This window comes from Tachyglossus aculeatus, unplaced genomic scaffold (assembly GCF_015852505.1).
Source record: "Tachyglossus aculeatus isolate mTacAcu1 unplaced genomic scaffold, mTacAcu1.pri scaffold_176_arrow_ctg1, whole genome shotgun sequence".
Classification (NCBI taxonomy): Eukaryota; Metazoa; Chordata; class Mammalia; order Monotremata; family Tachyglossidae; genus Tachyglossus; species Tachyglossus aculeatus.
This window is the reverse complement of record NW_024044897.1, coordinates 41707-113151: the sequence shown is the minus strand read 5'-3', so window position 1 is coordinate 113151 and position 71445 is coordinate 41707. Positions and strand designations below refer to the sequence as shown.

General features: G+C 52.8%; 1 protein-coding gene and 1 pseudogene across 1 annotated transcript; both read right to left on the bottom strand.

Moving 5' to 3' along the window:
- Window positions 1–29714: 29714 nt before the first annotated feature.
- LOC119923334 (maestro heat-like repeat family member 5) lies at window positions 29715–41263 on the bottom strand. The gene is given in 16 exon segments (XM_038742760.1): window positions 29715–29751; window positions 29851–29957; window positions 30305–30430; window positions 30531–30686; window positions 31061–31237; window positions 31504–31647; window positions 31919–32033; window positions 32276–32419; window positions 32834–32989; window positions 32991–33016; window positions 33360–33510; window positions 33841–33995; window positions 39892–40041; window positions 40508–40569; window positions 41106–41167; window positions 41226–41263. Coding segments are annotated over 16 exon segments (1806 nt in total).
- Window positions 41264–56717: 15454 nt separating this feature from the next.
- LOC119923333 lies at window positions 56718–57435 on the bottom strand (annotated as a pseudogene).
- Window positions 57436–71445: the final 14010 nt, after the last annotated feature.

Here is a 71445-nt window from a genome sequence, read left to right as displayed (position 1 = left end):
CTCGGATAGCCTATATGCCGTTAATCTTGCCCGGAGAATCGGAACCTCCATACTTTTCGACAGGCACTCGGAGATTGGGAACATGATCTCTCGGCTTCGGGCTGCCGTAGCGGCTAGGGAATGTAAGGTATACCTCATGCACATCCGTTCCCACACGGACGGACAAGGGCCGATCTTTGACGGCAACCGCACTGTGGATGCCAGCCTACACCCCACAGGGCCGTCACTAATGGGGCTGGATGCCGCGGCTGCGGCGCATAGGGAGTTCCATCTCCCGGCCACCTCGCTCCGCCGGCTGTATGGGGTCACTAGAGAGGAAGCCCGGTCTATTGTCCGGCGCTGTACTCGCTGTCTTCCGTTCACCCCACGGCCGGCAGGGTCGACGGGTGTGAACCCCCGGGGGCTCACGCCGAACGAGCTGTGGCAAATGGATGTCACCCACTGGGGGACCTCCACGATTCATATGACCATTGACACCTTCTCCGGATTCATGCTGGCGACACGCCAAGCAGGAGAAGCCGCAAAACATGTGCAAAACCATTTGTACCATTGCTTTGCCACTATAGGCACACCCCAGGAGATAAAGACGGATAATGGCCCCTGCTATGTCTCGAAAGCCATGTCCCTCTTTTTCTCCTCCTTTGGCATCTCCCATGTTACTGGGATACCTTACAACCCCAACGGTCAAGGTATAGTGGAAAGGGCAAACAGGACGCTGAAAACTCTCCTGCAGAAGCAGGGGGTGGGGAAGCGGGTCACGCAGTGCGCCCTAGACAAGGCAACGTACACCCATTACTTCCTATCTGTTGATCGGGAGACGGGACTCTCCCCTGCCATGCGGCAACTCTGCCACAGGTCCGCGACTGTGGAGCCCCGGCGCCACCACCCGCACGCCCGCAATATGGGGCGAGCGATGTGGCGTACTGTGGAGGGCGATTGGCGCGGTCCTGATCCGGTACTAATTCGGGGTCGAGGATATGCTTGTATCTCCACAGGTGACGGCCCCGTTTGGATCTCCTCGCGACATCTCCGCCTCGTCGGGGAAGATGATGCCCAGCCGCAGGGGAAGTCCCAGCGCCCTGATTCCCCTCCTCCTCCCCCTCCTTCCCCTTCCCCTTCCCCTTCTTCTTCCCGGGGGCGCGGTGGGGAGGGAGGCCGGGACGCAGATTAACTGGACTGCTCTGGTAAATAGCCGCCTGAAAGATGTTGAGGAGCAGAGCGGGGTTTGGAGGTGGGCCCTCCTCGCCAATGCGCCTTTGTTGCGCATGGTCTCCTGGAGGGAGGACTCCCCCCAACTCTCATTTCAAGGGAATGTGACCAAGCTCACGGGCCAGCACCGGGGTCAGTCCCCAGACACTGACCAGCATGACATCCGTATTCGGGGCGCTATCTTGCGCAGCACTGGTCCCCCATATGCTGGTACACCGGCAATGGGCCTTTCTCGAACCGGCCCGAGGTGACCCGATCTTGCTTGCGGTTGCTAAATTTTACTTCTACACTGGAAGTCAACATTCCCCAAGGTCAGGGGCACCCCACACACCGAAACCTTACCCTGCTGGGGATCCACGGCACACTTCAGTGCACCCCCGGAGGCACAAAATCCAGCGAGGGAAGTGGGGGGTACTTTGGCTATATCCGAAATGAGAGCTCGCTCCCCGGTCCCGGGAGAATGTGCGCCGAGGGTCGGGGTGGGGTTTGGATGCCTCTAACTGACTGTTCCACGGGCATATTCCGCTGTATTCCCCATAGTGATAACGGTACCCTCCTGCTCTCCCGGGATGACCACATTGGGGACCGCACGTATACGGAGGCGGCCGCACCAGGGCTTTACGCGCTACCGTGGGGGACGCATCACCCCGGTCTCTGGAAAGCCTTTACTTCCCTGCGCTCCCCCACCGCGACTGTTAGGGTCCGCTCGTGCGCCTGCCCTGACGGGGCGACGTGCCAGGATTACCCTTTCTCGGTGTATCGTATTATTTTCCGTGAGGGTCTGAACGTTTCCCTGCACTTGCAGGGCAATTGTGCCGACCATGATTATGCCTTTCAAGGGAACGCCCTTATCCCTGCCCCTTACGCGCTTATAGCCTGCCCAAGTACTGACCCCAGCTGGAACCTTACTGCCTCCCGGTCAGCTTATGGCGACTTTTCCTTGTCCACCACGGGTTCCTCACAATGCGTCCTTATGTCTCGGGCGCGACCCCTGACCACGGAGGGTGCGGCAGATTACACCGTTTGGCTGGTCCGGCGGCCCCGCTACACCCTTATACCCGTTAAGTCCGCTGACCCTTGGTTTTCCCAGGCCTCCGACCATCGGTGGCACACCCTAGCGACCCGCTTGCGCGGCTTGCGCGCCCGCAGGGAATTATTTGAGGCCATGCTGGGTATCGCGAACCTCGCGTTTTCCGCCTTCCAGGAATGGCAAATCCTGAATCTGTACGATCGGACTGGTTTCCTCGCGTCTCAGCTCTCGGCCTTCATGCACTCCACCCAACTGGCATGGGGGGTTCAACGTCACCTGGACGCTTCCCTGCAGCAGGAGCTGATCGGCCTTGAGCACGTGATCGAGACGCTCGGCGACGAGGTTCGCCTCCTGTCCCTACGGCAGGCGGTGAAATGCGACTACCGGTATCGGCATGTCTGCGTGCTTCCGCTCCGATGCAACGCCACCAACTCTTCGTTCCCTGCCTCCTGGGACGGAGTGCAGAAACACCTGGAGGGACTTTTCCTGGCCGCCAACGTGACCAGCGAGTTACAGGAACTGTGCCGCCTTATTGACGAGCTCAACGCCCAGTCGCTGCGCTTCCCCAAGGCTTGGGACGACCTAGGCCGCGGGGAGGACGCGGTGGAGGAACTTTGGGACTGGATTAAACGCGTGATGCCCGGGGGATTGGCCCCTTGGCTGGTCTCGGTCCTTGCCGCCACTGGGGGGGGTTTACTTTTGCTCATGTGCCTCCCGTGCCTCCTTCGTCTCTTTTGCTCCATTGTTGCCCGGGTGGTCCGCGAGCTTCAGGTCGAGATGCTCCCATTGCGCGGACGCCCTTAGCGGTCCCCGCCATAACGGGAGGGGGGCACGTGGGGAGCGTGGGAAAGATAGGGAGTATGTGCACACAAACCGTACCCAACGGCTCAAAGCCAAACAGACTCAACAACAGGAGATAAAGGGACCAGGGCAGAAAAACAACCTTGCACCTGCAAAGCTCGGAGGCAACCTCAAGGCCATATCCACAGCCAGCAATGGTTGGCAACGGGTGGCTGGGGGCCAGCCAGAGCAAACGCTTCGTGATGGACAGAGCTGTTGCTAGGCTAGTGGCTGGAGGGTGGCGAGTGAGTGTGCTACATGGCCTGAGAAAATCCTGCCCCCGGGCAACGGGGGGTATAAGAGACGAACAAGACAAGGGGGGGCACGCACACGCACACGCACACACACACACACAGGTGCCCTCTCTCCCTCCCTTTCTCTCTCTCTCTCGTTCTCTCTCTCTTTATTAACTATGTAATCGCTGATAGCAAATAAACGGCAACCAAGCTTTGGACCTCTGGCTGACTCTTCCTGGTGTGAACGCGCGGCCTGCGTCCGGAGACGTCCGAAGACCCGGAGAGGGTAAGAACCCGAGAGTTGCCCCCGAAACCCCGGGGAGCAACGAGTGGGGACAAGGTGAATGAGTGTTTTAAAGCCAGTGGTGAGGACTTTTTGATCGATGTGGAGGTGAATGGGCAACCACTGGAGTTTCTTGAGGATTGGCGAAATATGACCTGAAGGTCTTTGTATAAAAATGATCCGGGCAACATAGTGATATATGGACAGGAGTGGGGAGATACAGAAGGAAGAGAGGTCAGCAAGGAGGCTGACACAGTAATCCAGGTTGTTTGGATGAGTGATTGGATTAATGTAGTAGACGTTTAGATGGAGAGGATGTGGCAGATTTTAGTGATGTTGTGAAGGTAGGACTGACATGATTTAATGATGGATTGAAAATTGGGGTGGAATACGAGAGAGGAATAAAGGATAATGAGGGACAGGAAGGATGGTGATACTGTCTACAGTGATGGGACAGTCATGGGGAGGACAGGGTTTGGGTGGGAAGATAAGGAGCTCTGTTTTGAACATGTTCAGCTTGAGGTGACAGGAGGATATCAAATAGTGATGTCTTGAAGCCAAGAGGAAATGGGAGACTGCAGAGAGGGAGAGAGATCACGACTGGAGATGTAGATTTGGGCATCTTAGAGGTGGTAGTTGAAGCCATGGGTGCGAATGAGTTCTCCAAGGGAGTGAGTGAAGATAGAGAATAGAAGGGGTCCCAGAACTGAAGCTTGAGGGACACCCACAGTTTGGGGGTGGGAGGCAAAGGAGGAACCTGAGAACGAATGAGCCTGAGAATGAGCGGCTAGAGAGAAAAGAGAAGAATCAGGAGAGGACAGTGTCAATGAAGCCGAGGTTGGATAATGTTTCCAGGAGAAGGAGGTTGTCAACAGTGTTTAAGGCAGATAAGAGATAGAGAACAAATAGGTTATGCTGTTGGATATGGCAAGAAGCTCTCTTATGAATCAATGCCTTACCGTGGCAGAAGAGTTTGCATATGCCAATGAAGCTTAAAGCTGTGCCATTGAGTGATACCTTCTCTGGGTTACACATAATGGAAGGGTCTTAACGGAAGCATCAGACAAAGTTGATTCACCTGTGCTGGGCAACAGTGCTATAGGAAATAGTCAAAGGCTGGTGATCAAATGATCAAAATGTTGATCAAGGACAACGCCAGAGACTCAAGTTTTCACCGAGTGGAGGGAGGCAATAGTAAACCACTTCTGTATTTTTACCAAGAAAACTCTATGGATACATATAACAGAATGATTACAGATATCGGCGAAGCAGAGAAACAGAGTGGATCAGTGGAAAGAGCCCGGGCTTTGGAGTCAGAGGTCTTGGGTTCAAATCCCAGCTCCACCAATTGTCATCTGTGTGACTTTGGGCAAGTCATGTAACTTCTCTGTGCCTCAGTTACCTCATCTGTAAAACGGGGTTTAAGACTGTGAGCCCCCGTGGGACAACCTGATCACCTTGTTACCTCCCCAGCTCTTAGAACAGTGCTTTGTACGTAGTAAGTGCCTAATAAATGCCATCATTTTTATTATTATATAGTGCTGGAAGATGAGCCCCTCAGGTTGGTAGGCATTCATTCATTAATTCATTCATTCAATCGTATTTATTCAGCGCTTACTGTATGCAGAGCACTGTACTAAGCGCTTGGGAAGTACAAATCGGCAACACATAGAGGCGGTTCCTACACAACCATGGGCTCACAGTCAAGAAGGGGGCGACAGACAAGAAAACAAAACAAGTACACAGATGTCAATACCATCAGAATAAATAGAATTATAATTATATACACATTAATAAAATGAATAGAGTAATAAATATGTAGAAATACACACAAGTGCTGTGGGGAGTTGTAGGTGGTAGAGCAGAGGGAGGTGGGGTGTGATAGGGAGGAGAGGAGGAGGAGAGGAAAAGGAAGGGCTCTGTCAGGGAAGATCTCCTGGACGAGGTGAGCTCAATGAGCTGCTGGGGAAGAGCAGATGACGTCTCAGAGTATCAAGGGTGTTTATGACATGTACAGAATAAAGCCTTTGGAACACCCGGTCGTTGATGTTGCCACACAAGAAATGAGTATCTGAAGCTGTAAAGATACTCTTATTATTGCATCATGGAATGTATGAAGTATGAACCAGGGTAAGTTGGAAATAGTCAAGAATGAAATGGACTGATTGAAGATGGACATCTTAGGAATAAGCAAACTGAAATGAACTGGTATTGGGCATTTCCAATCGAAAGAGCATATCAAATATTACTCTGCCCATGCTGAAAAAAGAAATGTCATAGCAATAATTGAAACAAAGAAAATTACTAAGACACTTATTGGATATAAAGCTGTCAATGACCGATTGATATCTAATAGGTTCAGAGGAAAACCATTCAGTAGGACCATAGTTCAGGTGTATGCCCCAACAACAAATGCAGGGGAAGAAGAAATAGAGAGGTTTTACAGTGAAGTACAGAGAGGGTTTGATAAAAGCTGCAAGCAAGATGTGTTGACTATCACTGGGGATTGGAATGCAAAAGTTGGTAATGGAATGGAAGTGAAAGTTGTTGGAAACTATGGTCTTGGAAATAAGAATCAAGCCGGGGACCGACTTATGATTTCTATGAATCAAATGACTTTTGTATTGCCAACACCTTCGTTTTCCAACCAAAACGACGACTGTGGACATGGACTTCACCAGATGGACTATATAGAAATTAAATAGACTATATTATTTGTAGAGAGAGATGGAGAAGTTCTATTTTGGCATCAAAAACATGACCTGGGGCTGACTGTGGAACAGATCACGAGCTGTCAATGTGTAAACTCACGGTAAAACTTAGGAAGATCAATCATGCTTTATAGGTGTCCAAATCTGAACTGACGAATATTCCCCCTGTATTTAAGGATCATTCATTCATTCAATCGTATTTATTGATAGCTTACTGTGTGCAGAGCACTGTACTAACTGCTTGGAAAGTACAATTCGGCAACAGAATCATGTAAAATACGTATTTGATGCGCTTAATCTCACAGACAAGGAACCAGAGGAAATGTGGATGGAGATTAAAAATGTCATCAAGGAAGAAAGTGACACAATATTACAAAAGGTTAGAAAGAAGAAAATGCCAAAATGGATGTCAAACATAACTCGGGAAGTAGCCAAGAAAGGGAAGTAAGCAAAAAATCAGAGGACAAAAGAACCTGGTTAATGAACTGAACCGAGAAATCCAGCGTTCTACCACGAAGGACAAACAGGAATATTATAACAGCATATGGAAAGAAATGGAAGTCAGTAAGAAAAATGGGCAGAAAAGAGCACTATTTCAGAAGATTAAGGAAATTAAGGGAATGTGTCGTCATCGGATTGACTTTGTCAAAATAAAGACTAATTTATGCTCCAATACTGAAACAAAGAGATATAACTAAAAGCAACAATTATCTACAATTTCCTTGATCTCACATGCCAGAAAGGTACTGCTAAAAGCTATACAGCGTCCAGTGGAAGCCTACATGGAATATGAATTCCCCGTTGCTCAGGCAGGATTCCAGAAAGGACGAGGGACAGGAGATATTATTGCTGATGTCCTTTTGATAATTGAAAGGACAAGAGAATAGCAAAGGGACGTCAGCATGTGCTTTATTGAGTATAGTAAGGCCTTTGATTGTGTGGATCACAAGAAATTCTGGAGCACATTAAGGGAAATGGGCATACCAGGCCATTAGTTGCATTAATATGGAATCTGTATAATAATAATAATAATACTAATAATAATAATAATAATAATAATGACATTTATTAAGTGCTTACTGTGTGCAAAGCACTGTTCTAAGCACTGGGGAGGTTACAAGGTGATCAGGGTGTCCCGTGGGGGGCTCACAGTCTTAATCCCCATTTTACAGATGAGGTAACTGAGGCACAGAGAACTTAAGTGACTTGCCCAAAGTCAAACAGCTGACAGTTGGCAGAGCCGGGATTTGAACCCATGACCTCTGACTCCAAAGCCCGTGCTCTTTCCTCTGAGCCACGCTGCTTCTCTGTATGACAAACAGGTGGTTACAATAAGAACAGAATAGGGAGAAACAGTTTGGGTTTCCATTAGCAAGGTTGTATGTCAAGGATGTATCTTATTGCCTTATCTGCTCATCCTTTACACAGAATACCTAATGAGAGAAGTCGACTCAATGAAGACAAACGGGGAGTAAAGATTGGAGGGATGAATACAAACAAGCTTCGTTATGCTGATGATATAACCCTACTAGCAGAAAGTGAAGAAGACTTGAAGGGCTTAATATGAAAAATTAAGGAACAGAGCAAAAAGATGGGTCTATATTTCAATGTCAAGAAAACAGAGATCATGGCAACTGAAAGTTTTAACACTTTAGTCCTAGACGGAGAGAAGTTTGAAATAGTTGATAATTTTTCTCTCGGGATCGATAATCAATAATAAAGGAACTAGTAGCCAAGCAAAACGCCAAAGATTAATGATAGGAAGAGTTACTATGAAGAGCCTAGAAAAGACACGAAATGTGCTGTGCTGATGTACCAATTGCCACAAAAACACAATTGATTAAACTCTATGGTATTCCTAGTGACAGTGTATGGATCTGAAAGCTGGACAGTGAAAAGACAGGATAGAAAGAACATCGATTCTTTGGAAATGGGGTATTGGAGAAGGTTTTTGCAAATACCATGGACTGCCTGAAAACCCAACAAATTAAACCCACGTGGTCTTTTCAGGGCGAAAAGTCTGGACTTACATTAGCTTATTTTGGACATGCAATTAGGAGGACTAATTCTCTGGAGGAGACACTAATGCTAGGAAAAGTCCAGGAAAAACGTAGAAGACGTAGATAGGCAGCTAGATAGGGACCAAAGCAACAATAATGGAAGAACCATTAGAAAGGTTGTGGATTAAGGCAGAGGGCAGGACGTTTTGGAGAAAGTATATCCATGGAGTACGATGAATCGCAAATGACTCGATGGCACATAATATTAATAATTATAATTATTATTATTATAATAATAATGCGGTTCTAAGTTTTTCTCTGCAATAGGCATCCATGCCTAAACCTGGACATTCAAGAGGAGATGGTGAGATGAGAAGAGGTGATAGATGACCTCTGGTTTGTCGGGCAGTTAGTACATCTGTGAAACTCACTGGACCCATCTGAATCGGACAAAGTCAATGCCAAATTCAGGGTCTTAGGGTGGCTGGTGAAGTGGCCTGGCAGAGGTGTCGGCAGGGCAGACGTGGTGTCCTGGTGGAGATGTCAGGATGGGTGATGGCGGTAGCCTAGCAGAGTTGTCAGGGCAGATGGTGGAGGTGACCCAGTGGAAGCATCATGGCAGTCGGTGCAGTGGCTCAGAATAGGTGTCCGGGGAGTGGCTGCGGTGGTCTGTAAGAAGTGTTGGATCAGGTGGCACCACTGGCCCAGCGGAGTTGTCCGTCGGCTGGTATGGTGGACCGCCTGTGGTGTCAAGGTGGGTAGCAGTGGTGGCCCACCTGAGGTTTTGGGGTGGCATGTGCGGTGGCCCAGAGGAGTCAGGGTGGCAGGCGGTAGTGGCCCAGCAGGAGGGGTCAGGATAGCTGGTCTGGTGGCCCAATGGAGGTGTTGGTGGCCCTAGAGGTGTCGGGAGTGATTGACAGCAGTGGCCCAGGAGGAGGTGTCAGGTAGGCTGGTGCGTTGGCGCAGCTGAGATGCCCAGGCGGCTCGTGTGGTGGCCCAGCAGAGGAGATAAGGCCAGTGGGGCTAGCGGCCCAGTGGTGTCGGTGTGGGAGGCGGAGGTGACAGGGCTGAGGAGTTGGGATGACAGGATGCGGTGGCCCAGTGGAGGTGTCATAGCAGGTGGCCCAGCTGGCCCAGAAGAGGCGTAGAGGGGGCTGGTTTGCTGAATCTTCCCGAGAGGCCCGCCCGCCATCATACCGCGTGGCCCCGCTGCTCCCGGAAGGCTCCTCTCCTCAGAGTGCCGCCATAGACGCCCGGGACTCCGTTCCCGAGAGGCCCACCCGCCATCACACCGCGCGGCCTTGCTGCTCCCGGAAGGATCCTCTCCTCAGAGCGCTGCCATAGACGCCCGGGACTCCGTTCCCGAGAGGCCCGCCCGCCATCACACCGCGCGGCCTTGCTGCTCTCGGAAGGCTCCTCTCCTCAGAGCGCCCCTATTGACGCCCCCTGCTTCCACCCCCCACCACTTAAGCGACCTTCCTTAAAGTGCCCTCCATACCCCCCTTCTCGGTCTGGTCCTGACTGACTCCCCCCGCCCCCCTCCCCCGGGAAAAAGGCCCTTCTTATCATCAAGTTACATTAACGACAACCTCATTCGCACCTACTCAGCCCTCCCCTACTAGTTGGCTGCTCACTCCTCTCCCCAGGTAGCTCTGCTCCCTGACCCCCTTAACAGGTCCACCCTACTCCAGCACATAATAGTTTGTATCTGCTCTCTGTGACATCATTATCTGCCAATTTTATTATTGCCATAGCATGTTAATCGTTAACTACCCCCTGTGATGCCATCGCCGATTTATATCATTGCTACTGTTTTATCGCTTCTGCATCTCAATTGTCAACCTCCCGCTGTACTGTCACTCGCCCTGCTGACTTCATCATGAACTTTCAATTCCCTCGCTCCCAACTGCCATTCCCATTCCTCACCTTCCCCTTCCCTTCCCCTCCCCCACCCAGCTTTTTCACTCCCTCTCCCCCACCAAGACCACTCCCCCTCACCCCCTACCAAGGATCCCTCTGTACCAGCGCCAATCCTCCAATCCTCCCTCCCAACCCCCTCCCTCCCATCCACCCCACCCCCACCCCATCCCAGTTCTCCTTTCCCATCGCCACCCCACTTCCCACTCTCCCCGCCTAGGCCCCCGCCAACTCATCCCAATCCAAACCCTCCCCACCCCTCGCACCCTTCCCCCTCCCTCCCCTCCATCCACAGCTACTGCCAAGTGTGGCCTCTGGAACCCCCGCTACGTTTTAAGTAAGATCCCTTTCATCCTGGACCTATTCTTTCCAGCTCTCTACTCCTCCTCGCCCTAACTGAAACATGGTTGTCTCCGGACGACACGGTCTCTTCTGCTGCTCTCTCCAGTGGAGGTCTCTTCTTTTCCCACTCCCCCAGACTCACCAGAAAAGGAGGAGTTGTCCGTTTCCTTCTCGTCCCCCAATGTCGCTTTCGCACTATCCCTCCTCCCCCTTCCCTTTCCTTCCCTTCCTTTGAAGCCCACATTATTCGCCTCTACCACCCCCTCCAGATTCTTGTAGCCGTCATCTACCGCCGCCCCCCGCCCCACCTCCAACTTCTTTAACGATTTTGGCCCCTTCCTCACCTTCCTTCTCTCCTTTTCCATGCCCACTCTGATCCTCGGAGATTTCAACATCCACATGGATATCCCTGATGACTCCTCTGCCGCCCGCCTTCTATCTCTCCTCAACGCTGCCAACCTCTTCCTCCACCCCACATTGCCCACTCTCTAACTTGGTCATAACCTCGACCTCATCATTTCCTACCGCTGCACTGTGTCCACCCTCACCAACTCGGAAATCCCTCTCTCTGATCATAATCTTCTCACCTACCTCCTCACTCACACTCCTTTCCCTTGTAAATCCATAATACTCCCTCACAAAGATCTCTGCTGTCTTGACCCCATCCATCTTTCTGAGCACCTCACACCCCACCTTGCCTCCCTCTCCTCTCTACCCAGTCTTGATAATCAGATTACTGCTCTCCACTTTACCCTTTCTACTCAGCTAGTCTCACTCGCTCCCCTTTCCCTTCGCCGCTCTCGTACCACTAACCCACAGCCCTGGATCACTGCCACTGTCCGCCTCCTTCTCTCTTAGGCTCGAGCTGCCGAACGCTGCTGGCGAAAGTCTAAACACCATGCCAACCTCGTTCACTTCACGTTTATCCTTTCCTGCCTTAACTCAGCCCTCTCCTCTGCCAGACAAAACTATTTCTCCTCCCTTATTGACACCATGCCCATTAACCCCTTCAGCTCTTCCGTACATTCAACTCCCTTCTCAGGCCCCCAGTTCCTCCCCCTCCTCCTTCCCTCACCCCCAACGATCTGGCCTCCTACTTCATTAACAAAATTAAATCCATCAGGTCCGACCTCCCCAAAGTCACTCACCCCCACCCTTCTCCAACCCCCCTACTCTCAAAACTCTCTGCTACTCTCCCATCCTTCCCAGCAGTATCCTCAGAGGAGCTCTCCTCCCTCCTCTCAAGTGCTACTCCGGCCACCTGTGCTTCTGACCCCATTCCCTCTCATCTCATGAAATCTCTCGCTCCGTCCCTTCTCCCCTCCTTAACATCCACCTTCAACTGCTCACTCTCCACTGGTTCCTTTCCCTCTGCCTTCAAACATGCCCATGTCTCTCCCATCCTAAAAAAACCCTCTCTTGACCCCACCTCACCTTCTAGTTATCACCCCATCTCCCTCCTAAAATTCCTTTCCAAACTCCTGGAACGAGTCGTCTCCACGCACTGCCTCGAATTCCTCAACACCAACTCTCTCCTCGACTCCCTCCAGTCTGGCTTCCGTCCCCTACATTCCACGGAAACTGCCCTCTCAAAGGTCACCAATGACCTCCTGCTTGACAAATCCAACGGCTCATACTCTATCCTAATCCTCCTCGACCTCTCAGCTGCCTTCGACACTGTGGACCACCCCCTTCTCCTTAACACGCTATCCAACCTTGGCTTCACAGACTCCGTCCTCTCCTGGTTCTCCTCTTATCTCTCCGGTCGTTCATTCTCAGTCTCTTTTGCAGGCTCCTCCTCCCCCTACCATCCCCTTACTGTGGGGGTTCCCCAAGGGTCAGTGCTTGGTCCCCTTCTGTTCTCGATCTACACTTACTCCCTTGGTGACCTCATTCGCTCCCACAGCTTCACCTATCATCTCTACACTGATGACACCCAGAACTACATCTCTGCCCTTACTCTCTCCCCCTCCCTCCAGGCTCGCATCTCCTCCTGCCTTCAGGACATCTCCATCTGGATGTCTGCCCGCCACCTAAAACGCAACGTGTCCAATACTGAACTCCTTGTCTTCCCTCCCAAACCCTGCCCTCTCCCTGACTTTCCCATCACTGTTGACGGCACTACCATCTTTCCCGTCTCACAAGCCCGCAACCTTGGTGTTATCCTCGACTCCGCTCTGTCATTCACCCCTTACATCCAAGCCGTCACCAAAACCTGCCGGTCTCAGCTCCACAACATTGCCAAGATCCGCCCTTTCCTCTCCATCCAAACCGCTACCCTGCTCGTTCAACTTCTCATCCTATCCCGCCTGGACTACTGCATCAGCCTCCACTCTGATCTCCCATCCTCGTGTCTCTCCCCACTTCAATCAATACTTCATGCCGCTGCCCGGATTGTCTTTCTCCAGAAACGCTCTGGGCATGTTACTCCCCTCCTCACAAATCTCCAGTGGCTACCAATCAATCTGCACATCCGGTAGAAACTCCTCACCCTGGGCTTCAAGGCTCTCCATCACCTCGCCCCCTCCTACCTCACCTCCCTTCTCTCCTTCTACAGCCCATCCCGCACCCTCCGCTCCTCTGCCGCTAATCTCCTCACCGTGCCTCGTTCTCGCCTGTCCCGCCGTCGACCCCCGGCCCACGTCATCCCCCTGGCCTGGAATGCCCTCCCTCCCCACATCCGCCAAGCTAGCTCTCTTCCTCCCTTCAAGGCCCTACTGAGAGCTCACCTCCTCCAGGAGGCCTTCCCAGACTGAGCCCCCTCTTTCCTCTTCCCCCGTCCCCCTCTTCATCCCCGCCGTCTTACCTCCTTCCCTTCCCCACAGCACCTGTGTATATGTATATATGTTTGTACATATTTATTACTCTATTTATTTATTTATTTTACTTGTACATATCTATTCTATTTATTTTATTTTGTTAATACGTTTGGTTTTGTTCTCTGTCTCCCCCTTCTAGACTGTGAGCCCACCGTTGGGTAAGGACTGTATCTATATGTTGCCAACTTGTACTTCCCAAGTGCTTAGTACAGTGCTCTGCACACAGTAAGCTCTCAATAATTACGATTGATTGATTGATTGATTGGTTTGCTGAATCTTGGGGCAGCCCAGAGGAGTGTCAGGGAGAGTAACATGGAGACTGTACCAGTAGCCTGGAGGAGGCATTAGGAAACTGGCACCGTGACAGGGCCAGCTGACCTGAGGAGGTGTCAGGGGGGTTACGATGACAGTGCTAGTGGACTGGTGGTGGTGTCAGCGGAGGGTGGCATGGTGACCCAGAGGTGGTGTCAGAGAGATTGGCACGATAACAGTGCCAACGGCCCGGAAGTGGTTTCAAGAAGCGTGGCAAAATGACTGTGCCAATGGCCCAGAAGTTTCATGTAGGGGGGCACAGTGACTGTGCCAACTGCCTATAGGAGCTGTCGGTAAGGGTGGCACGATGATTGTGTAGGTGGCCCATAGGAGCTGTCAGGGAAAGTGGCGCAATGACAGTGCTGGTGGCCTGGAGGTGGTGGTGAGAAGAATGGCACAATGACAATGCCAGTTGCCCAGAAGAGGTATCAGGGAGAGTGGAACAATGATGGTACTTTCTGGCCCAGACCGTAGCACAATGACAGTGCCGGTGGCCCAGAGGTGGTGTTGAGAAAGGTGGCACTATGAGGATGCCGGCTGCACATGAGGTGTCGGGGTGAGTGGCAAGATGACAGTGCCAGCGGCCCAGAGGACATGTGTGGAAGGGTTACAGATTGATTTTGTCTGTGGCTCCGAGGAGTTGTCAGGGAGGCTCGTCGTTGACAGGGCCGGCTGACTATAAAGGTTTTCAGGGAAGGTGGCACTATGACAATGTCAATGGCCTGGTGATAGTGTCAGGTGTGGGTGTCATGGTGACATTGCTAGTGACCCAGGGGCGATGCAGGGAAGGTGGCACGATGATGGTGCCGGGGTCCCAGAGGAGCTGTCATGGAAAGTGTATCTATGATGGTGTCGACAGCCTCAGGTGGTGTCGAGAAGGGTGATACTATAACGATCTTGGTTGCTCAGAGGAGGCGTCAAGGAAGGTCCACGGTGGCACAGTGATGGGGCCGCTGTCAGGGGGGGAGGCACGGTGACTGTGCTGGCTGCCCAGAGGAGGCGTTGGGGAGGCTGGAGCCGGGACAGTGCCACAGATGTCAAGCTGGTGGTGGTGGTGGAAGGTGGCACGGTGACAATGCCAGTGACCCAGAGGTGGTGTCAGGTAGGGTGGCAGGATGACTGTTCCGGCGACTCAGAGGTGTCATTGAGGCTGACATAGTGATGTTACTGGCTGCCCAGAGGAGGTATCTGAGAAGATGGCAGGATCACAATGTCAGCAGCCCAGTAGTAGTGCCGTGCCGACAGAGGATGGCAGAGGATGAGGACCAGTGCCAGGCGGGGAAGCCAGATGGGGTAGGAGGATCAGGACCAGGAAGTGGACGATGGCCAGGGCCAGGTAGGTGAGGAGGGTCAGGACAATGTGGAGGAGGAGTGCTAGGTCCAGGAAAAGGAGGAGAGTAAAGATGAGACAGAGGAGGTGGGAAAAAGATCAATATAGGAGGAGGAGGGCCAGGAGCAGGTGGAGGAGGAGACCCAGGACCAGACGGATAGGGTTGGGCCAGGACAAGACAGAAAAAGAAGAAGAGGACCAGAAGAAGGAGGAGGGCCAGGATCTGGAGGAGGAGGAAGGCAAGGATTACGCAGAAGAAGACCTGGATCGAAGGAGGAGGAGGGCAAAGACTAGGAGGAAGAGGAGGCGGCCTAGATGAATGAGGAAGGCAAGTACCAGGTGGAGGTCAAAGGTGAGCCAGGATCTGGCCGAGAACAAAGACCAGGACTAGCCGGAGAAGGAAGGCCAGTGTTTGGTGGAGGAGGATTACCACTACCAGGAAGAGTTGGAGGGCCAGGAAAAGAAAGAGAACGACGGCCAAGACCAAGAGAAAGAGGAGGCGCAGAATCTAGCAGAGAAGGAGCCCCCGCTGCCCCTGGAAGGATCATCTCTTCAGAGCGCCAGAGATGCCCGCAATAGACGCCCGGGACTCCGTTCCCGAGAGGCCCGCCCGCCATCACACCGCGCAGCCTTGCTGCTCCCGGAAGGATCCTATTCTCAGAGCGCGCCGCCATAGACGCCCGGGACTCCGTTCCCGAGAGGCCCGCCCGCCATCACACCGCGTGGCCCCCGCTGCTCCTGGAAGGATCCTCTCCTCAGAGCGCCAGGGAGGCCCCCCATAGACGCCCGGGACTCCGTTCCCGAGAGGCCTGACTGCCCACCATCCCACCGCGTGGCTCCCGCTGCTCCCGGAAGGATCCTCTCCTCAGAGCGCCACCATAGACGCCCGGGACTCCGTTTTCGAGAGGCCCGCCCACCATCACACCGCGTGGTCCCCGCTGCTCCCGGAAGGATCATCTCCTCAGAGCGCCGCCACAGACACCCGGGACTCCATTCCCGAGAGGCCAGCCCGCCATAACACCGCGCGGCCTTGCTGTTCCCGAAAGGATCCTCTCCTCAGAGCGCGCCGCCATAGATGCCCGGGACTCCGTTCCTTAGAGGCCCACCCGCCCGCCCTCACGCCGCGTGGCCCCCACTGCTCCAGGAATGATCCTCTCCTCAGAGCGCCCCCATAGACGCCCGGGACTCCGTTCCCGAGAGGCCCGCCCGCCCGCCCGCCATCACACCGCGTGGCCCCCGCTGCTCCCGGAAGGCTCCTCTCCTCCGAGCGCCGCCATAGACGCCCTCTGCTTCCACCCCCACCCACTTAAGCGACCTTCCTTATAGTGCCCCCCAACACCCCTTCCCGGTCCGGTCCTGATTGACTCCCTCCCCCTCACCCCACCCCGGGAAAAAGGTCCTTGTTATCACCAAGTTACATTAATGACAACCTCATTCGCACCTACTCAGCCTTCCTGTCTCGTCATCGACCCCCGGCCCACGTCCTCCCCCGGGCCTGGAATGCTCTCCTTCTGGCCATCCGCCAAGCTAGCTCTCTTCCTCACTTCAAGGCCCTAGTGAGAGCTCATCTCCTCCAGGAGGCCTTCCCAGACTGAGCCCCTTCCTTCCTCTCCCCCTCGTCCCCCTCTCCATCCCCCGCATCTAACCTCCTTCCCTTCCCCACAGCACCTGTATATATGCATATATGATTGTACATATTTATTACTCTATTTATTTATTTATTTTACTTGTACCTATCTATTCTATTTATTTTATTTTGTTAGCATGTTTGGTTTTCTTCTCTGTCTCCCCCTTCTAGACTGTGAGCCCACTGAGGGGTAGGGACTGTATCTATATGTTGCAAGCTTGTACTTCCCAAGCGTTTAGTACAGTGCTCTGCACACAGTAAGCGCTCAATAAATACGATTGATTGATTGATTGATTGAAGGAGGGCCAGGACCAGGCAGAGGAGGAACTCGATCATGAGAAAGAAGAGGGTGAAGATCAGGCTAAAGCAAGAACCAACACCAAGCAGAGGATGACGACCAGGATAGCGCTTAGTACAGTGCTCTGCACATAGTAAGCGCTCAATAAATACGATTGATTGATAAGGTGGAGGAGCCAGATGGGGTAGGAGGGACAAGACCAGGTGGTGGACAATGGCCAAGACCAGGTGGGTGAAGAGGGTCAGGACCATGTGGTGGAGGAGAGCCAGGCCCAGATGATGAAGGGGAGTAAAAATGAGACAGAAGAGGTGGGAAAAATATCATTGGGAGGAGGAAAGCCAGGAGCAGGTGGTGGAGGAAGCCCAGGACCAGACAGATGAGGGTGGGTCAGTACCAGGGAGAAGAAGGAGAAGAGGATCAGTAGAAGGAGGAGGGTTAGGATATGGTGGAGAAGGAAGGCCAGGATGAGGCAGAGGAAGATGATGTGGAACGAAGGAGGAGAAGGGCCAAAATTAGGAGGAGGAGGAGGAGGCGACCTAGATGGAGGAGGAAGGCAATTACTGGATGGCGGTCCCAGGAGAGCCAGGATCTGGCCGAGGACGAAGGTCAGGACAAGGCGGAGCTGAAGGGCCAGTGTTTGGTTCAGGAGGATTACTACTACCAGAGAGAGTTGGAGGGACAGGAAAAGAACAGGAAGGAGGCCAAGACCAAGAGATGGAGGAGGCACAGGACCTACAGAGGAGGAGGGCCAGGACCAGGCAGAGGAGGAACTGGATCATGAGGAGGAAGAGGGTAAAGACCAGGCTGAAGGCAAGAACCAAGACCAAGCAGAGGATGAGGGCCAGGGTCAGGTAGCGGAGCCAGATGGGATAGGAGGGCCAGGACCAGGCAGTGGAGAATGGCCAAGCCCAGGTGGGTGAAGAGGGTCAGGCCCATGTGGTGGAAGAGGGCCAGGCCTTGGCGAAGGAGAGTAATGACGAGACAGAGGAGTTGGGAAAAAGATCATTGGAAGGAGGAGAGCCAGGAGCAGGTGGAAGAGGAGGCCCAGGACCAGACAGAATAGTGTGAGCCAGGACCAGGCAGAAGAAGAAGAGGATTAGCAGAAGTAGGAGGTCCACGATCTTGAGGAGAAGGAAGACTAGGATGAGGAAGACCAAGAGGACCTGGATCGAGGAAGGAGGAGGGGCAAAACTAGGAGGAGGAGGAGGCGAGCTAGATGGACAAGGAAATCAAGTACCAGGTGGAGGTCCCAGGAGATCCGGGATCAGGCGAGGACGAAGGCCAGGACAAGGCGGAGCTGGAGGGCCAGTGATTGGTGGGGGAGGATTACCAGAACCAGGAAGAGTTGGAGTGCTAGGAAAAGAACGAGAAGGAGGCCAAGACCAAGAGAAGGAGAAGGTGCAGGATCTAGCCGAGGAGGAGGGCCAGGACCAGGCAGAGGAGGAACTGGATCATGAAGAGGAAGATGGTTAAGATCAGGTGGAATGCGAGATCCAACAACAAGCAGAGGATGAGGGCCAGTGCAAGGTGGAGGAGCCAGATGGGGTAGGAGGGCCAGAACCAGGCAGTGGAGGATGGCCAAGACCAGGTGGGTGAGGAGGGTCAGGACCATGCGGAGGAGGGGTGCCAGGCCCAGGCGAAGGAGGGGAGTAAAGATGGGACAGAGGAGGTGGGAAAATGATGAATGGAAGGAGGAGGGCCAGGAGCAGGCGGAGGTGGAGGCCCAGGAACAGATGGAAGGGGGTGGGCCAGGACCAGGCAGAAGAATAAGAAGAGGATCAGCAGAAGGAGGATGGCCAGGATCTGGAGGAGGAGGAAGGCCAGGATGAGGCAGAGGAAGAGGACCTGGATCGAGGGAGGAGGAGGGCCAAGACTAGGTGGAGGACGAGGCGACCTAGATGGACGAGGAAGGCAAGTACCAGTTGGAGGTCCCAGGAGAGCCAGGATCTGGCCGAGGACGAAGGCCAGGAGTAGCCGGAGTAGGAGGGCCACTGTTTGATAGAGGAGGATTACCAGTACCAGGAAGAGGTGGGGGGCCTGGAAAAGAACGAGAAGGAGGCCAACACCAAAAGAAGGAGGCGGCGCAGGATCTAGCTGAGGAGGAGGGCCAGAACCAGGCAGAGGAGGAACTGGATCATGAGGAGAAAGAGGGTTAAGACAAGGCTAAAGGTAAGAACCAAGGCCCAGCAGAGGATGAGGGCCTGAGCCAGGTGGGGGAGCCAGATGGGATAGGAGGGCCAGAACCAGGCAGAGGAGGATGACCAAGACCAGGTGGGTGAGGAGGGTCAGGACCATGTGGAGGACGTGTGCCAGGCCCGGGCAAAGGAGGGGAGTGAAGGTCAGACAGAGGTGGTGAGAAAAAGATCATTGGGCGGAGGAGAGCCAGGAGCAGGTGGAGGAGGAGGCCCAGGACCAGACAGATGGGGGTGGTCCAGGACCAGGCAGAAGAAGAAGAAGAGGATCAACAGAAGGAGGAGGGTTAGGATATGGGGGAGAAGGAAGGCCAGGATGAGGCAGAGGAAGAGGACGTGGAACGAAGGAGGAGGAGGGCCAAAACTAGGAGGAGGAGGAGGCGACCTAGATGGAGGAGGAAGGCAAGTACTAAGTGGAGGTCCCAGGAGATCCAGGATCTGGCCGAGGACGAAGGCCAGGACAATGCAGAGCTGAAGGGCCAGTGTTTGGCTTAGGGGTATTACTAGTACCAGGAAGAGTTTGATGGCCAGGAAAAGAACAAGAAGGAGGCCAAGACCAAAAGAAGGAGCAGCCTCAGGATCTAGCAGAGGAGGAGGGCCAGGACCAGGCAGAGGAGGAACTGGATCATGAAGAGGAATTGGGATAAGACCAGGCCAAAGGCGAGAACCAAGACAAGGCAGAGGATGAGGGCCAGTGCCAGGTGGAGGAGTTAGATGGAGTAGGAAGGCCAAGACCAGGCAGTGGAGGATGGCCAAGACCAGGTGGGTGAGGAGGGTCAGGAACATGTGGAGTAGGAGTGCCAGGCCCAGGCGAAGGAGGAGAGTAAAAATGAGACAGAGGAGGTGGGAAAAAGATCAATGGGAGGAGGAAGGCCAGGAGCAGGTGGAGGAAGAGACCCAGGACCATCCGGGTGGGGGTGGGCCAGGACAAGGCAGAAGAGGAAGAAGAGGACCAGAAGAAGGAGGAGGGCCAGGATCTGGAGTAGAAAGAAGGCCAAGATGATGCAGAGGAAGAGTACCTGAATCAAGGGTGGAGGATGGCAAAGATTAGGAAGAAGAGGAGACAGCCTAGATGGACGAGGAAGGCAAGTACCAGGTGGAGGTCAAAGGTGAGCCAGGATCTGGCCAAGGACAAAGGCCAGGACTAGCTGGAGAAGGAGGGCCTGTGTTTCGTGGAGCAGAATTACCAGTACCAGGAAGAGTTGGAGGGCCCGGAAGAGAAAGAGAAGGACGGCCAAAACCAAAAGAAAGAGGAGGTGCAGGATCTAGCAGAGGAGGAGGGCCAGGACCAGGCAGAGGAGGAAATGGATCATGAGGAGGAAGAGGCTTAAGACCAGCCTGAAGGCAAGAACCAAGACCAAGCAGAGGATGAGGCCCAGAGTCAGGTGGAGGAGCCAGATTGGGTAGGAGGGCCAGGACCAGACAGTGGAGAATGGCCAGGACCAGGTGAGTGAGGAGGGTCAGGACCATGTGGTGGATGAGGGCGAGGCCCAGGCGAAGAAAGAGAGAGTAAAGTTGAGATAGAGGAGGTGGGGAAAAATAATTGGGAGGAGGAGAGCCAGGAGCAGGTGGAGGAGGAGGCCCAGGACCAGACTGAAGAGGATGGGCCAGGACCAGGCAGAAGAAGAAGAAGAGAATCAGCAGAAGGAGGAGGGATAGGATATGGACGAGAAGGAAGGCCAGGTTGAGGCAGAGGAAGAGGACGTGGAACGAAGGAGGAGGAGGGCTAAAACTAGGAGGAGGAGGAGGCGAGGTAGATTTACGAGGAAGGCAAGTACCAGGTGGAGATTCCAGGAGATCCAGGATCTGGCCAAGGACGAAGGCCAGGACAAGGCGGAGTTGGAGGGCCAGTGTTTTTTGGAGGAGTATTACCAGTACCAGGAAGTGTTGGAGGCCAGGAAAAGAACGAGAAGGTGGCCAAAACCAAGAGAAGGAGGAGTCGCAGGATGTAGCTGAGGAGGAGGGCCAGGACCAGGCAGAGGAGCAATTGAATCATGAGGGCGAAGTGGCTTAAGACCAAGCTGAAGGCGCGAACCAAGACCAAGTAGAGGATGAGTGCCAGTGCCAGGTGGAGGAGCCAGATGGGGTATGAGGGCCAGGACCTGGCAGTGGAGGATGGCCAGGGCAAGATGGGTGAGGTGGGTCAGGACCATGAGGAGGAGGGGTGCCAGGCCCAGGCGAAGGAGGAGAGTAAAGATGAGACAGAGGAGGTGGGAAATAGTTCAATGGGAGGAGGAGGGCCAGAAGCATGTGGAGGAGGAGACCCAGGACCAGACGGTTGGGGGTGGGCCAGGACAAGGCAGAAGAAGAAGAAGAAGAAGACCAGAAGAAGGAGGAGGGCCAGGATCTGGAGGAGAAAGAAGGTGAGGATGACGCAGAGGAATAGGACCTCCCTCGGTACCGAGGGAGGAGGAGGGCAAAGACTAGGAGGAAGAGGAGACGGCCTAGATGGACGAGGAAGACAAGTACCAGGTGGAGGTCAAAGGTGAGCCAGGATCTGGCCGAGGACGAAAGCCAAGACAAGGCGGAGCTGGAGGGCCAGTGTTTGATTCGGGAGGTTTACCAGTACCAGGAAGAGTTGGAGGGCCAGGAAAAGAACGAGAAGGAGGCCAGGCCCAAGAGAATGAGGAGGCGTAGGATCTAGCTGAGTAGGTGGGCCAGGGCCAGGACCAGGCAGCGGAGGAACTGGATCATGAGGAGGAAGAAGATTAAGACCAGGCTGAAGGCGAGACCCAAGACCAAGCAGAGGATGAGGGCCAGTGCCAGGTGGAGGAGCCAGATGGGGTAGAAGGCCCAGGACGAGGCAGTGGAGAATGGCCAAGACCAGGTGGGTGAGGAGGGTCAGGACAATGTGGAGGAGGAGTGCCAGGCCCAGGCGAAGGAAGGGAGGGAAGATCAGACAGAGGAGGTGGGAAAAAGGTCATTGGGAGGAGGAGAGCCAGGAGCGGGTGGAGGAGGAGGTCCAGGACCAGACAGATGGGGTTGGGCCAGGACCAGGCAGAAGAAGAAGAAGAGAATCAGCAGAAGGAGGAGGGATAGGATATGGACGAGAAGGAAGGCCAGGTTGAGGCAGAGGAAGAGGACGTGGAACGAAGGAGGAGGAGGGCCAAAACTAGGAGGAGGAGGAGGCGGCCTAGATGGACGAGGAAGACAAGTACCAGGTGGAAGTCAAAGGTGACCCAGGATCTGGCCGAGGACGAAGGCCAGGAGCAGCCGGAGCAAGAGGGCCAGTGTTTGGTAGAGAAGGGGTACCAGTACCAGGAAGAGTTGGAGGGCCTGGAAAAGAACAAGAAGGAGGCCAAGACCAAGAGAAGGAGGAGACGGAGGATCCACCTGAGGAGGAATGGCCAGGCACAGGAGGAACTGGATCATGAGGAGGAATAAGCTCAAGACCAGCCTAAAGGTGAGAACCAAGACCAAGCAGAGGATGAGGGCCAGTGCCAGGTGGAGGAGCCAGATGGGTTAGGAGGGCCAGGACCAGTCACAGGAGGATGGCCAAGAACCAGGTGGGTGAGTAGGGTCAGGACCATGTGGAGGAGGGGTGCCAGGCCCAGGCTAAGGAGGGGAGTGAAGATCAGACTGAGGAGGTGGGAAAAAGATTATTGGGAGGAGGAGAGCCAGGAGCAGGTGGAGGAGGAGGTCCAGGACCAGACAGATGGGGGTGGGCCAGGGCCAGGCAGAAGAAGAAGAAGAGAATCAGCAGAAGGAGGAGGGATAGGATATGGGGGAGAAGGAAGGTCAGGATGAGGCAGAGGAAGAGGACGTGGAAAGAAGGAGGAGGAGGGCCAAAACTAGGAGGAGGAGGAGGAGGCGTCCTAGATGGAGGAGGAAGGCAAGTACTAGGTGGAGTACCCAGGAGAGTCAGGATTTGGTCGGGGACGAAGGCCAGGACAAGGTGGAGCTGAAGGGCCAGTGTTTGGTTCAGGAAGATTACTAGTACCTGGAAGAGTTGGAGGGCCAGGAACAAAACAAGAATGAGGCCAAGACCAAGAGGAGGAGGAGGTGAAGGATCTAGCAGTGGAGGAGGGCCAGGTCCAAGCAGAGGAGGAACTGGATCATAAAGAGGAATAGGGATAAGACCAAGCTGGAGGCGAGAACCAAGACCAAGCAGAGGATGAGTGCCAGTGCCAGGTGGAGGAGCCTGATGGGGTAGGAGGGCCAGGACCTGGCAGTGGAGAATGGCCAAGACCAGGTGGGTGAGGAGGGTCAGGACCATGTGAAGGAGGGGTGCCAGGTCCAGGCGAAGGAGGAGAGTAAAGATGAGACAGAGGAGCTGTGAAGAAGATCAATGGGAGGAGGAGGGCCAGGAGCAGGTGGAGGAGGAGACCCAGGACCAGACGGGAAAGCGTAGGCCAGGACCAGGAAGAAGAAGAAGAGGATCAGCAGAAGTGGGAGGTCCACGATCTGTAGGAGAACGAAGGCCAGGATGAGGCAGACGAAGAGGATCTGGATCGAGGGAGGAGGAGGGCCAAAACCAGTAGAAGGAGGAGGCGGGCTAGATGGACGAGGAAGGCAAGTGCCAGTTTTAGGCCCCAAGAGAGCCAGGAACTGGCCGAGGACGAAGGCCAAGAGTAGCCGGAGTAGGAGGGCCAGTGTTTGGTAGAGGAGGATTACCAGTACCAGGAAGAGTTGGAGGGCCTGGAAAAGAACGAGAAGGAGGCCAACACCAAGAGAAGGAGGAGGCGGAGGATCTAGCTGAGGAGGAAGCCAGGACCAAGCAGAGGAGTAACTGGATCATGAGGAGGAAGAGGGTTAAGACCAGGCTAAAGGCGAGAACCAAGACCAAGCAGAGGATGAGGGCCAGTGCCAGGTGGAGGAGCCAGATGGGGTAGGAGGGCCAGGACCAGGCAGAGGAGGATGGCCAAGACCAGGTGTGTGAGGAGGGTCAGGACCATGTGGAGGAAGAGTGCCTGGCCCAGGCGAAGGAGGGGAGTGAAGATCAGACTGAGGAGGTGGGAAAAAGATCATTGGGAGGAGGAGAGCCAGGTGCAGGTGGAGGAGGAGGTCCAGGAGCAGACAGATGGGGGTGGGCCAGGGCCAGGCAGAAGAAGAAGAAGAGGATCAACAGAAGGAGGAGGGATAGGATATGGGGGGAGAAAGAAGGCCAGGATGAGACAGAGGAAGAGGATGTGGAACGAAGGAGGAGGAGGGCCAAAACTAGGAGGAGGAGGAGGAGGAGGCGACCTAGATGGAGGTGGAAGTCAAGTACTAGGTGGAGGACCAAGGAGAGCCAGGATCTGGCCGAGGACGAAGGCCAGGACAAGGCGGAGCTGAAGGGCCAGTGTTTGGTTCAGGAGGATTACTAGTACCTGGAAGAGTTGGAGGGCTAGGAAAAGAACAGGAAGGAGGCCAAGACCAAGAGAAGGATTAGGCACAGGATCTAGCATAGGAGGAGGGCCAGGTCCAGGCAGAGGAGGATCTGGATCATGAAGAGGAAGAGGGTTAAGTCGAGACTGTAGGCGAGAACCAAGACAAAGCAGAGGATGAGGGCAGTGCCAGGTGGAGGTGCCAGATGGGCGCAGGAGGGCCAGGACCTGGAAGTGGAGGATGGCCACGGCAAGGTGGGTGAGGTGGTTCAGGACCATGTGGAGGAGGGGTGCCAGGCCCAGGCGAAGGAGGAGAGTAACGATGAGACAGAGGAGGTGGGAAATAGTTCAATGGGAGGAGGAGGGCCAGGAGCATGTGGAGGAGGAGGCCCAGGACCAGACGGATCGGCGTGGGCCAGGGCAAAGGCAGAAGAAGAAGAAGAGGACCAGAAGAAGGAGGAGGGCCAGGATCTGGAGGAGAAAGAAGGCCAGGATGACGCAGAGGAATAGGACCTCCCTCGGTACCGAGGGAGGAGGAGGGCAAAGACTAGGGGGAAGAGGAGGCGGCCTAGATGGACGAGGAAGACAAGTATCAGGTGGAGGTCAAAGGTGAGCCAGGATCTGGCCGAGGACGAAAGCCAGGACAAGGCAGAGCTGGAGGGCCAGTGTTTGATGCGGGAGGATTACCAGTACCAGGAAGAGTTGGAGGGCCAGGAAAAGAACGAGAAGGAGGCCAAGACCAAGAGAAGGAGGAGGCGTAGTATCTAGCTGAGGAGGTGGGCCAGGACCAGGCAGAGGAGGAACTGGATCATGAGGAGGAGGAAACTTAAGACCAGGCTGAAGGCGAGACCCAAGACCAAGCAGAGGATGAGGGCCAGTGTCAGGTGGAGGAGCCAGATGTGGTAGAAGGCCCAGTACGAGGGATTGGAGGATGGCCAAGACCAGGTGTGTGAGGAGGGTCAGGACCATGTGGAGGAGGGGTGCCAGGCCCAGGCGAAGGAGGGGAGGGAAGATCAGACAGAAGAGGTGGGAAAAAGTTCATTGAGAGGAGAAGAGCCAGGAACAGGTGGAGGAGGAGGCCCAGGACCAGGTAGATGGGGTTGGGCCAGGACAAGGCAGAAGAAGAAGAAGAGGATCAGCAGAAGGAGGAGGGATTGGATATGGGGGATAAGGAAGGCCAGGATGAGGCAGAGGAAGATGAATTGGAACGAAGGAGGAGGAGGGCCAAAACTAGAAGGAGGAGGAGGCGATCTAGATGGACGAGGACGAAGGCCAGGACAAGGCGGGGCCGAAGGGCCAGTGTTTGGTTCAGGAGCATTACTATCATCATCATCATCATCAATCGTATTTATTGAGCGCTTACTATGTGCAGAGCACTATACTAAGCGCTTGGGAAGTACAAATTGGCAACATATAGAGACAGTCCCTACCCAACAGTGGGCTCACAGTCTAAAAGACTGGTAACAGGGAGAGTTGGAGGGCCAGGAAAAGAACACGAAGGAGGCCAAGGCACGGAAAAGGAGGAGGCACAGGATCTAGCAGATCAGGAAAGCCAGGACCAGGCAGGGGAGGAACTGGATCATGAAGAGGAAGAGGGTTAAGACCAGGCTGAAGAAGAGAAACAAGACAAAACAGAGGATGAGGGCCAGTGCCAGGTGGAGATACCAGATGGGTTAGGAGGGCCGGGACCAGGCAGAGGAGCATGGCCAAGACCAGGTGGGCGAGGAGGGTAAGGAACATGTGGAGGAGCGGTCCCATTCCCAGGCGAAGGAGGGGAGTGGAGATCAGACAGAGGAGTTGGGAAAAAGATCACTCGGAGGACGAGAGCCAGGGGAAGGTGTAGGAGGAAGCCCAGGACCAGACGGATGGGGGTGGGCCAGTAAAAGGCAGAAGAAGAAGAAGAGGACCAGAAGGAGGAGGAGGGCCAGGATCTGGAGGTGAAAGAAGGCCAGGATGACGCAGATGATTAGGACCTCCCTCGGTCTCGAGGGAGGAGGAGGGCAAAGACTAGGAGGAAAAGAAGGCGGCCTAGAAAGACGAGGAAGGCAAGTACCGGGTGGAGGTCAAAGGTGAGCCAGGATCTGGCCGAGGACAAAGGTAAGGACTAGCCGGAGAAGGAGGGCCAGTGTTTGTTGGAGGAGGATTACCAGAACCAGGAAGAGTTGGAGGGCCAGGAAAATATAGAGAAGGACGGCCAAGACCAAGAGAAAGAGGAGGCACAGGATCTAGCAGAGGAGGAGGGCCAGGACCAGGTAGAGGAGGAACTGGATCATGAGGAGGAAGAGGGTTAAGACCAGGCTGAAGGCAAGAACCAAGACCAAGCAGAGGATAAGGGCCTGGGTCAGGTGGAGGAGCCAGATGGGGTAGGAGGGCCAGGACCAGGCAGTGGAGAATGGTCAAGTCCAGGTGGGTGAGGAGGGTCCGGACCATGTGGTGGAGGACGAGGCCCGGGGGAAGAAGCAGAGAGTAAAGATGAGACAGAGGAGGTCGGGAAAAATCAGTGGGAGGAGAAGAGCCAGGAGCAGGTGGAGGAGGAGGCCCAGGACCAGACAGAAGAGGGTGGGCTAGGACCAGGCAGAAGAAGAGGATTAACCGAAGTCGGAGGTCCACGATCCTGAGGAGAAGGAAGGCCAGGATGAGGCAGACGAAGAGAACCTGTATCCTAACCCTAACCCTAACCCTAAACCTATCCATAACCGTAAACCCTAACCCTAACCCTAACCCTAAGCCTAACCCTAAACCCTAACACTAACACTAACCCTAACACTAACCCTAACCCTAACCCTAACACTAACCCTAACCCTCACCCTAACCCTCACCCTAACCCTCACCCTAACCCTAACCCTCACCCTCACCCTAACCCTAACCCTCACCCTAACCCTCACCCTAACCCTAACCCTAACCCTAACCCTAACCCTCACCCTAACCCTCACCCTAACCCTAACCCTCACCCTAACCCTCACCCTAACCCTAACCCTAACCCTCACCCTAACCCTCACCCTAACCCTCACCCTAACCCTAACCCTAACCCTCACCCTAACACTAAACCCCAAACCTAACCCTAACCCTAACCCCAACAATAACCCTAACCCTAAACCTAACCCTCACCCTAACCCTAACCCTAACCCTAACCCTAACCCTAACCCTAACCCTCACCCTAACCCTAACCCTAACCCTAACCCTAACCCTAACCCTCACCCTAACCCTCACCCCAACCCTATCCTTTAACCCTCACCCTAACCCTAACCCTAACCCTCACCCCAACCCTAACCTTTAACCCTCACCCTCACCCTAACCCTCAACCTAACCCTAACCCTAACCCTAACCCTTACCCTAACCCTCACCCTAACCCTAACCCCTAACCCTCACCCTAACCCTATCCCTAACCCCTAACCCTAAACCTAACCCTAACCCTAACCTAACCCTATACCTAACCCTAAACCTTATCCTAAGATAACGTACTATTAAATCTGTTTTTACCTATCAACCTACTTTTAATGCTAACAGCCTGCTTTTTAGTCTGTTTTTAGCTAACAGCCAATCTAAGTGTTAATGCCAACAGCCTGCTTTTGATTCTTTTTATCTAACAGCCTGTTTTTAAAGCTAACAGCCTACTTTTAATGCTAACAGCCTATCTTTATTTTACAACAGCCTACTTTTAAATGCTAACAGCCTGTTTTTAAAGCTAACAGTCTATTTTAATGCTAAGAGCCTACTTTTAAATCTGTTTTCTCCTAACAGCCTGCTTTTATAGGTAATAGCCTACTTTTAAAGGAAACAGCCTACTTTTAAAGCTAACAACCTACTTATATATCTGTTCTTATCTAACAACCTACTTTGAATGCTAACAGCCTAATTTTGAGCCTGGAATCCAGTTCTGACCTGTGGCCTTGGGACCTGAAGAACAGTGTCCCAGAAGCCTTGGGGCTGAACAGTCCAGGGCCGACGGGTCACCCCTTCTCCGCCGCACCCATAGACTCTAGTGGCACTCCAATCTAAACCCCGCCCCAACTCCCTACCATCCCGCTGGCTGAAGGAAAGTCAGGCCCCACCCCTCGGGAAAGAAGTGGGAGTTTGACACCGGCTCGGTCCTGTCCCCACCGTCCCAGAGTCCTGGAGTTAGAGTCCACACCCAGGCTGGCCTCCATGCTCCCGGCGGCGGCCAAAGCAAAATTGGGGGATCTCGGAGAGGGCCGAGTCCCGTGAGACACCTTCCCTCACATGGCTGTCTTGGGACGGGATTCTGTCCATTCGTCTGGGACCAGAACCCATGGCACGTCCCAAGGCAGCCCCCGCTGCTCCAGACCCGGTGCCCCAGGACCGTCCTGATGCCACCTCGTCCTCCTAGGTTTCTTTTCTCCCACGGGGTGGGGGCCCTCAGAAGAAGAACGGTTCATCGTTCTCTTTCTGTCTCCGTTCGTAGGTGTTCAGGAATCTGCGGATCTTGGACGAGGAGTCGTTTTTCAGAGCTTCAATTTCTGAAAAGGGGTGGTAAAGAACACGTGTGATGCAAGGCAGTCCTCCACTAGAAGCTGTTCCCCTCCCCGACTTTGATCATGCCCCGGGGACATGGGAAGAGTCCTCCACTCCCCATCCAACTCCAATCTCCTGAGCCCATAACTTCCTCTTGCCTCGTTCTGTCCTTCTACCACCACCCAACCAGGGCTGCGGAGATGGGAAAGCCTGAAACACGAGACAGAGGAAAGAAGAAGACAGAGAAATCAATCCGTCAGTGGATGGTATTTCCAGAGCGCTTACCATGTGCAGAGCACTGCATTAAGCGCTAGGGAGAATATAGTCAACTAGAATGAGCAGACAGATCTCCCAACCCTTAAGGAGCTAGCAGTCTAGGGGGAAATAGCTGCTAGAGGCTCAGAGGGCCAGCATTCAGAAAGGCGAGTGAAAGAGAAAAGCAAGACAGAGGAGGAAGCACAGAGCATGGCGAGAGACAGAAGAGGGATAGAGAATGAGAGAGAGAGAGAGAGAGAGAGAGAGAGAGAGAGAGAGAGAGAGAGAGAGAGAGAGAGAGAGAGATTAGGGGACAGATGGAAAGGGTGCGTGTCTTTGTTAGGACTCACTCTGGAAAATGATTTTGAACGTCTTGTCGGAGAGCAGCGGGCTTGCGGGATAGAGAGTGATGGTGTGTACTGTGGGGAAAGGAAACAAACCATTATTTTCCTCGTTTGTTTGCCCATCCATCCGTCCACCCGCTTCCCGGAAGGACTGCTGGAAGGACTTGGCTTCCATATCCAGCCCCCGGAGTCAGGGAGGAGGAGCCAAGAGAGGCCTCCTCTGGAATCTGGCCAAGAAAAGGGGTCGGGCCAGATGGTGTGGCATTACTTTGTTGGTTTTTGGTTTGTATGTTTGCTTGCTTTCCCCAGTGCCCTCCACTCCCCACTCACCGAGGAAGACAACGGCCGCAAATTTCACATCTGGTTGGATGCAGTTGGTATAGGCCAGAGCTTGGGACAAGAAAATGGGATGGAAGTCCCCAAAGCTCTTCATCTGGGGAGGAGGAGAAGGAGAGTGAGAGACCCCAAACCACCCCCAACCTCCTTGACGATGCGCCCCAACTCTCCAACTTCCACTTCCACTATAGGACACGGGGTTCTCAACCTCCTCCTGGTCCCTTTCGCAAATCAACCCCTCTAGACGGTAAGGTCATTGCGGGCCGGGAACGTGTCCACCAACCATTCAACTGTGCTCTCCGAGGAGTTCGGTACAGTGCTGTGTACGGAATAATTACCCAACATCTCACCGATGTGCCCCGCAAAAGGGATCCGCCCCCACAGTTACCACCCCAGATCCAAGGACACCCCCTCCCAGCCCCCGCCCAACCTTGACGTACTCACCAAGGCCGTCCAGATGGTACCATAGGCCGTGCTCTCCCTCTCTTCCCACCTCAACATCCATCCGACGACTCTGGAGTCCCTCCAGCCGGTATTCTGGGCCAGCCAGAAGAATGTATATCTGGCTTTCTGGAAACAGAGAACCCGAGGGGTTGGTGTCAGGGGGCGGCAGAGCCCCGGACCAGGGGCCCAGAGAGGATGGGTACAGTGGAGGGTGGGGGAGACTCACTTTGGCCACTGTCGGGTGCTCGTCCTTCAGGTGGAAGAGGATGGGGAGGAGGCAGCAGATCAGCTTATGATGGAGATGGGGTTTTGGAACCGTCAGACAGCTGCTGACCAGGGCTGCCAGCAGCTCCAGGGCTGCCACCCGCACTTGGGGTCTCTCCTGAGGAGAAATCCCCGGTGGAGTGTGTGGGAGGGGCAGGAGATGAGGGGAGGGCTGCGGGCACCGGAGCGGGGGCTGGGGACCCCAGGGCAGGGACAACGTAGGGACTGAGGTCTTCGGGGGGAGAGTAAGGAGCGAGGACATCGCAGGCATGGAGGGGGGGGGGAACGCAGTGCCGGGCGGGAGGTCGGCGGTGAGCCGTGGCTCGCCGCGGGTCTGACGAGCTGCGGAAGGGCAGCTGATGCCCCGAGCCCTTTGGGAGCTGTGGAAGCAGCCGCCTCTGGGCTCTGGCACAGCCGGGGTCGGGGCGGGAGTTCCCGGGCTCCGGGCCTGCGGCGGCTGCTCCCTTGTCCCCTCGAAACCCTCAGACTTACGTCGTCAAGGAACGGGTTCAGCATGAGGACGATATCCTTACGGAGGTGGCCGAGCCCCCGACTGCCCAGGCTGCGTGCGGTGAGAGTCGCCGCGTCCATGGCCGCTAGGAGCCCCTCCTGGTCCTCCTGGGTGATGCCCTCCAGGAGGAAGGGGAGCTGAGCAAGGAGCACTGGGTCCTGAAGAGACGAGGGCAAAGAGGGCGACGGTGAGGCGGTCCGCCCCGAGACGGCTCCCCTGGCCCCTCGATCCCGCCCCCGCCCCCCGACTGCCCACCCCGGGGCCGCCCCCGACCGCTCCCGGGAGTCCTTTGTCGCCCCGCTTCCCCTGCCCGAACTGGGCCCTCCCCGGGGGCGGGGTGCTCTCAAAGACTGTCCGGGTCGCGGGCTGGTGTTCCCCACGGCCCTACACCCTATGGGGGTGGCCCTAGGGCTGGGCCCCTGACCTTGTCGTGGTTGAGGGGCAGGCTGCTGAGGGCCTGCAGGCTGATGTCTCTCACCACGGGGTCGGGGTCCTTTAGGCCGTCCCGGAAGATGAACCGCACGACTTCAGGATCCAGGGCAGTCTCCATGCAGGGCGTCCAGATCAACTGCCACAGAAAACCGTGTCTGCGAGTGGACCGCGTAGGCGAAGGGGGCGGGAGTCTGATGCTCGGGAAGGCGGAGCCGGGACCCGCAGAGAGGGGGCAACGAGTGCCAACCTGTTTGGGACGGGGGCGGGGACCAGTACCTCCCCGCTCCCCTCCAACCTCTGCCCACCTTCTCACCCGGGGTTCGGGGTCCGGGGGTCCCTGGCTGAAGGTGACAGTGCCCACTGCGGATCCAAGCCGTCTCTCCAAGGCCCTGGACCCCTGTTCTTACCTCGGCCAGCAGCCCCATGGCCACACTTCGGCCCTGCGGGTCTTTCTCCTGCAAAGAGCTGGCCACCATTTGCAGGAGTTCGGCCACCATCGGGCAACTGCTCTGAACCAGGGTCCTGGGTGAAAGAGCCCCACAGGGCTGAACTCAGAGAGGAGGGCGGGAAGCCCCGGGGCCGGGGAATAGGAGCTCGGGGAGGGCCAAGGGTAGGGCAGTTAACTGCGGAGGCTACTCCCCACCCGCTCGTCCAGACCAATTTCTTGGGGGATCCTGCCCACCCCCCTTCTCTCTCCCTCTCTCTCTCTCTCATACACACACACACACACACACACACACACACACACACACACACACACACACACACCCCTGGCCATAAGGGCCACGGCCTCCTGGAAGGTGTTGAGGGATGAGAACAGGTGCCAACCATCCTGCAACTCCATGGCTATGAAGCTCTGCCAACATCTTCTGGTGGACAGAAGCCCCCTCAGGGCCTCCAGGGCTGTCCTGAAAGCAACGAGGGTTTGGGGGTTCAGGGCGGGGTGGGTGATGCGAGAGGACCAGAGGGTGTCCATCAGTCCTGCCGATTCTGGGCATGTCCCCAAAAAGTCTTGTCCTGTCACAGGTAAGCCCTACTCCCAGGGGTAGGACACACGAGACTTGACCTCCAAATCCCCCATCCCTGCCATGTTTGGTCCCCAGCCCAGCAGGGTCAACCTGGACCAAGAGCTCCCTGGAATTTCTGCCATCTCCGGCCTCCCAGACCCACGGCCCATCGGCTCCCCAGCCCCCTGGAGCCCCCGGCCCCAATTCAGAGTCCTCGAGGGATCTGTCCGGTGATCGGGGGATGAGCCATCCTCACTTGGAGTATCTCTTTCACGGGTCCCCCTCCCCCAGCTCCACATCCCTCCAGTCGCTCACCTCCAGAGACTGAGGTCAGAGGGGACGGTGGGCTCCACGGCCAAGAGCACTCGTTCCCCCACCAGGCCCAGCTCCAGCACATAGTGGATCTGGATGATGAAGGCCAGGAAGAGCTGGGGGAGGAGTCGAGCCACAGCCTCCGAGTATTCCACAGCAGAGAAGCTCATATAGCGTGTTCACATCCTGGTGGGGTGGTACATGGGCTCAGCCAGAAGTTCCCCCCAACCCGACCTGCCCTCTGGCCTCGGTCCACGGCTCCCTTTGACCCCACACCCGGGGACCACTCTGAGCCGAAGCCCCGGGCAGGGTTAGGCAGCACCCAGCTCGGTGGCCCCTCTCGGGGCTTGGCCTCCTGTGCCCTCGAGGACAGCCCCCGACTCCCACCCCTGGCGCCCTGGGCAACCTCCCCAGGCAGCAGGGGATGGGTCGGAAGGAGTGGGAAGAGGTGGGGCAGGGGTGGGGCTCAGTGCTAAGTGCTGCGGGCTCCAGCCAGGCCTGCCCTTCGATCCGTTCTTCTGGGTCTCACCGCGATGGATCCTCGGGTTTGCCTCTCCCATTCGGTCCCGTTGCTCTCCTCAGGTAGAGGTCGTACCAACACTCTACGGAGCAGTTCCCGCATCATGCAGGAGGCGATGGAAGCATCCGCCCCGACAGATTTCCAAACCTCAAGGACCTGCCTGTAGAGCCACAACCCGGACTCAACTTTTCCCACCTCTCCCCCGGCAGCGGCCCAGGATCCCGCCCCAGAGGGGACCAAGGCATTGCGTGGACCCTGGATTGCAGCCTTGGGGGCCTGGGAATCTCCTCACCACTCACCTGCCTGCACCTCCTACCCAGGACCGGCCCCTCAGGAGGAGACCAAGGAGAGCCGAGGCCCACAGGCTCCATACAACTGCCGAAGTTCTCCCTAGGCCCCCACCCCGGAGGTATCCGTTGTCGTTCATCCCGGGTCTGTCCCAGCTGGGGCCTTTCCGTCCCGAGGAGACGGGGGGCGATGGTGGCCGTACCTGTTCAGAGGTATTGAGTACTCGAGGAAGACCTGCACTGTCTCCCGAGTGTGGTGACAGGCCAGCAGGGTCAGGGCTTCCTTGAAGAGGGTCTTCCCAGCCTGGGGGTCGGAGGAGATGTGGTGCTCCAACACGCTCCTTGCCAAGTCGGCCGCCTGTAGGTCAGTGGGTAGGCAGACGGTCAAAGTCGAACTCGACAACCCCGCCAGACATCCCTTCCCGTCGTGTCCCCCACTCCCACCGACCCCCCTCCGCCCCCAGCTCATGAACCCTGCCCGGCCCGGCCGTCTGGGCCCCAAGCAGCAAAGCGGTGAAGGCCCCACCGCCTCCCAGGCCCAGGTCTGCTAGTCTGGCTCCAGTCCACAGAGCAGGGGACCGGAAGTGCTGGCGAACTGAGTGGGGAGAAGCCGCAGAAGGGAGAGCGAAAGACTCCCGCTCCTCAAGAACCTCCAGTGGTTGCCCGTCCACTTCCACAGCAGGCGGAAACTCCTCACCAGTGGGTAAGCACACCACCACCTTGCCCCCTATTTCCTGCTGATTTTCTACGACAACCCAGCCCGCGCACTTTGCACTTCTAATGCCAACTTCCTCACTGTACTTACTGTATTCAAGGTACTCACTCTACCTCCATCTCATCCAGACTTCCGCCAACCTATCGCCCATGACACACCTCTGGTCTGGAACGCCCCCTCTCCTCAGATCCGACAGGCAATGACTTACTGAAGGCACATCTCCTCCACGAAGTCTTCCCTGACTAAGCCCCCGCCCTCTGCTCTTCTCCCACTCGCTTCTGCGTCACCATGACCTGCTCTCTTTATTCATTCCCCCAGCCAGCCGGTCAGCCAGCCAGCCCCACGGCACTCACGTCCGTATCTCTCATTTTTTGCTTTCTCTTACTATCTGTCTCCCCCCTCTAGACTGACAGCACATGGTGGACAGGGAATGGCTTCATTTGCTGTTATATCGGATTCTCCCATTCGTTTAGTACAGTGCTCTGAACACCGGAAGTGCTTAAAAATATGATTGACTGACTGATTTTTCCTGTTCTTGGATGTTTAGTATTGTTCACTGCCCTTATAAAACTCCCATTTTTAAAAATTTGATGGACTCATAAATAGATATTCCAATGAGTCCTGTCCTGTGGAACGATTTTGAGTATTGCCCCACTGCGCTACTGCTCGTTCAGCTGGGCGTAACCGAAAATCAATCAGGATTGGGTATTCGGAAAACTATTTTATGTGCACACCGCCACGATTCCCAGGGCCACATTTCACCTGCAACGGTACCCTAAGAAGTTGTGTTGTGCAACAGGGACATCATTAAATAGTACAGACACACGGGAAGATAGAAAAGTAGGAAAATGTAGGTCTCAGAATGCCTAATCCTTTGGTTTCCAGATCTGGAAAAATTGCCATTGCAGATAAAACGTGCCAGTTTTGTGGAGATGACAGATGGGGAGAAATGATATGTTCACTTTAGTTACTGATTTCTATTCGTTCATTCCTTCACTCAGTCATTCAACCGCAGTCATTGAGCACTTACAGTGTGTCCGGCACTGTACTAAGCGCTTGGGAGAGTAAACTAGAACAACCAACAAACACATTCCTGCCCACGACGTGCTTACAGTCTTGAGGGGGCGACAGGCATTAATATAAATCAGTAAATGATAAATAGATAAAAAGTAAATAAATTACAGTTCTAAGCAGATTCATACCGATGTGCCGGGGGGATCAGAGTGAAGATGAATGAATGAGCAAGTGAGAGCGGCACAGAAGGGAGTGGGAGAAGAGGAGAGGAGGGCCTAGTCAGGGGAGGCTTTTTGGAGGAGAAGTGTCTTCACTAAGGTTTCGAAGTGGGGGACAGAAAGTATCTGAAGCAGAGAGGCAGCGTGGCTCAGTGGGAAAAGCCCGGGCTTGGGAGTCAGAGGTCGGGGGTTCTAATCCCGGCACCACCACTTGACAGCTGTGTTACTTTGGGCAAATTACTTAACTTCTCTGTGCCTCGGTTACCTCATCTGTAAAATGGGAATTAAGACTGTGAGCCCCAAGTGGGACAACCTGATAACCTTGTATCTATTCCAGGGCATCATCCCCGTCAGTTCTTCCGTACATTCAACTCCCTTCTCAGGCCCCCGGTTCCTCCCCCTCCTCCTTCCCTCACCCCCAACGATCTGGCCTCCTACTTCATTGATAAAATTAAATCCATCAGGTCCGACCTCCCCAAAGTCACTCCCCCACCTTCTCCAACCCCTCGGCTCTCAACACACTCTCTGCTACTCTCCCATACTTCCCAGCGGTATCCTCAGAGGAGCTCTCCTCCCTCCTCTCAAGTGCTACTCCGGCCACCTGTGCTTCTGACCCCATTCCCTCTCATCTCATGAAATCTCTCGCTCCGTCCCTTCTCCCCTCCTTAACTTCCATCTTCAACCGCTCACTCCCCACTGGTTCCTTCCCCTCTGCCTTCATACATACCCATGTCTCTCCCATCCTAAAAAAAAACCCTCTCTTGACCCTACCTCACCTTCTAGTTATCGCCCCATCTCCCTCCTACCATTCCTTTCCAAACGCCTTGAACGAGTTGTCTACACGCACTGCCTCGAGTTCTTCAACACCAACTCTCTCCTCGACACTCTCCAGTCTGGCTTCCGTCCCCTACGTTCCATGGAAACTGCCCTCTCAAAGGTCACCAATGACCTCCTGCTTGCCAAATCCAACGGCTCATACTCTATCCTAATCCTCCTCGACCTCTCAGCTGCCTTCGACACTGTGGACCACCCCCTTCTCCTCAACCCACTATCCGACCTTGGCTTCACAGACTCCGTCCTCTCCTGGATCTCCTTTTATCTCTCCGGTCGTTCATTCTCAGTCTCTTTTGCAAGCTCCTCCTCCTCCTCTTCCCAACCCCTTACTGTGGGGGTTCCCCAAAGTTCAGTTCTCGGTTCCCTTCTGTTCTCGATCTACACTCACTCCCTTGATGACCTCATTTGCTCCCACGACTTCAACTATCATCTCTACGCTGATGACACCCAAATCTACATCTCTGCCCCTGCTCTCTCCCCCTCCCTCCGGGCTTGCATCTCCTCCTGCCTTCAGGACATCTCCATCTGGATGTCTGCCCGCCACCTAAAACTCAACATGTCCAAGACTGAACTCCTTGTCTTCCCTCCCAAACCCTGCCCTCTCCCTGACCTTCCCATCACTGTGGACGGCACTACCATCCTTCCCGTCTCACAAGCCCGAAACCTTGGTGTCATCCTCGACTCCGCTCTCTCATTCACCCCTCACATCCAAGCCGTCACCAAAACCTGCCGGTCTCAGCTCCGCAACATTGCCAAGATCAGCCCTTTCCTCTCCATCCAAACCGCTACACTGCTCGTTCAAGTTCTCATCCTATCCCGCCCGGACTACTGCATCAGCCTCCACTCTGATCTCCCATCCTCGTTTCTCTCCCCACTTCAATCGATACTTCATGCCTCTGCCCGGATTGTCTTTGTCCAGAAACGCTCTGGGCATGTTACTCCCCTCCTCACAAATCTCCAGTGGCTACCAATCAATCTGTGCATCAGGCAGAAACTCCTCACCCTCGGCTTCAAGGCTCTCTATCACCTCGCCCCCTCCTACCTCACCTCCCTTCTCTCCTTCTACAGCCCAGCCCGCACCCTCCGCTCCTCTGCCGCTAATCCCCTCACCGTGCCTCGTTCTCGCCTGCCCCGCCGTCGACCCCCGACCCACGTCATCCCCCTGGCCTGGAATGCCCTCTCTCCCAACATCCGCCAAGCTAGCTCTCTTCCTCCCTTCAAGGCCCTACTGAGAGCTCCCCTCCTCCAGGAGGCCTTCCCAGACAGAGCCCCCTCCTTCCTCTCCCACTCGTCCCCCTCTCCATTCCCCCATCTTATCTCCTTCCCTTCCCCACAGCACCTCTATATATGTATATATGTTTGTACATATTTATTACTCTATTTATTTATTTATTTTCCTTGTACATATCTATTCTATTTATTTTATTTTTTTAATACGTTTGGTTTTGTTCTCTGTCTCCCCCTTCTAGACTGTGAGCACACTGTTGGGTAGGGACTGTCTCTATATGTTGCCAACTTGTACTTCCCAAGCGCTTAGTACAGTGCTCTGCACACAGTAAGCGCTCAATAAATACGATTGATTGATTGATTGATTGCTTAGCACATTGTAAGCGCTGAAGGAATACCATTACAATTACTATTGTTGTCTGTCTGATATGAAAGAGGGCGGGCATTCTGGGCCAGAGGGAGGATGTGGGCGAGAGGTCGACGGCAAGATAGAAAAGATCACGGTAAAGTGAGAAGATTAGCGTTAGAGGAACGAAGCATGCTGCCTGGGTTGAAGTAGGAGAGAAGCAAGGTAAGGTAGGAGGGGACAGAGCGATGAAGTGCTTTAAAGGCCAGGGTGAGGAGTGTTTGTTTGAAACAAAGCTGGATAATAATACAATAATAATGATGATGGAATTTGTTAGGCGCTTACTATGTGCCAAGCACTGTTCTAAGTGCTGGGGGGATACAGGGTGATCACGTTGTCCCACGTGGGGCTCACAGTCTTAATCCCCATTTTACAGATGAGGTAGCCGAGGCTCAGAGAAGTTAAGTGACTTGCCCAAGGTCACACAGCAGAAATGTGGGGGAGCCGGGATTAGAACCCATGACCTCCAACTCCCAGGCCCGTGCTCTTTCCACTGATAAGCCCCAGCTGGAATTTCTTGGGGAGTGGGGAAACATGGTCTGAACGTTTTTGCAGGAAAATGTTTCAGGAAGCAGAATGGAGTGTGGACTGGAGTGTGGAGAGAGAGGAGGCAGGGAGGTCAGCAGGAGGCTGTTACACTAATCAAGGAGGGATAGAATAAGTGCTTGCATAAGTGTGATAGCCGATTGGATGGAGTGGAAGTGGGGATGGGGGCGATATTGTGAAGGTAGAATTGAGGGAATTGATTGCTGGCCGGACTGTGTGGGTGGAAGGGGATAGAGGAGTCGATGCTCATGCCAAGGTTATGAGCTTCCTGTGCCCATCTTCCAGGAATTTTTGTGATATTAAGCATTCCATTTTCTGTTGAGTTTCTTTTGGTGAGGATGGGACCCTGTATATATGGGTGCACGGTGGGTCTCCAATTTAGACGTGGCAAATGAGAGAATGCCTTCCTGTCTGGGAAATCCTCAGCCTAATGGTTGAGCAGCCAAAAAGGCACAATGGGCTCAGGAAAGGATTTGGATAAGGCAAAGGTCCAGGAGCTTTCTTGTGTGATACAATTACCTTCTAGGGCCCCACCTTTAGGGAAACGGGGAAGTAGCCGGAGTAGTATTTCCCTGTGGGAGCAGGGGGATCTGACTACCGCCTAATTGTGACTTGAGGAGAGTGAGGGAGGTCTCAGGTGACAGACAGCCCCAAGACCAGGAAACCATAGAGCATCCCCAAATCATTTATTGGTCATCATGTCCGTCTCCCGCTTCTAGACTGTAAGCTTGTTGGGGACACAGAATTTGTCCACAGACTCTACTGTGTGGTACTCTCCCAAGCTCTTAGTCCAGTGATCACTCGATGGATACCATCGATCGATGGTGCTGGCTTACATCAGAGGGACTGGCTACAATCAGGGTTTATTGTATTGGTTAAGCACTTGGCATGTGGCAGTCACTGCACTTAACGCTGGTGTAGGTGCACGATTATCGGGATGGATACAGTAGCTGTACCACATAGGGCTCAGTGTCTTGATCCCCATTTTTCACATGAGGGAGCTGAGGCCCAGAGATGTGGAGTGACTTGCTAAAATCACACAGCAGCCAGGTAGCAGAGCCAGGATTGGAATACAGGCCCTTCTGTCTCCCAGGCCTAGGGGCGAGGAGACACTGGGCAACTCTGCCTCTTTCTGTGATTTGTGTTACACCACTGTGCCTTGTGTCTCTCAATTGGTCTACAATCCCGAGCCCCCCACCCCAACACGCCACTCACTGCCTGACATCAAAGGTCAATCTCACTCCCAGCTCCTCCCTCCTCAGACCCCTCCCTCCCCCCACCCCCGGGTTCCTACCTGATTTTCTAAGGCTGCGTTCACCTGAAGCAGGATGGAGAGTATCCGCATTGCCTGCCCCACCCTGGTCAGGTTGGGGCTCCTCAAACAATACAGTACTTGGAGGGAGAGATCACTCAGCTGGGCCGAGGTTAGGTTCCTGGTCCAGGACTGGTGGGAGGAGAAGCGGGGGTCAAGGAGCGATGGCACATTCTGACCACTTAATAGTAAGAACAATGATACCAATAATACTAATAGTACTTGTGACATTTGTTAAGAGTTTACAGTGGGCCAGGCACTGTATAAAGCTCTGGGGTGGGTCCAAACAAATCGGGTTAGACATAGTCCCTGTAGCACCTGGGGCACACTTTGTCAATCCCCATTTTCCAGTTGAGGGAACTGAGGCCCCGAGAAGTGAAATGACTTACCCAAGGTTCCATAGCAGACAGATGGCAGAGCAGGGATAAGAACTCGTGGCCTTCTGACTCCCAGGCCCCCTGGCCTATCCCCTCCCCACTCTCGCCTCACATAGTAGGGAGACCCTCCCCTCCCCGCCCTTCCCCCAGCCTCACACCTCCGGCCCCGGAGAGGCCCAGGCCCAGAGGAATGACCAGGCCCAGGGAGTGTTGGCTCTTACCACCAGATCGCCGTGGGACTGGGATCCGTAGAGCTCACTGAGCACGAGATCAAAAGCACCCGCTCTGGGAAGGAGGGAGAAACCCCGCGGTGAGAACTCGCTCAGTGATGATGATGATGGTATTTGTTAAGCGCTGACTATGTGCCAAGCATTGTGTCTGGGTCTCTTTGCCCCCTGCCCCCAATTCCCTCCCCCAGACACCCCGCCAGCTCCAGAACATTCTGAGGACGGGGCTGCACCCGGCCCCTCGCAACCCCCCTACCAAAAAAACCCCCCGAAAAACCCGGCCTCTGCACCCCACCCTCCATCTCCTCTTTCTATTAACTTTGGTTACGGTACTTGCTATGCGCTTACTCTGTGCCAGACACTCTATTAAGCGCTAAGGTAAACAGAAGGTAATTGTGTTGAACACAGTCCATGTCTCACATGCGGGCTCACAATCGATCCCCATTTTCTTGATGAGGTAACTGAGGCATGGGGAAGTGACCTGACTTGCGCAAGGTCACCCAGCAGACAGGGGCAGAGCAGGGATCAGAACCCAGGTCCTTCTGTCTCCCAGGCCCGCACTCTGTCCACTACCGTGTCCCAGGCTCCTCACCGTTGCTCATCACTTCCTCCTTGAACTCTGTGTCCTCGGGGGCTGGAGCGACCCGGGAGGTGCTCATCACTTCCTCCTTGAACTCTGTGTCCTCGGGGGCTGGAGCGACCCTGGAAGGGCGGGCGAAAAGCCTTCTGAAATGAGCCTTTCGGGCCCATTCCAGGTAGCGCCGCATCCTGGAGGTCTCACTCGCAGAAAAAATTCTCCTGGAGCAGTAGGAAGAGTTGAAAGAGAAGGAGATGTAAAAGAGGGTTGAAAGAGGCTCCTGGAATGGGGCACCTACCTCTCCCAGTCCCCGGCCTCAGCCTCCCCTCGAAGGTTAAGAAAGGGGGGGGGGGAGTCACCTCCAGCACCTCCTATAACTGCCGCTGCCCTCCCCTCCTCCCCTCCCCTTAGCCTCCTCACTTCTCCTGCTTCTCAGCCCCTGCTTCCCCTCGGCCCCCAGCCCCTGGCCCCAGACTGGACCCCCGCCCGTTCCCCTTCTCTTGTCCTCCCAGCTGAGTACATCCCGGGCCCACGGACACAAGAGTGGACTGACCGGATGAATCGAGACATTCCGCTGATCGTTATCACTCGACGCTACTCTACTCTGCTCTACTCTACTGTTCGCTAATCTAACTAAAGTCCTCTTCCCTAGCCCAACAAGTCCCCCCCCAACCTAGCCCCTCTCTAGCCCCCCTCCCTAGCCCACAACAAGCCCTCCCGCCTCTTCCTAGCCCTCCCCAAACACCTTCCCTCAACAAATAAACGAAATCCTTCTTTTTCCTCTCTACAATCCAATCTACTCTCAAGCTCCGAACCACCAAACTACCACCGAAAGCACCACTAACTCTTCAACCACTACCAACACCTCGGCCAACGGTCCAGTGAACACTTCCTGTCCCCAACGGTCAGACCCCTCGCGCCCGGGCTCTGACGTCAGTAGTACATCGCAATCGGTTGCCAGGCAAGGCTTGAGCCCCTCTCCTTTTCGCTCCCCCGCCCCTCCTTTCCTCCTCACGATACCCCCCGCCCCCGCCCAACCTATGGTCTCTGACCTGCAGTCTTCGTCCATGTGTCCTGAGTATCTGCCTTTTCCCGGCTTTCTTTGTGGACTGTGCCCCCTGCCCCCCTGCCCCCCCCCCATACATATATATTCTAGAATTTGAGCCGGTTGTCGGGTAGGGACCATCTCTATATGTTGCCAACTTGTACTTCCCAAGTGCTTAGTACCGTGCTCAGCACACAGTAAGCGCTCAATAAATACGATTGAATGACTGAATTAAAGAAGGAAAGACATAAATATACTAAAGAAACAGATATAATATATTAACATAATAATTACATAATATATTATATTAATATATTAATATAATGTAAATTACACACACACACACACACACACACACACACACACACATATTCTAGACTGTGAGCCCGCTGTTGGGTAGGGACTGTCTCTGTGTGTTGCCAACTTGTACTTCCCAAGCGCTTAGTTCTCTGCACACAGTAAGCGCTCAATAAATACTATTGAATGAACGTATATATTCTAGACTGGGAGCCCATTGTCGGGTACGGACCGTCTCTATATGTTGCCAACTTGTACTTCCCAAGCGCTTAGTACAGTGCTCTGCACACAGTAAGCACTCAGTAAATACAATTGAATGAATGAATGAAAGAAGGAAAGAAAGACATAAACATACTAAAGAAACAGATATATTAATATAATAATTATATCATATATTATATTAATATAATGTAAATTATACACACACGCACATATATTCTAGACTGTGAGCCCGCTGTCGGGTAGGGACCGTCTCTATATGTTGTGCCAACTTGTACTTCCCAAGCGCTTAGTACAGTGCTCTGCACACAGTAAGTGCTCAATAAATACGATTGAATGAATGAATGAAAGGAGACACATATACTAAAGAAACAGATATAATATATTAATATAATAATTATGTAATATATTACATTAATATATGAATATAATGTAAATCATATATACACACACATATGTATTCTAGACTGTGAGCCCATTGTCGGGTAGGGACCGTTTCTATATGTTGCCAACTTGTACTTCCCAAGCGTTTAGTACAGTGCTCTGCACACAGTAAGCGCTCAATAAATACGATTGAATGAATGAATGAAAGAACGAAAGACATAAATATACTAAACAAACAGATATATTAATATAATAATTATGTAATATATTAATATAATGTAAATCACACACACACACATATATTCTAGACTGTGAGCCTGGTGTCGGGTAGGGACCGTCTCTATACGTTGCCAACTTGTACTTCCCAAGCGCTTAGTACAGTGCTCTGCACACAGTGCTCAATAAATACGATTGCATGAATGAATGAAAGAAGGAAAGACACAAATATACTAAATAAAGATATAACATATTAATATAATATTATCATACTAACATATTGATATAATGTGAATTACACACACGTGTATATATGTATATATGTGTGTATATGTGTACACAAATGTGTGTATATGTGTATATATAGGTATGTGTGTGTCTATATACACATACATACATATCAATCAATCAATCAATCATATTTATTGAGCGCTTGCTGTGTGCAGAGCACTGTACTGAGCGCTTGGGAAGTACAAGTTGGCAACGTATGGAGACAGTCCCTACCCAGCAATAGGCTCACCGTCTAAAAGGGGGAGACAGTGAACAAAACCAAAACATACTAACAAAATAAAATAAATAGAATAGATATGTACAAGTAAAATAAATAAATAAATAAATAAATAAATAGAGTAATAAATATGTACAAACATATATACATATATACAGGTGCTGTGGGGAAGGGAAGGAGATATGTATAAGTGTGTATATATACATATAAAGAGAGAAGCAGCGTGGCTCAGTGGAAAGAGCACGGGCTTTGGAGTCAGTGGTCGTGGGTTCAAATCCCGGCTCCGCCAATTGTCAGCTGTGTGACCTTGAGCAAGTCACTTCACTTCTCTGGGCCTCAGTTACCTCATCTGTAAAATGGGGGTTGACTGTGAGCACCCCGTGGGACAACCTGATCACCTTGTATCCCCCCAGCGCTTAGAACAGTGCTTTGCACCTAGTAAGCACTTAATAAAAATGCCATCATGATTATTTTTAGACTGTGAGCCCACTGTTGGGTAGGGACGTTCTCTATATGTTGCCAGCTTGTACTTTCCAAGCGCTTAGTACAGTGCTCTGCACACAGTAAGCGCTCAATAAATACGATTGATTGATTGATTGATGTATGTGTGTGTATATATACATATATACATATATGTATGTGTGTATGTATAAGTAGATATGTATGTGTGTGTATGTATGTATATATATATATATGAATGTTTGCATATATATGTGTTTGTATGTGCCTGTGTGTACACACACACACACACACACACACACACACACACACACACACACATAAAAAACCAAGGCCATGCGCAGTGTGGGAGGTGAAGCACGTGGGCCGGGCCCGTCTCCTTCCAGCCTGGCGGGGAGCGCCTGAGGGGACGCGCGCGCGGGCGTGCGCGAGGGCAGGAAGCCAGCGGAGGGAGGAATCAATCAATCAATCAATCAATCAATCGTATTTATTGAGCGCTTACTATGTGCAGAGCACTGTACTAAGCGCTTGGGAAGTACAAATTGGCAACACATAGAGACAGTCCCTACCCAACAGTGGGCTCACAGTCTAAAAGGGGGAGACAGAGAACAGAACCAAACATACCAACAAAATAAGATAAATAGGATAGAAATGTATAAGTAAAATAAATAAATATATAAATAGAGTAATAAATATGTACAACCATATATACATATATACAGGTGCTGTGGGGAAGGGAAGGAGGTAAGATGGGGGGATGGAGAGGGGGACGAGGGGGAGAGGAAGGAAGGGGCTCAGTCTGGGAAGGCCTCCTGGAGGAGGTGAGCTCTCAGCAGGGCCTCTCAGCAGAGGAAGAGGGAGAAGGGGGGCTCGGGGCCTCTGGTTTCCTGCCCGCCCGCCCGCCGTCAGCCGCCACGTTGGTTGCTAGGAGACGCGGTGTCACCGGAAGCCGGGCGCGGGCTAGGCCGAGGCCAGGTAGCCGTGGCCCGGCCCGCGGGGTGAGGGGCCGTGGCCCTGAAGAGGGTCAAGCGTGTCTGAGGGGCCCGCCGACACCGACACCGACACCGACACCGACACTTGCCCGGCAGTGCGGGCCGGCGACATGTCGGGTCCCGGGCCCCGGGCCCCGGGCCCCAAGCCTCGCCAACGACCGGGGGCGCCCGTCTGCTGCTCTTGCTGCTGCTACTGCTACTGCTACTGCTACCGCTACTACTGGCCGGGCCGGACCGGACCGGGACCGGCGACCTGGAGTTGCTCAACCTGGTGGAGGAGGTCCAGCTTAACTTCTACGACTTCCTCGGCATGCAGCAGGTACGGCCAGGCCCGGTCGGGGGCTGCCACCAACGTGCGCAGCTCCCCCTCCCCACCCCCCGCCTTACCCCCGTCCCCTCCCCACAGCACCTCTATATATGTTTGTACATATTTATTATTCGATTTTACTTGTACATATTTATTCTGTTTGGTTTATATGTTTTGTTGTCCGTCTCCCCCCTCTAGACTGTGAGCCCGCTGTCGGGTAGGGGCCGTCTCTATATGTTGCCAGCTTATACTTCCCAAGCCCTTAGTACAGTGCTCTGCACACAGTAAGCGCTCAATTCCATTCAATCGTATTTATTCAATACGATTTATACGATTCAATAAATACGATTGAATGGATGAATAAATACGATTGAACGAAGGAGCGAGGACGGTCTCCTTTCCGCGCAGGCTGCCCGGCCTAGCGGCAGGACCGGCACCCCAAACCTACCGGGGGCGGTCCTGCTCCTTGCCAAGCGCCCCCGTGCCCGGGGTTAGATTCACTGGTGCCACCCCAGGCGGGCTCCCCCGCCCCCGCAGCAGGAAAGGGGCAAGTGGGGTTTTGGGGGGCAGGGTTTGTTTGGCTTCTAGACTGTGAGCCCACTGTTGGGTAGGGACTGTCTCTATCTGTTGCCAACTTGTACTTCCCAAGCGCTTAGTACAGTGCTCTGCACACAGTAAGCGCTCAATAAATACGATTGATTGATTGATTGATTGATTGATTGCCCCACCCCTCACCGCCCATAAGGGCACGAGTCAGAACTTGTCCAGTCTCTGCTGCGCAGTTTGGGATGGGGGTAGTGCCCTTTGGCTCTCTGAAATGAGGAGTCTTCCCAGGGCATGGCCAGTCCTCTCATCAGAATCAGAATCATGGAATTTGCTAAGCGCTTACTATGTGCCAAACATTTTCCTAAGCGTTGGGGTGGATACGAATTAATCAGGTTTAAGGAAGTCCATGTCCCACATGGGGCTCACAATCTGAATCCCCACTTTAGAGGTGAGGGAACTGAGGCTCAGAGAAGTTAAGTGAGCTCACCCAAGGTTACAGCAACCGAGTGGCAGAGCCGGGATTAGAACCCACTTCCCCTGACTCCCAAACCTGAGCTTTGGTGGCTGCTCGAGTTTCCAGTTCCCTGCACTGTGGGCAGGGAACCAGTCTGCTAATTCTGTTGTATCAGACTTCTCCAAGCGCTCAGTACAGTGCTCTGCACATAGTAATAATATTAATAATAACATTAACTGTGGTCTTTGTTAAGCGCTTATAATGTGCAGACCACTGTATTATGTGCTGGGGTGGATAGGGGCCAATTGGGTTGGACACAGACCCTGTCCCACCTGGGGTTCACCGTCTCATCCCCCATTTTATACATCAAGTAACTGAGACACAGAGAGCTAAAGTGACTTAGAGTAAGCACTCTTAGCTCATAGCTCTTGGAAGTGCACATAGCTAAGTGCTGCTGAGAGGCAGCACGGCCTAGGAGTCAGAAAGACCTGGTTTGTTATCCCTGGTCTGTCATGTCTCTCCTGTGTGACCTGGAGCAAGTCACTTCTCTTCTCTGGGTCTCAGTCCCTGCATCTGTAAAATGGGGAATAAGACTGCAAGATCTTTATGGACAAGGAATCCGTCTGCTATTTCTCTTGCAATGTACCCTCTCAAGAACTGAGTACCGTGTTCTGCAACAGAGTACACACTCAATAAATATGTTTGATACATCAAGCCTATGAATCCCCAAAGGGACAGGGGCTGTTTTCACCTCAGTTTGGCTGTGTACACCCTAGTGATTAGTACAGTGCTTGGCACATAGTAGTTCTTAACAAATACCACGCTTACTATGATTATTGTTGCATTGTCATTACTATCATTACTGTCAATGAATACCATTGATTGATTGGTAGAAAGAGTGGAGAAGACTCTCTAGCTCTCCCTATCTAGAGGTCCCCTGTTTCTATCCCAATAGTTGGAGAAGTTGGACTAAGCTAAAGCAGGGGGGCAGGAATTACTGTTTTTCCCTATGATGGGGGTCCCGCATAGAGTTCAAGGTCAAGTGACGGGGGGGCACCCATCCACCCTTGGAGCTCCCTGTGCTCTGACTCTAGGGAAAGAAAGGGGAACTTCTAAAAAAAAAAATCCATGACCGATAAGGGTGTCATGAAAGAGGAGTTCCCAGGATTAGAAGTGTAGAAAACAAGAAAATCTTTCAATCTGGATCGAGTATGCTCACCCGTGGGATTACTGGTGGAGAGACTCCTTTTGGGGTTCACTCAAAGTAAGCGGGGTTCATAGCTAGAAAGGTTATTCTCGTTCCCACCTGGGGGCTCGAGTTCTTTACTATGGAGGGGAATACGATACCACCACAAATAATCATGACATTTGTTCAGCATTTATTATGTGCCAGGACTCTACTAAACTCTGGGGAAGACACAAGTTAATGAGTTTGGACACAGACCCTTTCCCACATGACGCTCAAAATCTTAATCCCCAGTTTGCTGTTGAGGTAACTGATGCCCAGAAAAGTGAAGTGACTTGCCCAACGGCACACAGGAGATACGAGGTGGAGCCGGCATTGCCCTCTCGGGAGAGATTTTCCCATAACAGCTCCTACTAATGAGAATCTTATTTATTTAGTGCTGTTTATGCGTCGAGTAATAATCATAACTATGGTATCTGTTAACTGCTTACTGTGTTCCAATCACTGTTCTAAGTATTGGAGTAGATATAAGGCAATCCGGTCAGACACGGTCTCGATCCTATTCGCAGCTAACAGCCTTAGACTTCTAAGGCTACTATACTCTCTCCCCATTTCACATGGCCTAGTGGATAGCACACGGGCCTGGGCGATAGAAAGACCTGGGTTCTAATCCTTATTCTGCCACCTGTCAGCTTTATGACCCTGGGCACGTCACTTCACTTCTCTGGACCTCCTCTTTAAGAGGAGAATTAAGACGGTAAGTCCCATGTGGGACAGGGACTGTGTCCATTCTGATTATCTTCTATCTTCCCCAGGGTGTAGTCCAGTGCCTGGCCCGTAGTAAGAGCTTCATGATTGCCACAATTCTCATGATGATCGTTATTATTTCACAGAGGAGGAAACTGAGGCACAGAGAGATTTAGTAACTTGCCGAAGGTCACACAGCAGGAACCTCATTGCACTGGATTATTTGTATTAAGGTCTGTGTTCCCCTCTAGTTGATGAAGCTTGGAACTATGCCATCTAGGGTTACCCATAATGGAAAGGACTAAGCCTAAGCATCAGACAGCATCAAATCGCCTGCGCTGGGCAGCCGCGGCGTGGGGAAGAGTCAAAGACGGGTGGTCGATTTGTTGAGCAAAGACAGCTGCAGAGATTCGAGATTTTACTGTTTGGAAGAAGGCAATGGTAAACCACTTCAGTATCTTTACCAAGAAAACTCTATTGATATGCATACCGGGATGACTTGATAACAGAAGATGGGACATTCTGGAAAGGGTGTCTCCATGAAATTGCACTGGATTCCAAACAACTCGATGGCATTTGAAGAAGACCCACCTCTATATTCTGAACCCATTGTGGGCAGGGAATGAGTAAATGTTGTATTGGACTCTCCCAAACGTTTAGAACAGTGCTCCTCACATAGTGAGTGCTCAATAAATGCGATTGATTAACTGAGTGATAACTTGTAGTCTTCTGAGTAGCAGAGCCATGCTCTTGCCAGTAGGCTGCACTGCCTCCCACGAAGCCCCTTAACAGGAGACGATGCAGTTCCCTTTTGATGTTGACATGCCTTAGGGTTCGTGGTGGGGATGAAATTTCCAGTCAGGATAAGGTTTTCAGTGCCTTGCTCTCGGGCCCCCAAATGTTGCCAAAGACTCGGGGTGAGGCTGGATTTTTAATAGGGGAACATGGTCTTCTCACACTGCCATCCCCCACATGACCGGATCTAGGACAGGTGGGCCACGGAGGCTTCTCTGGTCATCAGGGTGTCTTAAGGGACCCCCGAGCTCTAGTCACCTGGTGTCAGTGGAGGGCTACTTAGCAACAATCAAGAGAAACACTTGGATCATTTAGTTGCTATTCTGTACCAATGAAAATATTCAGTGTCACCTTCTTAAGTAATAGTTTGGGAAGCAGCATGCCCACTGGAAAGAACCCGGGCCTGGAAGTCAGAAGGACCCGGCTCCCTTCTTTGTCTGCTGCATGACCTGGGGCAAGTCGCTTCATTTCTCTGTACCTCAGGGCCCTCATCCGTCAAATGAGGAATAAGACTGTGAGCCTTATGTGAGACATGAACTGTGTCCAACTTGATTTGCTTGTGTCTCCCCCAAAGCTTGTTACATGCCTGCCACATAGAGCAGGGATTGTCACCGTTTACTGTTGCACTGTACTTTCCCAAGTGCTTAGTGCAGTGTTCTGCACATGGTAAACACTTAATAAATCCAATTGAATGAATGAATGAATGAGTGAAGTGACTAACCAGTACCCTAAAAATATAGATCTGAAACACCGTTTCTCCTTTTACAAGGAAAGAGACAAACTGTACTTTTATGGTATTTCTTAAGCACATACCATGTGTGAAGCACTGGGGTTTCTACAGGTTAATCCGGCCAATTACAGCCATGTCCCATATGAATCCCCAGTTTGCAGTTGAGCAAACCGAGTCCTAGAAAACTGACATGACTAATGTCAGATCACCCCGTGGGTAAGTGGTGGAGCTGGGATTAGAATCCAGGCCCTCTGACTCCCAGTGTGCTTTATCCACTAGGCCGTGCTGGTTATATGTAACTTGTTGGGAGCCTGTGCTTTAGCCATTAAGCCCAGCTGCTTTATCTGTAGCTTATCCTTTCTCCTGATTGTGTTTTGTGCACAGAGAAATGTGTCTACCAGCTGTGCCATATTGTGTCAGGCACGGTACCGGGAGTCAGATGGATTTGCATTCTAATCCGAGCCCCGCCACCTGTCTGTCGTATGACCCCTATGTGGGACGGGCACTTTGTACAATCTGTTTAGCTTGTAATCTATCCCAAGCGCTTAGTACAGTGTCTGACACTTAGTAAGCGCTTAATAGATATTGTTAAACAACAGCAACAACAAGCAGCATGGCCGGGCGGATAGAGGCCAGGGCTAGGAGTAAGAAGGTCTTGGATTCTAATCCCACTTCCACCATTTATTTGCTGTGCAGCCTTGGGAAAATCACTTCACTTTTCTGGGCCTCAGTTTCCTGATCCGTGAAATGGGTATGAAGACAGTGAGCCCCATGTGGGTCAGGGACTATGTCCAAACTGATGATCTTGCATCATCCTCAGGCCACAACATATTGTGCCTAGTACAGTGTTCTGCACACAGTAAGTGCTCGTTAAATACCATTGATTGATTGATAGTTATTTCTTCCATCCACATATTTAAAAGCATCTGTAACAGAAGACACCTGTCTTGGTAATGTCCAGAGGGGGTGTGGGGGATCCAAGCCATAAAGTAATGGGTTACTTCCCATATGGGGACCAGATCAGTCAACCACTCAATCAGAAACATTTAAGCAACCCTGGGCCGGGTATAGCACCGTAGTAAATGTTGGAAGAAAACACAGACGTTGATTCATCAACAGCCTCCGGTCTCCTACAGAGTCCCCGTCCCCGCAGCCCAGATTACTCTTTTGTCCTCCTGTTCCACCGTAGGGATCTTGTAATAATAATAATGATGGTACTTGTTGAACCCTTTTCGACGTGACCAAGCCCTGTTCTGAGGGCTGGAATTTAGGCAAGTCAACCAGGTGGGATGAACCCAGGCCCTGTGCCTCATGGGGCACGTACTCTTAGTTCCCTTATTTGCGGATGAGGTAAATGAGTCCTAGAGAAGAAAAGCGACTTTCCCAAGGTTACATAGAAGACATGTGGTGGAGCCGGGATTTTCATTCATTCATTCGATCATATTTATTGAGCGCTTACTGTGTGCAGAACACTGTACTAAGCGCTTGGGGACTACAATTTGGCAATATATAGAGACGGCCCCTACCCAACAGCGGGCTCACAATCTAGAAGGGGGAGACAGACAACAAAACAAAACATATTAACAAAATAAAATAAATATGTATAAGTAAAATAAATAAATAAATAGAGTAATAAATATGTACAAACATATATATATATAGATGCTGTGGGGAGTGGAGGAAGGTAAAGCGGGGGGAAGGGGAGGGGGAGGTCGGGGAGAGGATGGAGCGGGCTCAGTCTGGGAAGGCCTCCTGGAAGAGGTGAGCTCTCAGTAGGGCTTTGAAGGGAGGAAGAGAGCTCGCTTGGCGGATGTGCGGCAGGAGGACATTCCAGGCCAGGGGGAGGACGTGGGCCGGGGGTCGACGGCGGAACAGGTGAGAGCGAGGCCCAGTGAGGAGATTAGCAGCAGAGGAGCGGAGGGTGTGGTCTGGGCGTAGGGGTATTTGGTGTCAGTCGGCTGTCCGCGACCCTTCTCCAGGGCGGTAGGTCGTCGCTACAGCTGTTGGGCATCCCGTTGTAGCCAATCCCGACGACCTTGTTTTCCATATTCACGAGGCAGGCACCCACCTGCGAGTTAGGGTCCTTGCTCTGGATCCAACCCGACTGACTTGTATCTACCTCAGCTCTTGGTACAGCGCTTGACCCATAATAAATCAATCAATCAATCAGTCAACCAATGATTCGTATGTTTTGAGGTCTAACTATGGGCCAAGCACTGTACTAAGCGCTTGGGTGAGTATAATAGGACAGAATTAGCAGATACGTTCCCTGCCTATAACTAGCTTATCATCTAGAGGATGCACTTGGTAAATGCCATCATTAATTAATTATCCAACATGAGATTTCAGACACCGTTAAGCCCTCACCCCAGAGCAATAGGATTAAGCCCTCACCCCAGGGCCATTGAGATTTCTCCTACCGCGAGGTGATCGGTCCGAGTACCGACTAAGACCAGCGAGAGCATCCCAGGTTCAAAAGTCTCCACCAGCCTGGCCTTTAGTCGGGCCTGCCGGATCCCCTTTCTAGCTACCCTGCTCTGTGGCAGGTGAAGCTGTTGGTCTGCTTCCCCGGACCCGCGTCAGCAACTTCAGGAGATCACTGGACTACCGAAGTATCCCGAAGGAGGGAGTTCATTGGTGGACACTTAGATTCAGGCGCGGAAGAAGGAAGCAAACAGACCCAGTAAGTGTGGTCATGAAAACTATGGCTTCACTACGAAAACCTACGTAAAGGTAAGACCTCCCCATTTCAATCAATACTTCATGCTGCTTCCCGGATTGTCTTTGTCCAGAAACGCTCTGGGCATGTTACTCCCCTCCTCAAAAATCTCCAGTGGCTACCAATCAATCTGCGCAGCAGGCAGAAACTCCTCACCCTGGGCTTCAAGGCTCTCCATCACCTCGCCCCCTCCTACCTCACCTCCCTTCTCTCCTTCTACAGCCCAGTCCGCACCCTCCGCTCCTCTGCCGCTAATCTCCTCACCGTACCTCGTTCTCGCCTGTCCCGCCATCGACCTCCGGCCCACGTCATCCCCCGGTCCTGGAATGCCCTCCCTCTTCCCATCCGCCAAGCTAGCTCTCTTCCTCCCTTCAAGGCCCTACTGAGAGCTCACCTACTCCAGGAGGCCTTCCCAGACTGAGCCCCTTCCTTCCTCTCCCTCTCATTCCCCTCTCCATCCCCCCATCTTACCTCCTTCCCTTCCCCACTGCACTTGTATATATGTATATATGTTTGTACATATTTGTTACTCTATTTATTTTACTTGTACATATCTATTCTATTTATTTTATTTTGTTAGTATGTTTGGTTTTGTTTTCTGTCTCCCCCTTTTAGACTATGAGCCCACTGTTGGGTAGGGACTGTCTCTATATGTTTCCAACTTGTACTTCCCAAGCACTTAGTACAGTGCTCTGCACACAGTAAGCGCTCAATAAATGCGATTGATGATGATGATGACTTTGATGCATGTGTCTATGGAAAAGCTATGGTTTTACTGCATAAACCTGCAAGAGCTGTGCATCCGTTTACAAAACATGCTCATACCTCAAACGAAAGGTATTACATCCTTTAGGGACCCAGTGTCTCACCCCATCACGGAGCGGTTTGAGCTCATGCCTCAAACTCAATCTCAGATAGACAGGTCCTCGAACCCCTTTTCCTCTCTAGAACTTGTCGGGGCCTTTACAGAGCCTCGGTCCGGGAGTCCCAGGCTAAGCCAAAAACACTCTGGACTGTCCTAGCCTCCCCTCCGGGTTGCAAAGAGCAAGAGTTAGTTAGCCCAGGTGCACATTGTTTTGATGAGTGTGGGCGTGGAAGTGGCAGCTGGGCGTTCATATTCCCCGACCAACCAGGCGAGCAATCCAATATGACCGCCATGTTTGGAAACGATTATCTGCCTGTAACGCGTAACATCGAGCTTCTTCCGCATGGACCCTACTCTACATAGAAACATGTTTTTGTGGACGTGGTAGACGAGGAATATAGAGGGGAATTTGGGTGAGATGTTTCAGCCCTGTTAAGTGTAACTTTGAGCCATATCTGCAAGGTGTGGCCTCTAACTACAAGTCTTTGTTACCCATACATAAACCACTCAGAGCATGTAACAATTCCCTGATAACAGAGGAGAAGGAGGGCCTTTCCAAAATGGGGTCGGTTTGGCTAGCTCTGGTTGGGAGACTCCAAATGCATCCCGACCGGTCAGCTCCAGTGTTGCTCTAGGCAGAGCGCGTTCAGGTGGATCTTCGTGGAGTAGCAGCGGGGAAAAAAGCTACAGAGAAAGCTGGAGAACAACAGAGCGTGACACTATTTAAGCCATGGATTGAGCGAGGAAAGTCAAAATATGCCAGGACCAATGGGGGAGGCAACAGTGGGGAAACATGAGGAAAGGAATGCCCAAATAACTTCCAGTTTCTCGGAGTCTATTCTGTCCTACCCGAGTCCTGTAGACGTACGGGACCAGGTCTCCCGTACCTTGGCCGTCTGGTTTTGGAGGGCAAATCCAGTGTGAGCTGCGCGGACGATATGCACAACGAACTTGGCCAAGTCCTCCTCGTATAGTTTCTTGTGTGAAGCCGGAGCCTACATTCCTAGTCTGACATCCTTCATTCATTCATTCATTCATTCCATCATATTCACTGCGTGCTTACTGTCAGCAGAGCACTGTCCTAAGCCCTTGGAAAGTACAATACGGCATCAAATAGCGACAATCCTTCCATAACGGGCTCAGAATCTAGAAGGGGAGAGATAGACAACAAAACAAAACAAATGGACAGGCATCAATAGTATCAATATAAATAAATAGAATTATAGACGTATACGTGTGATCCATAAAATTAGTAGAATTATAAATATGAATATGTATACACAAGTGCTGTGGGGTGGGGAGGGGTTGTAGAGTAGAGGGAGGAAGTAGAGGCGATGGGGAGGGGATGAGGAGCAGAGGAAAAGGGGGGCTCAGTATTGGAAGGTCTCCCGGAGGAGTTGAGCTCGTGGGGGTCGCATACCTATGGGGATGAAGAGAAGGAGCCCCATGTTCGACAGGGACTAGGTCCAACCCGATCTGGTCTTATCCACCACAGTGCTTAGTACAGTGCCTGGCACATAGGAAACGACTAAAAAATACCGCAGTTAGCATTATTAGACTGGGTGCCCCATGTGGGACAGGGCCTGTATTTTGACCTGATGATCTTGTATCTAGCCCAGTGCTTAGAACGGTGCTTGGCACCTAGTCAGCGCTTTACAAATGCCATCATTATAATTTTTCAGACCCCCAGTCACCTTCCTAAAATTGAAGCGGAAGCTGAGCCGATGTTTGAGTCCTACTCTCCCTAGCGCTCGGTAAAGTGTTCTGCCCCCAGTAGGCACTCCATAAATCCCATCGATTGGCCAAAGAAGCAGATTCCCCCGAGTCACCTGGAGGTCCTGATGGCAGTCATCCAGCAATTCAGGACTGAGGGCTAGACCGACCTTAGTTAATTATATTATAAACATTTCTTATTTATAGTAATGTAAATACTATATACTCTAGATTGTGAGCTCTTTGTGGACAGACAATGTGTCCACCAATTCTGTGGTATTGTAGCCTTTCAAACACTCAGCAAGGTACTCTGCACGCAGTAAGCTCTCAAGAAATCTGATGGATCTACAGATTAGTTCTCCAATTCAGACACTAAATTTAGCTAATTGTTATGAATAAAGGTAGAGCTTAATCTCTACCCATCGGGACGTATCCCCCTTTCTTCTATCCCACGCGTTGGCACCGGTCAACCCGTGGCCCAGTGAGGCCCTTGACGGCCCTACAGCCAATGCCTTATCTGGACAGGCACGAGGGGCATCCCATTTCCTCACTTCTATGGTATTCTTCTGCGGTTTCCAACAGCAGCGCATATCAAATAGGACAAAGTGAAATAGAATAGGACACTTCATGCACCGAGGTTCCAGGGAAGGGAGGACATCCACTCCCAAGGATGCCAAGCGGTTTACTGCACGTGGACCTGAACCAACCTATCATGGAGTGTTGGGAATAACCACTGTCTGCATGGCCACCATTTCTGCTCCATGCCGATGGGAACAGGACCGATTGCATCTCCCAGGACACAGCCGTGGCTTGATCCAGGTACTGGGCTAAAGTGCAGGAGCGGTAGTAGAATAAACTCTCACGACAAGTACTGAGAACGGGATCTGCACATTTCTCAACTCCCACGTGCAGAGGTAGAATAAGAATCATGGCCTGAGGTTCTTCTTAGTGCTCCCAGGCTGGGAGAGAATAGGAAGCCTGTGAGAACGAGGGCCAGAGCCAAGTGTGAGGCCCGAAAGGCCACAAACCGGTGCGGACAATAAACCACCGCCTGAGTCAGAGACCTCCACGAAGATGCCGAGATCTCCCTGCGGACGGGCTATAAACCGGCAGGACCAACAACCACCGCCCGGGTCAAGGACCTGCCCTCTTCCCATCTGCTTCCCCTCCTACACACTCCACCGTGGAGTTCTCCCGCGGTGCTACCTCAAGTGCGGGTGGCAACCCTGGAGCTTCTGGAAGCTGTGGCCAGCAGCTGGGTGACGGAGGAAGAAGCCTGCCCCCAGCAGGAGCTGATCCGCTGCCTCCTCCCTGTCCTTTTCCACTTGAAGGACAAGCACTCAACAGTGGGCGATGAGTCTCTCCGACCCTGCACAGTCCCCTTCATCTTGGTCCCTGGTCCTGGCCTCTTCTCCCCACTCAAACACGGCCTCGGATTCTCTGTTTCATAAAATCCAGATACATATTCTTCTGGCTGGCCCAGAGCATCGACTGGAGGTACACCCAAGTAGTTGGATGGACACTAAGCGGAGGGGAAAGGGAGAGCACGGCCTATGGTACCATCTGGAAGGCCTTGGTGAGTACGACTGGGATGGGTGGGGGGCTGGAGGGGCGTCCTTGAGTCTAAGGGGGAATTGTGGGCCCGGATGTCTCCTGGGGGGGCACATCGATGGGATATCGGGGGTAATTAGCATGTGCAGAGCACTGTGCCCAGAGTCTGGGAGAGTTCAGTTGAACAGCTAGTAGACACGGTCCCGATCTGCAATGACCTTCCAGGTTAGAGGGGTTGATTTGGGAAAGGGACCAGGAGGAGGTTAAGAGCCCAGTGCCCTGGGGTGGCACTAGGTTTTGGGGACTTGGGGGTGGGCATCTACAAGCCTGTTGGGGATGGGCAGGGGTCTCTCACTCTCCTTCTCTTCCTGCTCAGATGGAGAGCTTTGAGGACAACCATCCCATTTTCTGGTCCCAGGCTCTGGCTTATACCAACTGCCCATAACCAGATATGAAATTTACGGCTGCGCTCGTCTTCGGTGAGTGGAGAGTGGAAGGCACTGGGGACAGAAAAGAAAACAAGCAAAAAACCAACAAAAAAGCATCATGTTCTGGCCCAGTCCCTTTTCTTTACCGGATCCCAGAGGAGGCCCCTCTTGGTTCCTCCTCCATGCCTCTGGGGACTGGATATGGAAGCCGAACGACGATAGTCCTTCTGGGAAACAGGTGAATGGATGGATAGGCAAACAAATTAGAAAATAAAAATACAAACCGGCGGGACCATCAACCACCTCCCGGGACAAGACCCTGCCCCGTTCCCATCTCCTGCCCTTCCTACACACTCTAACGGAGGTTTCTTCTCAGGAGAGACCCCAAATACAGGCTGTTCCCGTGGAGCTGCTGGGAACCGTGGCTGGTGGCTGGTCGATGGAGAAGGAAGCCTGCCAACTGCAACATTGATGTTCCACTGCCTCCTCTCTGTCCTCTTCCACGTAATGGACCAGCACCCTACAGTGAGCAAAATACATCTTCCCCACCTTCTGCAGTCCCTGCCTATTTTGGGCGGCTGGTCCTCCCCTCCCTCTCCCTCTGACACCTCCCCTCCCCCTGCAACCCCCATTCTTGTTCTCCATTTCCAGAAGGTCTTCTGGAAGGCCTACATATCTTCTTCAGTATACACCATCAACATCAGTCTAGATAATCTGGGGCTCTTTGATGAAGACTTGGAATTCCTTTCCCAGGGTGAGTCCCAATCGTAGTCTGTCTGTCTTTCTGTCTGTCTGTCTGTATCTCTCTCTCTCTCTCTAGCTTTGTTTTGTGCTTCCTCGTCCGTCTTCCTTTCCTTCCTTCCTATCCTTCTGAACTTTCACGGCCACCGAACCAGCTGTGCCATAACCCAGAGGGCCCGCTCCCCCTGGGTTCGTGGCATCGGCTGCCCTTGCCAATAACGTCACCCTCGCAACGAGCCACAGGGCTTCCCCCGTACCCGAGCGCAGCTTTCCTTCTGCCGGCGCTGCCTTGGCTCCCTACACTCCCCCGGCAGACGTCTCTCCCCCGGTTGTCCCTGCCCTGGGGTCCTAAGCCCCCGTCCTGGTGTCAGAAGCTCCCCACCCATCTCTTGCCCCTCTCATACACTCTACCGGGGATCTCTCCTCAGGAGAGAACCCAAGTGGGGGCGGCCGCTTCCACGGCTCCCATAGAGCTTGGGGGATCTGCAGCGCTTCCCCAGCCCATCACCTCAGCGGCGACCCACGGCGCTCCCACACCCTCCCCCAGGCACTGCGTCTACCCATCTGCCAGCGCTGCCCTTGCCCCGGAGATCTCAGTACCCCTGTTGTCTCTGCCCTAGGGTCCCCAGCCCTCGCCAGGGTGCCAGCAGCCCCCCACCCATCTCCTGCCCCTCCTACACACTGCACCGGGGATTTCTCCTCAGGAGAGACACCAGGTGCGGGTGGCAGCCCTGGAGCTGCTGGCAGCAGTCGCCGGCGGCTGTGTGATGGAGAGGAAAGCCGGCCTCTGTCGGAAGCTGATCTGCTGCCTCCTTCCCGTCCTCTTCCACCTGAAGGACGAGCACCCAACAGTGGTCAAAGTGAGTCTCCCCCACCCTCCACGGTGCCCATCCTCTCTGGGCCCCTGGTCCTGGGATCTGCCGCCCTCTGACACCCACCCCTCGGGCTCTCCGTTTCCAGAAAGCCAGATATACATTCTTCTAGTTGGCCCAGAATGTCGGCTGGAGGCACTCCCAAGTAGTCGGGTGGATGTTGAGCTGGGAAGAGAGGGAGAGCACAGCCTACGGTACCATCTGTGAGGCCTTGGTGAGTACGTCAGGGATGGGTGGGGTGTGGGAGGGGGCGTCCTGGAGTCTGGGATAAGAATTGTGGGTGTGGATCCCTCCTGGGGGACACATGGGTGGGATATCTTGGGTAATTACTGTTTGCAGAGCACTGTACCGAATGCCTCAGAGAGTACAGTTGAACAGTTGGTGGACACGTTCCCGGCCTGCAATGACCTTACAGTCTAGAGGGGGTGATTTGCGAAAGGTACCAGGAGGAGGTTAAGAGCCCAGTGCCCTTGGGTGGAACTAGGATTTGGAGAGTTGGGATGCATCCGCAAGGAGTTTGGGGGTGGGCTGGCGTCTCTCACTCTCCTTCTCTTACTCCCCAGATGGAGAGCTTTGAGTATAGCCATCCCATTTTCTCGTCCCAAGCTCTAGCATATACCAACTGCCCCCAGCCAGATGTGAAATTTGTGGCCATTGTCTTCCTTGGTGAGTGGAGAGAAGAGGGCGCTCGGGAAAGAAACAAGAAGCAAACGAAAAACTGCAAAATATGCTCATGATCAGGCCCGGCCCCTTTTCTTAGACGGATCCCAAAGGAGCCCTCTCTTGGCTCCTCCTCCCTGCCTCTGTGGGATGGACATGGAAACCGAGCGTCTGTAGTCCTTCTGGGAAGCGATTGGACGGATGGATGGGCAAACAAACGAGAAAATAATGGCTCTTTTCCTTTCCCCTCAGTACACACCGTGACCGTCATTCTAGAAAGCTCGCTGCTCTCCGTTGAGGACTTGGGAATCCTTTTCCAGAGAGAGCCTCAAACATAGACACAGACTCTCTCTCTCTCTCTCTCTCTCTCTCTCTCTCTCTCTCTCTCTCTCTCTCTCTCTCTCTCTCTCTCTCTCTCTCTCCCCCCTACATTTCACGTGCTCTTTACCACCACCTTTTCAGAAATTCAAACTCTAGAAAACGACTGCTCGACCAGGATTAGCAGATTCCTGAGATTCTACAAGAGAAGACTGGCAGAGAACGATGGCCAGTTCTTCTTCTGAGGGATCCCATCCCGTGGGAGAAGAAGAAGCCTAGGAGGGCGAGGTGGCAACAGACAGCCATGTGAGAGAAGCAGGTTCAGGGGGCCCAGCCCTCTCCGTGAACCCCCATTTTTGCTCCGGCCGCCGGCGAGAGGAAGGAGGCCAGGCGTGGGGTGGACTCTAACCTCAGGACTCGGGGATGGGGGGAACTGGACCGCGCCAGTGTCATAACCCTACCTCCTTTCCTTCAGCCAGCGGGGTCGGTAGGGAGTGGGGGCGCTGACAGTGGAGCGCCATTCGAGTCTGGGGGTGGGCCGGGGAGGAGGAGACCCGCCTACCAGGGTAGAGCTTGGATAGGTTTAAGGGCTGGGCTTGGGCACACTTCTGGTGAGGCATGGGTGTCCCAGGAGGGGGTTGGTATGGCATTCATCCATTCAATCCTATTTACCGAGCGCTTACTGTGTGCAGAGCACTGTGATAAGCGCTTGGGAGTGGCACTTGGATTGGGGCCAGAACTGGGTTCCAGCCTGTCCATTTGATGCCATCAGAGGAGGAGGAGGGAAAGGATCAGGTGGACGAGGACGGCTAATAACTGGTGGAGGAGGAGGGACAGGACCAGGCAGAGAAGGCTGAGGCAGAGCCAGAAGAGGAGGACCAGAGCAGGCGGAAGGGGTGGGCCAGGACCGTGGGAGGAGGGGGGCAAGGACCAGACAGAGGAGGACTAGGGCCAGGACAGGGGGGAGGAGGAGGGCCAGGGGTAGGCAGATGACGAGGGTCAGGACCAGGTGGAGTTGGAGGCTTAGGACCAGGGATAATAATAATAATAATGAGGGCATTTATTAAGCGCTTACTATGTGCAAATCAATCAATCAATCAATCGTATTTATTGAGCGCTTACTATGTGCAGAGCACTGTACTAAGCGCTTGGGAAGTACAAATTGGCATCACATAGAGACAGTCCCTACCCAACAGTGGGCTCACAGTCTAAAAGGGGGAGACAGAGAACAGAACCAAACATACCAACAAAATAAAATAAGTAGGATAGAAATGTACAAGTAAAATAAATAAATAAATAAATAAATAGAGTAATAAATATGTACAACCATATATACATATATACAGGTGCTGTGGGGAAGGGAAGGAGGTAAGACGGGGGGATGGAGAGGGGGACGAGGGGGAGAGGAAAGAAGGGGCTCAGTCTGGGAAGGCCTCCTGGAGGAGGTGAGCTCTCAGCAGGGCCTTGAAGGGAGGAAGAGAGCTAGCTTGGCGGATGGGCAGAGGGAGGGCATTCCAGGCCCGGGGGATGACGTGGGTCGGGGGTCGATGGCGGGACAGGCGAGAGCGAGGTACAGTGAGGAGATTAGTGGTGGAGGAGCGGAGGGTGCGGGCTGGGCAGTAGAAGGAGAGAAGGGAGGTGAGGTAGGAGGGGGCGAGGTGATGGACAGCCTTGAAGCCCAGGGTGAGGAGTTTCTGCCTGATGCGCAGATTGATCGGTAGCCATTGGAGGTTTTTGAGGAGGGGAGTAATATGTCCAGAGCGTTTCTGGACAAAGATAATCCGGGCAGCAGCATGAAGTATGGATTGAAGTGGAGAGAGACACGAGGATGGGAGATCAGAGAGAAGGCTAGTGCAGTAGTCCAGAAGGGATAGGATGAGAGCTTGAATGAGCAGGGTAGCAGTTTGGATGGAGAGGAAAGGGCGGATCTTGGCAATGTTGCGGAGCTGAGACCGGCAGGTTTTGGTGACGGCTTGGATGTGAGGGGTGAATGAGAGAGCAGAGTCGAGGATGACACCAAGGTTGCGGGCTTGTGAGACAGGAAGGATGGTAGTGCCGTCAACAGAGATGGGAAAGTCAGGGAGAGGACAAGGTTTGGGAGGGAAGACAAGGAGCTCAGTCTTCGACATGTTGAGCTTTAGGTGGCGGGCGGACATCCAGATGGAGATGTCCTGAAGGCAGGAGGAGATGCGAGCCTGGAGGGAGGGGGAGAGAGCAGGGGCAGAGATGTAGATCTCGGTGTCATCAGCCTAGAGATGATAGTTGAAGCCGTGGGAGCGAATGAGGTCACCAAGGGAGTGAGTGTATATTGAGAACAGAAGGGGACCAAGCACTGAACCTTGGGGAACCCCCACCGTAAGAGGATGGGAGGGGGAGGAGGAGCCTGCAAAAGAGACTGAGAAAGAACGACCGGAGAGATAAGAGGAGAACCAGGAGAGGACGGAGTCTGTGAAGCCAAGGTCAGATAACGTGTGGAGGAGAAGGGGGCGGTCCACAGTGTCAAAGGCAGCTGAGAGGTCGAGGAGGATTAGGACAGAGTATGAGCCGTTGGATTTGGCAAGCAGGAGGTCATTGGTGACCTTTGAGAGCGCAGTTTCCGTGGAATGAAGGGGACGGAAGCCAGACTGGAGGGGGTCGAGGAGAGAGTGCAAAGCACTGTTCTAAGCGCTGGGGGGGTTACAGGGTGATCAGGTTGCCCCTCGCGGGGTTCACAGTCTTCATCCCCATTTTACAGATGGAACTGAGGCCCAGAGAAGTGAAGTGACTTGCCCAAGGTCACACAGCCTACAAGCGGTGGAGTCGGGATTTGAACCCCTGACCTCTGACTCCAAAGCCCGGGCTCTTGCCACTGAACCACACTGCGTCTCTATATTGTACTACACTATACTGTAATATACTATATACTATCCTATTCCCAAGCGCTTAGTACACTGCTCTATGCACTGTAACCGCTCAATAAATAAATACGATTGAGCGAATGAATGAACGATACAGTCCCCAAAGCTATATCTTCTGCCATAGAGAGCGCGGCGCATGCGCAGTCGAAGCCCGGGTGGGGTGCGCGTCCGGAGCCAGTGGGAGGGGGGAGGAGGAGGACAAGCGCGGCGCATGCACAGTCGGATCCTCGGCGAGGGGAGGAGGGGGCCCCGCCCCGGAGAAGGCCGAGCATGCGCAGTCGGAGTGCGCCACGGGCGGGGGGAGGAGGGAGGCCCGTCCTGGAGAGCGCGGCGCATGCGCGGTCGGAGCCCGGGCCGGGGGAGAAGGGAGCCCCCGTCCTGGAGAGCGTGGAGCATGCGCAGTCAGAGCCCGGGCGGGAGGGGAAAGGGGGCCCGCCCGGGAGAGCACAGCGCATGCGCAGTCAAAGCCCGGGTGGGAGGGGGGAAGGGTAGGGAGCTCTGCGCATGCGCGGCCGGAGCCAGGGGGGCTTGGATTAAGGCCAGGATCAGGTGCAGGACGAAGACCAGGACCAGCTGGATGATGAGGGCCGGGGCCAGGAGGAGGAGGGAGGTGATAGGCACAGCAGGAGGACCAAGACCAGGGCGAGGAGGTGGTCCAGTACCAGGAGGAGTAGGTGGGCCAAGACCAGAGAGAGGTGGAGGATTACGACTAGATGGAGGAGCAGGGCCATAACCAGGTAGAGTACAAGGGACAGGACCAGATGGAGGAGGGGGGCCAGGGTCCGACAAAGGAGGAGGAAGGTCAGGACCAGGAGGAGAATGAGGGCACAGGATCAGGGAGAGACAGAGGGTCCGGACTAGGCAGAAGGGTAGGGTCATGACCCGTTAGAGGAGGAGGAACAGTCAGAGGTGATAGATAGTACCATGGGACGGAGGTGGACTAGGACCAGGAGGAGGAAGAGGGCCAAACCCAGACAGAGTAGTAGGAAATCGAGTGGCGGTAGTTCATCCAGAAAGCGAGTGGGCGGATGAATGGACAAACAAAGGAGAAATTAATTGTTCGTTTCTTTCCCCATCAGTATATACCATCACCATCAATCTAGAAGTAGAGCAGGGGAGAGTGGGAGAGTCCCTTCTTTTGACTGGTACCCACGGGAGGCCCCTCTTGGTGCTCCTCCTCCAGAGTAATCCCTCCGGGAAGAGGATAGATGGATGGATAATGAAAATAGAAAATAACGGCATGGTTCCTGTTCCCTCGCCATTACCATCAGTCTGGAAAATCTGTGGTTCTCGGAGCAAGACTTGAAATTCCTTTCACAGCATGAATCCCAACTGTAGACTCTCTGTCTCCTCTCTCTCTCTCTCTCTCTCTCTCTCTCTCTCTCTCTCAGCCCCCCCTTCTCGGTTTTATGCATCCTCCTCCATCATCCTTTCCTCCCTTACTCTCCTCTCTGAATGCTTACCCGCTGAGCCTCTAGCCGATGTTTCCCCCTAGACTGTCAGCTTGTTAAGGGCAGGGAAACGAGTCAGCTCATTCTGATGGATTTTGCTCTCCCCAGCTCTTAGTACAGTGCGCTACACATAGTAACACCATCGATTGACTGATTGATTCGACAAATACTATCGATTGATTGATTTCTCTGACTTTCTTTCTCCTCTTTCCCTTCTCTCAGGCTTTTTCTCTCAGCCCCTTACCGTCTCCGCTGCCCTGGGAGGGGAAGTTGGAGGGTGAGGCAGGGGGAAGACAGGACACCTCCCAGGTACCCGGAGTGTGGTAGAAGAGGAGGGCTGCTGACAGGGTAGGGCTGCATCGGGTCTCACGTGGTTTTTGCCACCCACTTTTCAGAAACTGCAAATCTAAAGAACGACCCCTCAACCACGATCTGCACATTTCTCAGCTCCCACGCGAGAAGCCTGGAAGAGAATGACGGCCTGGGCTTGTTGTTAGTGCTCTCAGGCTGAGAGAGAATAGGACGCCGGTGAGGACGAGGGCCGGAGCCAGGCCATAGGGAAAAGAAGCCACAAAACGGCACAGACCATCAACCACCCCTTGGGACAAAGACCTGTCTCAGGAGGCCGACATCTCTACAGCGAGGGGCCATAGGTGGCGCAGACGATCAACTGTGGCCCGGGACAATGACCTGACATAGGACGGTGAGATCTCTCCTTCGAGGGGCCACAGACCGGTGCGGCCTTCAACCGTGGCCTGGAACACCGACCTGCGCAAGAATCACGAGATCCTTTCGCCGACGGGCCACAAACCGGCGGGGAACATCAACCGTTGCTCGGGGCAGAGACTTTCCAGAGAACGCCGGACCTCTCCCCCGAGCTACCTCAGCCTGGTCAGGTCATCAACCGTTGGAATCCCTGACAACCGTCTGCCTGCCCGCCAGGATTATAGGACCCAGTGTTCTCGATCTCCTGCGGACGTGAAGTGGCTTTTTTTCCTCAATTTCTTCATCTTCCCACTTTCCCTACAGTCAGCTCACCTCCCTTCTCTCCTTCTATATCCCAGCCCGCACACTCCGCTCCTCTGGTGCTAACCTTCTTACTGTGCCTCGTTCTCATCTGTTTCGCCATTGACCACGTAGTACCTGGGGCCTGGAGGGCCTTCCCTCCTCTTATCCGCCAAAAAACCCACACTTCCCTCCTTCAAAGCTCTACTGAAGGCTCACCTCCTCCATGAGACCTCACCAGACTAAACCCCCTTTTCCTCAGCTCCCGCAAACCTCCCCATCAGCCGGACTCACTCCCTTGGCTCTTCCTCCTCTCCCACCCCACAGCACCATATATATATATACATATACATATATATATATGTATATATATATATATACACACACACATATATATATACGTATATATGCATATACGTATATATGCATATACGTATATATGTATACACATAAATATATATAAACGTACATACATGTATATGTATATATACTTATAATTCTATTTGTCTCCCTTTATTGCTGATTTGTACTTTCAAGCACTTAACACAGTCCTTTGCACACAATAAATGCTCGATAAATACGATTGAATGAAGAATTAATATTAATGCCTGTTTACCTGTTTGATGAGTACATAGCTATAATTGTAGTTTTTTATATTGAGCCTGTTTACTTCTTTTGATGTCTGTATCCCCCTTCTCAACTGTAAGTCCGGTGTGGGTAGGAATTGTCTCTATTGCTGAATTGGACTCTCCAAGCTCTTACTACAGTGCTCTGCACACAGTAGGCACTCAATAAATACGAATGAATGAGTGAATGAATGAACAATGGCCCCTTCACTCCCAAGGCCCCAAGGACAATTCAACTATTCATTCATTCATTCAATCTGCATGCAGAGCACTTGAGCGCTTGAGAGAGAACAACAATAATAAACAGTTACATTCCATGACCACAACCAATTTACAAACTCCTCGGAGTTCACCTGAACACAGGACTCTTCACTCTCTAAGACCCAAAGACAATTCAGCCATCTACTCAAGGTTCTTCTAGTCTCTGACCTTCTCCCATTTAACGACCCAAGGACAATGCAACCACCTCCTCTGAGTAACACGGGATTAAGTTGTTATTGTCATTTAACTCACCAACTCCACCATGACCATTCAGTCCCCCCCACTTCCTGTCACACCACCCCAGTCTTCTCCTCCCACCTCACCTCCCCCAAGCTCCGCTGCCAAATTCCTCCCCACCTCTTGCACTGCTCACGCCATTCTCCCCATCACATCCCTGTAATCCTGTTTCAGCGTCACCCCTTGTCCCCTCCCCCAAACCAGCCCCTGTCTCAGCCAATCCCTCCCCAACTCTAGCGCTGCCCCCTCTTCCCTCCCCACCAACCACATACCCACATGTCCACAGATTCAGCTAAGGGTGACCTGTGGTTCCCCAACTCCACCGTGAAGAAGCTTCCCTTCATCTTTGACCTGTTCATGTCCCAGTCACTCCTCCTCCTCCTCCCCTTCACTGAAACTTGACTCTCCCGAGACAACATGGACTCTCATTCTGCTCTCTCCAGAGAGGGCCTCATCTTCTCTCACTCCTCAAGACTCAGTGGGAAACGAGGTCTTGACTTCCTTTTCGCGCCCCAATAAAAAGAAAATTGCTAAGACAGTTATTGGATATAATGCTGTAAATGACCAATCGTTATATTTTTGTTTCAGAGGAAAACCATTCAATATGACAATAGTTCAGGTGTACGCCCCAACAACGAATGCAGAGCAAGAAGAAATAGGTTTTACGATGAAGTACAGAGAGAGATTGATAAAAGCTGCAAGATATGTTGATTATCACTGGGGACTGGAATGCAAAAGTTGATTATAGAATGGAAATGAAGGTTGTTGGAAAATATGGCCTTGGAAATCAGAATCAAGCCGGGGACCGGCTTAGGATTTCTGTGACACAAATGACCTTTTTATTTGCAGCACCTTCTTTATCCAACCTAAACAACGATGGCAGACATGGACTTCACCACATAGACTATATAGAAATCAAATAGTATATATTATTTGTAGAACGAGATGGAGGAGTTCTGTTTTGGCAGGAAAAACGTGGCCTGGAGCTGACTAGAGCTTTAACTATCATCTCTACGCTGATGACATCCAAATCTACATCTCTGCCCCTGCTCTCTCCCCCTCGCTCCAGGCTGGCATCTCCTCCTGCCTTCAGGACATCTCCAACTGGATGTCCGCCGCCATCTAAAACCCAACATGTCCAAGACTGAACTCCTTGTCTTCCCTCCCAAACCCTGCCTTCTCCCTGACTTTCCCATCACTGTGGACGGCACTACCATCCTTCCCGTATCACAAGCCCAAAACCTTGGTGTCATCCTCGACTCCGCTCTCTCGTTCACCCCTCACATCCAAGCCATCACCAAAACCTGCCGATCTCAGCTCCGCAACATTGCCAAGATCCGCCCTTTCCTCTTCATCCAAACCGCTACCCTGCTCGTTCAAGCTCTCATCCTATCCCGTCTGGACTACTGTATCAGCCTCCTTTCCAATCTCCCATCGTCGTGTCTCTTCCCACTTCAATCTATACTTCACGCCGCTGCCCGGATTGTCTTTGTCCAGAAACGCTCTGGGCATGGTAATCCCCTCCTCAAAAATCTCCAGTGGCTACCAATCAATCTGCGCATTAGGCAGAAACGCCTCACCCTGGGCTTCAAGGCTCTCCATCACCTCGCCCCCCCCCCACCTCACCTCCCTTCTCTCCTTCTACAACCCAGCCCGCACCCTCTGCTCCTCTACCGCTAATCCCCTCACCGTGCCTCCCCTGTCCCGCCGTCGACCCCCGGCCCACGTCATCCCCCTGGCCTGGAATGCCCTCGCTCCCAACATCCGCCAAGCTAGCTCTCTTCCTCCCTTCAAGGCCCTACTGAGAGCTCACCTCTTCCAGGTGGCCTTCCCAGACTAAGCCCCCTCCTTACTTCTTCCTCCCCCTCGTCCCCCTCTCCATCCCCCCGTCTTACCTCCTTCCCTTCCCCACAGCACCTGTATATATGCATATATGTTTGCACATATTTATTACTCTATTTATTTCACTTGTACATATCTATTCTATTTATTTTATTTTGTTAATATGTTTGGTTTTGTTCTCTGTCTCCCCCTTCTAGACTGTGAGCCCACTGTTGGGTAGGGACCGTCTCTATATGTTGCCAACTTGCACTTCCCCAGCGCTTAGTACTGTGCTCTGCACACTGTAAGCGCTCAATAAATACGATTGATTGATTGACTGTGGAACAGATCACGAGCTGTTACTGTGTAAACTCAGGCGAAAACTTAGAAAGATCAATCATGCCGAAGAGTTGCCCAAATATAAACTGATGAACATTCCACCTGTATTTAAGGATCATGTAAAAAATAGATTTGAGGTGCGTAATCTCAGACAAAGAACCAGAGGAAATTTGGACGGAGTTTAAAAATGTCATCAAGGAAGAAAGTGACACAGTATTGCAAAAGGTCAGGAAGAAGAAAAACCCAAAATGGATGTCAAACGTAACTCTGGAAGTAGCCAAAAAAAGGAAGGAAGCCAATCAATCAATCAATCAATCAATCAATCGTACTTATTGAGCGCTTACTGTGTACAGAGCACTGTACTAAGCGCTTGGGAAGTAGTATAAATTGGCAACACATAGAGACAGTTCCTACCCAACAGTGGGCGCACAGTCTAAAAGGGGGAGACAGAGAAGAAAACCAAACATACTAACAAAATAAAATAAATAGAATAGATATGTACAAGTAAAATAAATAAATGAATAAATAGAGTAATAAATATGTACAAACATATATACATATATACAGGTGCTGTGGGGAAGGGAAGGAGGTAAGATGAGGGGATGGAGAGGGGAACGAGGGGGACGAGGGGGAGAGGAAGGAAGGGGCTCAGTCTGGGAAGTCCTCCTGGAGGAGGTGAGCTCCCAGTAGGGCCTTGAAGGGAGGAAGAGAGCTAGCTTGGCGGTTGGGCAGAGGGAGGGCATTCCAGGCCCGGGGGATGACGTGGGCCGGGGGTCGATGGCGGGACAGGCGAGAACGAGGTACGGTGAGGAGATTAGAGGCAGAGGAGCGGAGTGTGCGGGGTGGGCTGTAGAAGGAGAGAAAGGAGGTGAGGTAGGAGGGGGCGTGGTGATGGAGAGCCTTGAACCCCAGGGTGAGGAGTTTCTGCCTGATGCGCAGATTGATTGGTAGCCATTGGAGATTTTTGAGGAGGGGAGTAACACGCCCAGAGCGTTTCTGGACAAAGGCAATCCGGGCAGCCTCATGAAGTATGGATTGCAGTGGGGAGAGACACGAGGATGGGAGATCAGAGAGAAGGCTGATGCAGTAGTCCAGACGGGATAGGATGAGAGCTTGAACGAGCCGGGTAGCGGTATGGATGGAGAGGAAAGGGCGGATCTTGGCAATCTTGGCAAACATCAGAGGATAAAAGAACCTGGTTCAAGAACTGAGCTGAGAATTTCAGCGCTCTGACAGGAAGGACAAACAGGAACATTACAACAGCATATGCAAAGAAATGGGCATCAGTAACAAATGTGGGCAGACAAAATCACTGTTTCAGAAGATTAAGGAAATTAAGGGAACATTTCGTCCTTGGTTTGGCTTTGTCAAAAGCAAAGATGGACTGACAATAAATAAATACGATTGATGATGATGATGATACCAAGTGGAATCAAACAGAGATGGAAAGAATACACACGGGAACTATACCCGAAAGCCTGCAATATACAAAAAGTATCTGAGGAATCTCTTTTAGGATTAAAGCCACTCAACATGGAAAGTGAAGTTAGGTTAGCTTTACACTGCCTCTCCTATAACAAGGCACCTGGCTTTGATAGGCTTCTTATTGAGGTGTTTCAGACAGCTAACAGCCTACTTTTAAAGCTAACAGCCTATTTTTAAATCTGTTTTCATCTAACAGCCTACTTTTGAAGATAACAGCCTACTTTTTAAATTCTGTTTTCATCTTGCAGCCTACTTTTAAAGGCTAACAGCCTACTTTTAAAGCGAACAGCCTGCTTTTAAAGTGAACAGCCTACTTTTAAAGCAGCTCCTCCTCCTCCTCCCCTCTAACCCGGAACCCTAACCCTCATCCTAACTTTTCTCCTCACCTTAACCCTAACCACCCTAAACAGCAACCCTAGCCCTAAGCAACCCTAACCAGCAACCCAAACCCTAAGCATCCTAACCAACTCTAACCCTAACCAGCAACCCTAACCCCCACCCCCACAACCCTAACCAGCAACCCTAACTCTAACTTTTTTTTAAACTACTCATCCCTTATTTTAATGCACACCACCTGATTTTACAGCTAAGATCCTGCTTTTAAATCTGTTTTTATCTATCAGCCTGCTTTTAAAACTAACAACTTAAGTTGTATATCTAACAGCCTAGGTTTTAACGCTAACAGCCTAATTTTATGTTAACAGCCTAATTTTAAATGTTTTAAATGTAACAGCCTGCTTTCAAAGCAAACAACCTGCATTTGAATCTGTTTAGCTAACAGCCTGCTTTTAATACTAACAGCCTACTTTTGAGTCTAAGTGTTAATGCTAACAGCCAGCTTCAGAATCTTTCTTTTTAATCTAAGCCTGCTTTTAAAGCTAACAACCTACTATTAAATCTGTTTTTATCTAACAAACTACTTTGAATGCTAACAGGCTGAAGGCAAGAACCAAGACCAAGCAGGGGATGAGGGCCAGGGTCAGGTGGAGGAGCCAGATGGGGTAGGAGGGCTAGGGCCAGGTATTGGAGAATTGCCAAGACCAGGTGGGTGAGGAGGGTCAGGACCATTTGGTGGAGGAGGGCGAGGCCCAGGCGAAGAAGGAGAGAGTAAAGGTGAGACAGAGGATGTGGGGAAAAGATCACTGGGGGGAGGAGGGCCTGGAGCAGATGGAGGAGGAGATACAGGACCAGACGGATGGGGGTGGGCCAGGACAAGTCACAAGAAGAAGAAGAGGACGAGAAGAAGGAGGACGGCCAGTATCTGGAGGAGAAAGAAAGCCAGGATGACGCAGAGGAAGGGGACCTGGATCGAGGGAGGAGGAGGGCAAGCACTAGGAGGAAGAGGAGGCGGCCTAGGTGGACGAGGAAGGCAAATACCTGGTGGAGGTCCCAGGAGAGCCAGGATCTGGCCGAGGACGAAGGCCAGGAGTAGCCGGAGTAGGAGGGCCAGTGTTTGGTGTTGGAGGATTACCAGTACCAGG